Source organism: Hordeum vulgare, chromosome 5H (assembly GCF_904849725.1).
Source record: "Hordeum vulgare subsp. vulgare chromosome 5H, MorexV3_pseudomolecules_assembly, whole genome shotgun sequence".
Lineage (NCBI taxonomy): Eukaryota > Viridiplantae > Streptophyta > Magnoliopsida > Poales > Poaceae > Hordeum > Hordeum vulgare.
Window position 1 is genome coordinate 62,186,591 of NC_058522.1, and position 72,089 is coordinate 62,258,679.

At 47.2% G+C, this 72,089-nt stretch overlaps 2 protein-coding genes across 3 annotated transcripts; both read left to right on the forward strand.

Annotated features, from left to right (window-relative positions):
* Nucleotides 1-14,156: 14,156 nt before the first annotated feature.
* Nucleotides 14,157-16,049, forward strand: LOC123397774 (F-box/LRR-repeat protein At3g59190-like). Its single transcript, XM_045092305.1, has 3 exons — nucleotides 14,157-15,274; nucleotides 15,400-15,534; nucleotides 15,635-16,049. The coding sequence occupies exons 1-3, from the start codon at nucleotides 14,312-14,314 to the stop codon at nucleotides 15,980-15,982; spliced, it is 1,446 nt and encodes a 481-aa protein (XP_044948240.1). The 5' UTR covers nucleotides 14,157-14,311; the 3' UTR covers nucleotides 15,983-16,049.
* A 25,289-nt stretch (nucleotides 16,050-41,338) lies between these two features.
* On the forward strand, nucleotides 41,339-43,282 carry LOC123398029. 2 transcript variants are annotated; one of them, XM_045092543.1, is made up of 3 exons: nucleotides 41,339-42,507; nucleotides 42,621-42,767; nucleotides 42,868-43,282. In XM_045092543.1, the coding sequence occupies exons 1-3, from the start codon at nucleotides 41,842-41,844 to the stop codon at nucleotides 43,213-43,215; spliced, it is 1,161 nt and encodes a 386-aa protein (XP_044948478.1). In that variant the 5' UTR covers nucleotides 41,339-41,841; the 3' UTR covers nucleotides 43,216-43,282. The 2 variants fall into 2 exon arrangements, with proteins under 2 accessions (XP_044948478.1, XP_044948479.1); XM_045092544.1 differs by having other exon boundaries at nucleotides 42,633-42,767.
* The last annotated feature ends 28,807 nt before the right edge of the window (nucleotides 43,283-72,089 follow it).

Consider the following 72,089-nt stretch of genomic DNA (forward strand, 5'->3'; position numbering starts at 1 on the left):
GCTCAGTGGCTCAGAGGCATCACTGGAGCCTGCGACAATCCATTAGGAGCCAAGTGGATCTTTCCTTTCTCTGCTGTGAACAAGCCACAGAACATGGTGAGTTATTTCCTTGTCGATTACTTTCATATCTTTGTTGAGTGATTGAATCTTCAGCCGACTGACTTTGCTGCTTTTACATCTTGTACGATTGGACAAAAATGCCTTCACCTGTGCTGAACGTGGATCAACTCGACGTATGTGGGGAAAGAAAATGTGGCAGCACCGACAGTGACTATGCTGAGGACAGCGAGGTCAGCGAAGCTGACTCGAAGGAGAGTGAGGAAGATATCCAGTCTCCTTCGCGCACCGAGTCTCGATCCAAACATCACCATGATCCTGTGGCCACCCCTAGAAAGACCTTGTTGTCAAGCACTAGGAACGTGAAGCGTGACCGAGCCGCCACAACTGAGTCGGCAGAGAAGCCTGCCAAACAACGCAAGCCTGACGCTCCCAAGACTTGGAAGGCTCTGCCCCGAATGAGGATTGCTATGCCAGTCACTTCAACGTGAGTGTTTACCTCTTTCTTTTTTTTTCCATTGTGAAATTTCATGCCTTTGATGTGCGAGTGGATTTTGCTTGCCAGAGGTGCTACCTCGGTGACGTCGCCTCCTGGAGATTAAGATCCCATGAACTTGGATGCTACAAACGTAGTCACCTCCCAACGAGGTATAATAAATCTTCATTCTATTATGCTTTCTGGATAAAATTGGTCGGTTGGACCGACTCATGTTACTGACTAACAGCTACTGATGTCATCTATCTGGAAGATGATAAAGAACCGCGCTGGTCAACTATTAAATTGCCTCCGGAACTTGGAGACCCGCCCCGAGTGATCACTGGGCGTGAGATCCCGCCGTTGAGTGCCCTTCCAGCGACTTCGACTGCTGTGAATCATGTGTCTATTGAACAACCTCCAGCAACTCTTGCGACCTCATCCATTGTGTAGACTCTTCCAATGTCCGCGTTCACTCTGCAACATGTTCCAGAAGACCAAACTGGAGCAGGGAAGGAGGCCATGATCCAGGCAGAGCAGATGATGATGCGAACCAATGAGGCGTATGAAGCCAGTAGGTTGGCTTACGACGCCAGCTCGGCACTTCATGCTAATGTCCGAGTAAATGGGATTATAAGTTCATTTCCGATTGCACTTCGTCCATCTTGACTTTACACCCAGTGGGTGTTTTCTTTCGGTGTATACATGCCTGTTTTTGATCTAGTGGGGACACACTGAGTGCACCCACTGGGTGTAGTCCATCAGACCACTGTCGGATGATGAAGACATCGGCAGGGGTCTTTGATTGGTTCTCGATAATCGTTAACACTCGACAGGGCAGACCCGCGCAAGTGACGATAAGTCTAGTGGCGGCACTCTGAGTGAACCCACTGGGTGTAGCCGCCGAGACCGCCGTCGAGTGCTTGCATCGGCGGGGGTCTGATTGAAACTGTTCCATATATCTGTGTTGTCTCTTTTTTTGACTCGGATAGGCCAGACCTGGACGAGTGGTGTCGTATCCAGTGGGGGCACGCTAAGTGCACCCACTAGGTGTATTCCTTGAGAATATTATCGTATGCCGGGCAGTAGTCTTAAGAACTTGAACTCGGGGTCGCTTTTTGTACTTGGGTACTTTTATCACTTTGTCTGTCGAGTGGATGGAAATGTCTGAACCTGCTAGATTTATCTTGCTGGTTTCATGGACATAATTTCTATCAACCATGATATGGCGTTTACAAGGGTGTGACGTGGGGCGACCGTTTTTCCGCCGCTCGGTCGCCTTGGCCGCCGATTGATTCATCCCAAAAGCCTCCCCGCCCGCAGCCCCACCCGCTCCGCCTGCCCCGCACGGAGCACCTCGCCGTGCCGCCCCATACCATCGCATCGCCGCCTCTCCAGCAGCCCCGTCGGTCCCACCAGCAGCACCGCCACCGTGTCGCCCCGCACCACCGCACCGCCGCCTTGCCCGCCACCTGGTTCCACCGCCGGCGCCTGCCCCGATTCGTCCGCCGCAAGCCCGTTGCTACTATGTCGTCAAAGAAGGTCCCCAAGTTCAACTAGTTTTACATCTGCATTTGCATGATCTGTTGGAGTTGCCATTTTACATCACTAATTTACATATTTGTTGGAGTTGCCTACGGAATATGCAGCCAAAGACGACGATATAAATCTAGGCCAACGAGTGTCCAACCTTGGTCGACAAGGATAAGAACTAGACCCTAGTGGGCCAGTAAATGAGATAGAATTGGTGTGAGTTATTGATACATCTCCAATGTATTTTTAATATTTGTATATTAAATGCATATTATCCTTCAAGTTTGTAACGTTTTTAAGCTATTTTCAGGAACTAACCCATTAATCCAGTGCTCAATGCCCTTTTTTGTTGTTTTTGGAATTTCAGGTAATCACCACAAAAGAAGTCCGCAAAAATATAGGAAAAACAAGAGATGATTTTTGTGCAAGAAGAAGATCAGAAGACCAAGGCCCAGCCCTAGTTGCCGCCTAGTGCCTAGGCACCAAATGGAGGCAACCAACTTAAACGGGCGCCTAGACTCTCTGGGGCTCCCCTAGCCCCTGGTGGCCTCCGGTGCCTACTAAAAAGGTGGAACCACGATCCATTATTCTACAACTATAATAAAAAATATACTTTCAACAAGGGTCATGATTAATTGCACGACTGATTCTACTTATTTAATTCTAAAGTGTGCTTCTGCTCAAACCAATATCTCTCATAAATGATATTTAGTGACTCGAGATCCATAAATTAACTCAACACCATTAATGAGTGCATTATTGTTGACGATGTATTTTAATCGGTAGGCGAACTTGCCAATCATATTTCCATGTGACTCTTGCTCATCTTTTGATGGGTGTGCTCTGATCTCAGGACTCTCTTGTATGGACGTCAGGATAACCATATGCTCATGAAGAAAGGCCTTACGTTCACAGGACTTACACCTCACTAACTATTCATACTCATGTGTATATTTCATACCCTGAAGAGATACCTGTTCTAGACAGAGCTACACATATGAAAACTCTAACTACACGACATTTTACTGTGAGAGATCACACTGATATAAAAGCGACTAAAGCACAATGAAAAGGGTGCACCCAAAAAGGAATAAAATATCCTAGGCAATTCAAAATAGCAAGATATGGTATGGCCCTCACGCCAAACAAGTCTTCATTGTATTCACAAAATTTCATCCGAAATTGTCGCCGTGGCAGCAGAAAAACACTCATGTGGTAGCCGTTTTAACAAAAACAGATTTATATGAAAAAGGCTTGCCATGGCAACAATTTCAAAATCAATACCGTGGCAATAGTTTCTTCAGTTTTTATTCTCTGTTCCCATTTACACCCTCCTCGCATTTTCAATCTTACCGCTATCTCTATAGCTACTCTATTACACCAAAGTTGACACACAAAACATTATGGTGAATTTTTTTTGGCTCCATCCATCTTGTCGTACTGAGAAACACATGTCCTTCAAATATTACAACATACAGATATCTCGTACATAATCACACGGGGAGGGGGGTCGCTACTCCCCAAAGAGGAAACCTCACATCCGGTATCCACATCACTCTATGGCGTAGGGGGGCGGATATAGTGTTCCGCTCATTGGTCCCTCGGAGGAGCTACAATGCGGAGGGGTGGTACCAATCTATTTGGATGTCCGTTTTTTGAGTGTGACCATTCGATTAGTTATTTGTAGAAAGATTATACTCGTTGACCATATATCTTTTGTAGTGAATCTGCCCTATGGGTAGTTATATCAATGTATATCTGCTACTTCCACCGATCCAGGTTCGTTGGTCATTATCGTTAGTGCATCACAACTGAGGCAGAGTGGGTGCGTCATGCAAATTTTTGAACTACGACGAACGAAATCATGTGTTTCTCCTGCGAAAGCATGCTTCAAGATCCCATAATTGACATGTGATATTTTCGTATCTCCATTTCGCTGGTGATGGCAAAGAAGAAATGAGCAAAACTTGCATGCATTGGGTGAGGAAATAAGTTGGGGTGAGAGGGAGGCGAACAAGTAGTAACACTTTTCTTATGAACACTAATTATATAGCACATGACAAAGACATCCGGATGAAGTGAGTTTTTATGATTTGCTTGCTTAATTACTCTGCAATGCTACTAATGATTACATCTTTATCGTTGCAACTTTTGGTTTAATGATGTGAAAAATGGCGCATCTGATGAAGATGCCACTGTGTTCACGCAACAAATCATCAATATATGCTTATAACATTAGAAATCATGCTTTGTAATTCGTATGGATGTCATGCTTCCAACACTACAAACCATGCTTTGTAATTCGTTGTTGGATTTAACTTCAAGAAGCACACACATTTTAATTTTCTTCCTTTCTGAATTTTTTTCTTTGCTCTCATCAAGAGTCATACCTTTGGATCATGCACATTTTGGTTGTGTGTATTGATTAGTTAAGTTTGTTTTATAGTATATTGGCCCAACATAGTTAATTAATTGTTCTACCAGAAGATATAAACACTTGAAGCACAATTATCAGTTTAATATGACATAACGATATAATGCATTCTTCAGTCCTCTTTGTGAATATGTTAGTAACCGAGTTCTTTTGTAGAATATACAATTAGTTAAATGGTCGGTTAATTATCATGCAGCTTGCTTGTCGCAAAATTATAAGCCCAAAGCATAAGTCACGATGTGCTATAGTGTTGGCCCATTTACAACTAACCCACTATCCAGAATAATGTTTTTCAAATATCTGATGTTAGCCACTCAGAACATCTCGAATTGAAACTGTAGATGAAAAAATAACAAATTTTTGCATCTTGAAGTCTTAATTAATAACCCTTCTTCAAACAGATGATGTAGATGTAAAAATAGTAATAATTGCACCTCTGCCTTTTAGATGTTGGAAATAACCACGCTGTCCGTATCCGGGTTGGACCGGAACAATCAAACCGACTCGAAGTGTATTAAGCTAGCTTTAGTTCTTTATATACTCGTGTAAGCTATCCCTTGTAACCAGATCAGATCAATACAAAGCAATAGATCAACAGGACCCACAAGGCCCTGATTTAGCCATTCAAAACCCAGCGTCTCTTGTTCTCGTGTTTTGCCTGCTGGTGACGCGATACGAAGCTAGCTGGCCACCTCTGCAAATCCATCCAGCTAGTTGTGTGCCTGGTTAGCTACGTTGCTGCGTACGTGTACGTCTCCGCGGAAAGTACTCGTTGGAGTTAGCACGGACGGGACCAAAGCCAGCAATTGGTATCTAGAGCAAGATTGATCTTCTAGTAACGGAAGATCATGTCGAAGGACGACAAGGACAAACAGCTGGCGACGTACTCCGGTGCGGCTAAAGTATTTGCTGCTCCAGCGAGTTCGCCGTACCCACGATTTGACCGTGAGAACTTCGGGGTCTGGAAGGCACTGATGGAATGTGGTCTCCGCGCCAACGTGTTGTGGGACGCAGTCGATCCAGGAGTCGACGCTTTCAAGAAGGGGGGAGCCGAGCACTGGAAGGATCGGCAGGCGGCATCGGCGATTTACTCGGTGATGTCGATGGATGTCCTCCAACACCTGATCGCCAAAGAAACGGCGAAGGAGGTGTGGGATACCTTGAAGCTCATGTTCGAGGGACACGACCGCGTCAAGCAAGCCAATCTCCAAACTCTCTTAAGGAACTATGAGACTTTGGTCATGGACGACAATGAGTCCATGGACGCGTTCGCTTCACGCGTTGCTACTCTCGTCAATCGGATCTGCGCACTTGGAGAAAACCTCACGGAGGCCTCGGTTGTCCGTCGGTTCTTGCGCGCGGCTCCTCCCCGGTACCTGCAAATTGTCACGGCGATCGAGCAGTGCGTCGATTTCGCGACACTCTCCATTGATGATCTCGTCGGACACTACAAGGCTCACGACGAGCGTATGCGGTATAGTCTCGGGGACGGGAAGAATGATGAGCATGTCATGTTCACGCGGGCTCAGTGGCAAGCGTTGGACTCAAGGAAAGGAGGTGAGGGCTCAAGCAAAAACACTCGCCAAGATCGTGCGCCAAACGAACAAATTCGGAAGAACGCCAGTGACGGCGCTCTGAAGAAGAAAAAGAAGTCCGACAACCGCAAGATCAAGTGTCACAACTGTGGCATAATGGGGCACTTCAAGTCGGAGTGCAAGAAACCACCGAAGGAGAAAGCTTTCATGGCCAAGGAAGGCGATGATGGCGACATGATGCTCATGGTCGAAGTATGCGAGCTAATGGACGAGGATAGTCCAACTCCTAAGGCGCCAGCTACGGAGGTTGTTACGCTCATAGAGGAGGCAGTTTTTCTTCATGACAAGAAGAGGATGAACTCGGCGAGGCACGTGTGGTACCTCGACACGGGAGCTAGCAACCACATGACCGGCGACAAGGACCAGTTTTCTGAGCTCAGACTTTCGGTGGGAGGCACGGTTCGGTTTGGCGATGGACGGACCGTTGACATCGCAGGGCGAGGTACTGTCGTGTTTGAGTTGAAGAATGGCGGCCACAAGGTACTCACGGATGTTTACTATATTCCCAAGCTAAAGAGTAGCATCATAAGTCTTGGCCAGCTCGAGGAGCGTGGTTGCAAGATTGTTCTCGAAGATGGCTATCTATGGGGGTATGATCGTCAGAGGATGCTAATTATGAAGGTGGAGAGGTCACCGAACAGACTTTACATCCTCAACTTGTCTCGTGTGGATCCAGTATGTCTCTTGTCGAGCATGGATGACTCGGCATGGAAGTGGCACGCACGCTACGGACATCTAAATTTCCAGGCTCTTCGGCAACTTGGACAAAAAGAGATGGTACGTGGTCTGCCGTACATCGAACATGTCGACCAAGTGTGCGACGGTTGTCTTATTGGGAAACAAAGGAGGGGCCCGTTCCCAAGAGAGGGAAATTTTAGAGCGAGTAAAGTTCTTGAGTTGCTCCACGGAGATTTGTGCGGGCCGATTACACCGGCCACCCCTGCCGGAAATAGATATTTCCTGCTCATCGTCGACGACTTCAGCAGATACATGTGGATTGTGTTGTTGAAGACGAAGGATCAAGCTTTGGAAGCCTTCAGGATAGTAAAGATGGCGGCCGAAGTGGAATCCGAAGCCAAGATGAAGGCCCTCCGTACCGATCGGGGAGGGGGGGGTGAGTTCAAGTCTCGTGAATTCACAAGATTCTGCGAAACACACGGGATCAAGCGGTATCTTACGGCTCCATATTCACCACAGCAAAATGGTGTTGTGGAGCGGAGGAACCAAACTGTGGTGGTGATGGCACGGAGCATGTTAAAGAGTAAAGGCATGCCAGGGAAGTATTGGGGTGAGGCGGTCAATACGGCCGTTTATTTTCTGAACCGGGCTCCAACCAAGAGTGTGGTTGGAATGACGCCGTACGAAGCATGGTATGGACACAAGCCCACGGTTGATCATCTTCGTACTTTCGGGTGCGTGGCGCATGTAAAGACAATGGCGGGGCATACTAGCAAATTGGCGGATCGGAGTACTCCAATGATATTGGTTGGCTATGAAGCGGGCACAAAGGCGTACCGTGCGTGCAACCCCTCGAACAACAAGGTGGTTGTGACGCGTGATGTGGTCTTTGAAGAAGCGAGGTCATGGAATTGGAACTCCACCGAGCAAGTATACCCGTCATCAGATGACATTTTTAATGTCGTTTACGACGAACCTGGACATACAGAAGCTGACGATCAACTGAAGAGGTCGTCGGGACAGAGCGATCCTCCGAACGCAGGTGCTACTGAAAACACGCCAGCTAGGTCGGCCGTGTCGCTTGAGCCCGCGATCAGCACGTCCTCTAGCGCTGCTGGGTCTACATGCAGCCACCGAGGCAAGGGAGCCATACAAGCTGCAGCCTGCAGCACGCCTGGCAGCGTTCCCCGTAGCGCTGGTAGCCCAGGCCGTGGTTCCAAGAAGTGTTTGCTCCAGTTACAAGGATGGAATCGGTGAGGCTAGTTATAGCTCTTGCGGCTCAAGAATCTTGGAGGCTACATCACATGGATGTAAAATCCGCGTTTTTGAACGGGGAGTTGGAAGAAGAAGTTTAGGTCAAGCAACCACCGGGGTACATCAAAGAAGGAGAGGAACACAAGGTGCTGAAACTACACAAGGCGTTGTACGGGCTATGTCAAGCTCCTCGGGCATGGAACATCAAGCTTGACCGTACACTGGTTTCTCTTGGTTTTGAGAAAAGTCCACTCGAGCATGCTATGTATAAGCAAGGCAAAGGCAAGGATCGTCTCTTAGTGAGCATCTATGTCGACGATCTTTTGATAACCGGAGCAGATGAGGAGGAGATTGCTAGATTCAAGCTACAAATGAAGGAGCTATTCAAGATGAGTGATCTAGGGCTCTTGAGTTACTATCTCGGGATTGAGGTACAACAAAAGCCTGAGGGGATCACACTATGCCAGGAGGCATATGCAAAGAAGATTCTTGAAAGTTGTGGCATGGAGGACTGCAAACCAACTTTTGTTCCGATGGAGCCTCGTCTTAAACTTAGCAAGAGAAGCAAAGCACCCGTGGTTGATGCAACGGAGTATAGGTGTGTGGTCGGAAGTCTAAGGTATCTTGTGAATACACGACCAGACTTGGCCTATTACGTTGGCATAGTGAGTCGCTTCATGGAAGCACCCACGAAGGAACATTGGGCAGCTGTGAAACATATACTCAGATACATCAAAGGGACAAACAAACTTCGGTTGTGTCTATTTGAGAGGGAAGAAGAAGGAGATGGTGGAGCTACTTGGCTATAGTGATAGTGACCTGGCAGGAGATGTGGACGACCGTAAAAGTACCTCGGGAGTGGCATATTTATTGGGCGGGAGCATAGTGAGTTGGCTATCACAAAAGCAGAAGGTGGTCGCATTATCATCCTGTGAAGCGGAGTATATTGCAGCTGCAACCGCGGCGTGTCAAGGTGTGTTTTTAGAAAGGCTACTCGGTGACCTCACACACAAGGAACCGAAAGGAATGGTGCTCTATGTTGACAACAAGTCTGCGATTGCTCTATGTAAGAATCCAGTGGATCATGACAGGAGCAAGCACATTGATACGAGGTATCACTACATACGGCAGTGCGTGGAAGAAGGCAAGATTAAAGTCAACTACGTTTGCACCGATGATCAGCTTGCAGATATCCTGACCAAGTCTTTGGAACGACAGAAGTTTACAGAGATGCGGAGAAGGATCGGCGTCCAAGCTGTGAAGTGAGGACATCGTGTTTAGGGGGGTGATTGTTGGAAATAACCACGCTGTCCGTGTCCGGGTTGGACCGAAACAATCAAACCGACTCGAAGTGTATTAAGCTAGCTTTAGTTCTTTATATACTCGTGTAAGCTACCCCTTGTAACCAGATCAGATCAATACAAAGCAATAGATCAACAGGACCGACAAGGCCCTGGTTTAGCCATCCAAAACTCAGCGTCTCTTATTCTCGTGTTTTGCCTGCTGGTGACGCGATACGAAGCTAGCTGGCCACCTCTGCAAATCCATCCAGCTAGTTGTGTGCCTGGTTAGCTACGTTGCTGCGTACGTGTACGTCTCCGCGGAAAGTACTCGTTCAAGTTAGCACGGACGGGACCAAAGCCAGCATTAGGTATGTAAAATACAACACCTCGCGATGCAAATATACATCTCCACCTACAGCACATGTAAAAACACCAGCCCCTTGCAAACCGTCGTTTCACTTTCTTTCCTCAACCCCATCCTTTTCCTCCGTCAGCAGCACCATGCCACCTTCGCCCCACACCAGATCCGCCCCCTCCACGACCCCCGCCATCGATTCCGCTGTGTTTCGATCACCGGCCACTATCGCACGCCGCGAATCGGCCCTTTTCCTCCACACGGTCGAGGTGTCCGCCGATTCATTAACCCTGTCGCCGCTCCGCCCACTCTGCCCCAGGTCCCCACCACACCGCCCCGCACCACCGCACCGCCATCACGCCAGCAGCCCCGCTCGCCTGCCCCACCCATAGCACCGTCGCCGCGCATCCCAGCATAGCCGCCTAGCCGGCAGCCCCGCCGCCCCGCACCACCACACTGCCGCCTCACCCACCATACGGTTCCAGTGCCGCCGCCCGCCTCGATTCGCCCGCTGCCACCCCGCCGCCACCATGCCATCGAAGAAGGTCCCCAAGTTCAACTAGTTTTACATCTGCATTTGCATCATTTGTTGAAGTTGCCCTTTTACATCACAAATTTACATCATCCGTTGGAATTGCCTCTTTTTTGAAGATGTAACTTTTTTACATCTCCAGGTTTACATCTCCAAATCTTCTAGATGCTCTTAATCTCTACACCCCCTGGCCAAAAGAGAAATTGATGGTTTCGTCCCCTGTTGTTCAAATCCGCGAGGCAATATCTTCAGCGTTATCGTTGTTATATATATGATGAATATCTACCCACGGCCGGATTCTTGGCTATATGGAACTCCGGTTTGATTGGTGGTCTTCATATTCAATTTTTGATTTGATGGAGAACTGGATGATGCATTGTTGGGGAGCGATGAAAAATAGAGAGGAAGATGGAGGAAACAACAATTGACATGAGATATGGAACAGAAAAGAAGCACCCGTGGGGAAGCCATGCATGCCCTTCTCAATTCTCATACCATCGCCACTGTCAAAACTGTCAGAACTGTATGAACGCGGGGTCGCCCGGGGGCTCCGACGAAAACATTTTTGGCACGAAAAAACACTGGGCACGCCGATTCAGCGAGTGGCAGCGCTATCGTCGTCCACGTCGCCTCGTTTCCCGCGGGAATCAATGCGAAGGCTGCGTCGTCGGTCAGCCTTCCATTGATTGACGGGCAGCACAGTGAAGGCGCGGCGACGCGCGTCCCGTCGGCTCCTGCCACGGATTCACACGCCGCCGCTCCTTGTGCCCGCCCGCCCGTCACTATATAAGGCGACTCACCGCCGACGGTGGACACACTACACCTCTCCCCGCCGACGCTCTCTCCTCCTCTTCTTCACCACCGGCGCCTTCTCTCCCTCTCCTCCCCAAGAACGATGGTCGAACACTACCCCGGCGATGGAGCGGACGCCAATGGTTTCGGCCGTCGGCACCTCCGCGAGGACGAGGCCCGCCTCCTCTACGTGGCTGAGTACCCGGCGCCGCCACACATGCGGGTGTCGGGGTCTTGGAGGCTGAGCGCCGACGGCGTCCCGGTGCCACCACCGCCCACCGGAGCTGAGCGATGGGCGGAGATTGTGCGCATCCGGTTCGGCCTGCCGGAGAACTCGTGCAACCTCCCGCGGTACACCCCCGACAGCAACGCGTTGTGGACGGCGTTATTCGAACGCCGTCCCGCCAACTAGGTCGCCGCCACCAACGGGGTCGAGCCTCGCGGCCGGCACAACTCCGAGGGGTGGCGCCACTGGTGGGGCGTCCCGGCCCGCACCTTGGAGGCCGTCCTCGAGCACATCGAGGGCGGCAACACGCCCATGTACTACTACCCTCCGCCGCCAGCTTTCTCCCGCCGCCGCGGCAGCTTCTGGACGCCGAGGAGGATGGAGATGGGGATGTCCTCGTCGTCTGGCTCCCGCTCCTCCAGATCGCCGGCGTTGCTCCCCGTCAAGCCAGAGCCGCAGGAGACGCCGCTGGACGGCACACACGCAGCACCCGCATCGTCAATAAGCCCGACGCTTCCTCCCGCCTCGTCAAGCCGAAGACGGAGGCGGGGCTGCTGCCCGTCAAGCAGGAGCACCTCGCCATGGCCGCCGACGACGAGGTCACCCTGAAATGGGCGCGGGACGACTACGTACGGGAAGAAATGGAGCGCCAGTGCCACGCCCTGGAGGAGATCGCCACCCGTTGATGCGGCCGCGAGGAGAGCGTCATCGTCATCCTTGACGAGAGCAGCGAGGAGGCGCCGACGCTTTTGAACCCCATTCGCCTCGGTGACCCAGGGCAGGGGTGCAGTAAGGACGGCGCCGGAGCGGGTGGCAACGGCGAGATGGAGATGATGACTACACCAACTTCTACAAGCTCCTCGGCATGTAGAAAGCGGCGGTGACGGGCAGCAGCGGTAGTTTAAGCTTAGTTCAAGCTTAGTTTACGGGCGGTTCAAGCTCCGGCGGTCCCAGGCCGAACCCAGCGCAGGATCGCCCGGGGGTGCTGGCAGAAACGTTTTTGGCGCTAAAAAACGTTGGGCCCGCCTAGTCAGCGAGTGGCCGCGCGGTCGTCGTCCTCATCTCCTCATTTCCCGCGGGAATCATTGCGATGGTTGCGCCGCCGGTCAGCCTTCCATTGATTCACGGGCGGTGAAGTGAAGGCGTGGCGACGCGCGTCCCCACGAGCACGATCTGTCGGCTCTTGCCAAGCGTTCACACGCCGTCGCTCCGCATGCCCGCCCGCCCACGGCTATATAAGGCGATCCACCGCCAGCCGGTGGCCACACACCTTTCCCTGCCGACGCTCACTCATCTTCTTCTTCGCCCTCAACGCTTTCTCTCCCTCTCCTACCCAAGAATGATGGTCGAACGCTACACCGGCGATGGAGCGGTCGTCAATGGTTTCGGCCGCCTGCACCTCCACGAGGACGAGGCCCGCCACCTCTACAAGGCAGAGTACCGGACGCTGCTTGACATGCGGGCGTCGGGGTCTTGGAGGCTAAGCGTCAGTGGCGTCCCGGTGCCACCACAAGCCACCGGAGCTGAGGGACGGGCCGGGATTGCGCGCATCCGGTCCGGCTTGCCGGAGGACTCATGCAACCTCTCGCGGTACACCCCCGACAACAAGGCGCTGTGAACGACATTATTCGAACGTCGTCCGGCCAACTAGCACGCCGCCACCAACGGGGTCGAGCCCAGTGGCCGGCACAACTCCGAGGGGCGGCGCCACTGGTGGGGCGTCCCTAGCCGCACCATGGAGGTCATCCTCGAGCATATCAAGGATGGCAACACGCCCAGGTACGACTACCCTCCGCCGGCAGCTTTCTTCCGCCACCGCGGCAGCTCCTGGACGCCTGTGAGGATGGAGACGGCGACGTCCTTGTTGTCCGGCTCCCGTTCCCGCTCCTCCGGATCGCCAGCGTTGCTCCCTGTCAAGCTGGAGCCGCAACCTGGGGTGGCGCATGCGCAACGCCGACATCGTTATCAACGAGCCCGACGCTTCCTCCCGCCTCGTCAAGCCGAAGACGGAGCCGGGGCTGCTGCCTGTCAAGCAGGAGCACCTCGCCATGACAGCTGACGACGAGGCCGCCCTAAAATGGGTGCGGGACGACTATGTCCGGGAAGAAATGGAGCGCCAGCGCCATGCCCTAAAGGAGATTGCCGCCCGTCGACGCGGCGCGAGGAGGGCCTCATTGTCATCCTTTACAAGAGCGGCGAGGAGGCGCCGGCGCCTTCGAACCCCGTTCGCCTCGGCGACCCAGGGCATGGATGCAGCAAGGACGGGGCGGAGCGGGTGGCAACGACGACGATGGCGACGACGGCGACGACGGCGATGACGACTGCACACCAACTTCTACAAGCACCTCGGCATGTAGAAGGCAACGGCGGCGGGCGATGGGTGCTAATTTTAGCTTAGTTCAAGCTTAGTTTAATGTTTAATTATATTTCTATTTCAGTTTTTATACAAATTTTAATGAAACTATGAATTTCGTTCGAATTTGACCGGGATTTTACCGAATTTGGATGATTTAATTTTTTGTTTAAAACCCTTTCGAGCGATATTTGGAGTAACGAATGCGAACCTGAGAGATAGGTGCTCTCACTGTCGCGAACTTTGACAAGATCTTCTCTTCCGCAACAAATTAAAAGAGCAGCTGTCGCGACATACTCCCTCTGTCTCAAAATAAATGTGGATGTTCTAGTATAAAATTTATATTAATAATATAGTATTAAATTTACGTCATTTATTTTGAGACGGAGGGAGTATTCATGTTGAGCAGCGGGGTTTTGGCAGCGTCAAGGGGACGCTACTGATCTGGGGCCGCCCAGTACAGGTTTGCTGTCATGCATGCGCACATGTCACATTAGGCAGTTTCTAATTGCTCATGTCACCTTTCCATTTACTCACGTCCGCCAGTTTTCTATTTATGGGGTTGGTCTGTCATCCATCGTACTAAGCCAGCAGTCAAAGTGTCAAACACACACTCTCCTCAGAAGCGATCGAGGTTGCTTCGTCCGCTCCGCATCTGGCCCTAGCCTCCCCTCCCAGTCCTTCTCCAATCCCGAGCTCCACCATAGAACCTAATTCTCCTCAGGGCCGATCTCTGCAAAACAGATGGAGGCCGGCGGTAGTAGTAGGAGTACGGCTACCCGGAAGAGGAAGTCAGCCGCACTCGAGGTCGAGCGCTATCCGGCTCCGGCACCACCGGCGGCACCGCCCGATCCCGGAGCGGCTGAACACGATGGATGCGGAGACGGACGAGATCTCCACCACATCAGAAACCTCAGCGACCTCCCCGACGACATGCTCCGTAAGATTATCTCGCTCCTCCCCATCAAGGAACGCGGCCGCACGCAGATCCTCGCGAGACGCTGGCGTCCCCTTTGGCGCTCTCTTCCTCTCAACATCGACTGCGCTGAACTCGGTGATGGTAAACTCGGTGATGTTTTACAACGCATAATTTCCTCCCACCAAGGCGTCTGCCACCGCTTCTCCATTCGCCCAGAATTGTCCACGGACATGGACAACGATGCTGCCGTCGACGCCTGTCTCCTGTCCTCCACTCTGGATAAACTCAAGGAGCTTGAGTTCTACCGTCGGCGGTGGCACAACTGGCAGCCGGTGCCGGTGCCGGCATTAATCTTCCGCTTCTCGCCCACCCTCTGTGTTGCCAAATTCGGACATTTCACACTCGCGGACGACGCACTTCAGGGGATTCACTTCCCCCAGCTTAAAAAGCTCGTTCTTCATTATGTCTACCTCTCGGACTTCTCACTCAACAGCATGATTGCCCGCAGCCATTCTCTCGAGTTCTTGCTAATTATTCGAGGCACTGGAGCCCGTCGCCCTCGGATCAATTCGTTTACCCTTACAACCATCGCAGTCGATAATCATTCGCCAGATCCATCCATAGAGGAACTCGTTATCGAGAGTGCCCCTCATCTTCAAACATTAATCCATCTTGATCACAACCATGATTTGCATATAGCCGCGCTTTCCGTGCCAAAGTTGGAGACCCTAGGTTGTACCAACTCCACGAGGCTCGTGTTTGGTTCCACAGATATTCGTCATCATCAGGTAGCTGATCTTCTTATTCATTTTTTTTACTGTTGTCAACCTTCTAATAACTTGCATTTCACTGCATATATACAGAAATTACGTATATTACTGTCTAATGTTTTGAATTTCATGCTTTGATGAAGGGACCGTGCATTCGTGGCCTTGCAACAGCGGCGTGCAAAATCAAGTGTTTGGTTCTTGGTATGGCTACTCTTAATTTGCACATGGTTATTGAATTGATGACAAACTTTCCGTGCTTGGAGAAGTTGTACATTCAGGTGATGATCGTTTTACCGATAGTACAATTTCTTTGGCTTCTTTATTGATCTACTTGTTGTTGTGAAGTTCTTATATACATGGTTTGCCGATTTTTTTCAGTGCCAGAAATCATGGAAAAACAATTTGTGGCGTCGTAAATACCGGGGTCTCATTACCAGCACATGTTTTGACATCCATCTGAAAACAATAGTATTGGATTATTATCGGGGCACAAAATCTGACATTGATTTTGTTACTTTTTTCGTGCTCAACGCTAGAGTGCTAGAAAGGATGAAACTTTTAGTAAAGAGGAACGATGATAAGTTCGTGGCAATACACCGTCATAGGCTTCAACTAATGAACAGGGCTTCACATGGTGCTCATATTAACTTTCGACTCAAGGATTCGGATGTGTGTATCAGTAACATGTACAATTTTTGTATACAGGAAAATATTTTAAATTTGTAGCTGTTTACATGCAATTGTAAAACACTTGTTCTACTAGAAATACAGCCAGCGACATTAAAGTTACTAAGTATGTATGGCTCTATCGGATTGTTATTTATTCTGTCAATGTTGCCATTCTCATCCTTACTCTTAATATGTGCAATTCAGATTAGCTTTCGGAAAATGTACATACGGATGTGTGTTGTATTGGTAACTCATGAGCTTTTCATATTAGCGCATAAAATAACTTATGATGGGTGTGTGATTGGGCAAAGCATATGCGGGCGAGTAGTATTTACAATGCTTTCTCAACCGAAGTATCACTTTCAACGATAGTTAGCTTTAACCCTCAAAAGGGGAAATCAAGCAGAATATACGTAAATCCACCATATAACAGTGTGTTTCTTGTGGTAAGAAAATCAGAGCCAAAAAAAAGACACGAATACCTCATATGATGCTCTAGTTCTGTCTTTCAATGTACACTACAACACAATTGCAATACAAATTCCATGTTTATCAAACAAATTGACATAAATTAAATCTGAAATTTATTATGAGTTGTGTAGGCTAATACAACTGTTTGATGAAAATTTCAGTTTAACGGAAAAAGAAAACTAAAATTATGTATGAACTGAAAAGGGGCAAAGACCATCATATACCCACAGTTTGTAAGCACATTCAAATACCGATCAATCTACATAAGAAATTTTGCTATATCAGAGTAACAAACATAGCTTTGGATGGGATCACTGACTTTTTATCAGGCCCGAACAATGAATAGGCACAAGGCAGAACTATTTTGCTATAACTGAAATTCTATATTTCACGTACACGGCAAAAACAATCCGACACAATAATTTAAGGTATGGGTGGGTAATTTCTTAAACCCTTGGGTCTTGGTTTTCTGATGTGCTAAATAGGGGGTTAGAGTTCCTTTTGTTGAGATTTTCTAGTATTTCTCTGAATTTTTAATGGATAGTAGAAATAGATGTATGTTATTATTTATTAGTAGTAAAGGCTAGTATTAGAGAGATGGTGCCAATTCAGAATTTGAGGAGTGATTTCCTCTATGTAATAAGAAGACATAAGGCATGGTTCTGTTAGAAGATTGTGCTTGCACGAAACCAAGGTGGTCTACAGCGAAAGAAATACTCTATTTTTCATTATGGAAATATAAATGTATACTTATGGCAAATGTTTGAAAGAAGTTTGGCATGAAGTGTATGCTCTTCTGCAGGGACACATTTGTGTTAAATACCAAGAACAAAGAATACAATCGGCCATGTTGTTGCTAGGCTTTGCTCCTACTCCAATCTATACATGATCGGATAAGGCCAATCCTTGGCTAACAACCTGCCACAGTTTGTTACACACACGCACACATACAATCGTAACATCGTGACAACATGTCACGTTACACAAAACTACAAGCCTATTCTTTAGCATCCTCCCTCAATCTCAACGTGTCAAGGTTTAGGTTGTGTTTGAAGGCTTGAAGTTGTTTCCCTTGCATAAACTTAGTGAACTCAGCAACAAACTTGATTTCCTGTTGGAATGAACTGCATGTACAGCATTTTGTAAAATATCATACCTTTTTAGATTGATAGCTGATGGTCCATGTTTATCTTGCTAATTAATGTTTAAAATATCATACTTTTTAGAATGATACATGTAACCTGTTTATCAATGGGGACATTAGTACAAATAATATGATGTACTAAACTAATGATATTTATTTGCAATAAACTGAAGAGAGAGAGAGAGAGATCGCAGTGCACAAGTAGTGTGTCCTTAAAGCATCCATGTGTGTTGTTTAGCTAACCACTAATTAGTTATTAATTTAGAGATTTGTTTGTGTTCCAAAATTTGATTAGTAGCATACATGTTTAGTCGAACTTCCTTTTATGAATAAAGCTTAGTGTAGTACAGCTGCGTGAAGGCACACAGACAAGCTGTAGAGCATGGCTCCTCATTCATCGCCACAATGATCTGCTCTATGGCTTGCTCGTGGTGCGGCTTGCCGCGTGCGGAGGGCCGGCCGGCGTCGGGAGCGAGCAGCTGGCGGCGCGGGGGTGGGGGGAGGGGAGGGCTGGCCGGCATCAGGGGCGGAGGGGTGGGGGGAGGGGAGGGCTGGCCGGCATCAGGTGCGGAGGGGTTGCGGCGTGCGTTGGGCTGGCCGGCGTCGTGGTCGACGGCTGGCAGCACGGGGTGAGGGGTAGGGGAGGGCCGACCGACGTCCTGGCGGATGAGCTGCGGCGGGAGCGGCCGACATTGGGGGCGAGCGGCCGCACCGTCGCGGTGGGCGAGCGGCTGGCGACGCTGGGGGTGGGGGGCTAGGGGAGGGCCGGTTGACGTCGTGGCAGATGGATTGCGGCGGGAGCGCCCGTCGTCGGGGGCTAGCGGCCGTGCCATCGCCCTCTCAGATCCGGTAGCCGCCACCTCCCAGCTTGAGGACCGTTTGTGAAACAACGTTGTTGTTTCACGAGACGGCGTGCTAGGTCGCTGCTCCGTTGGCGCGCGGGCACGATCTGGTGCGTCAGATAGAGCAAGATCAACGAACGAGACGGTGGCGGATAGGTGGCCCGGATAAGTCAGTGGAAGGTAAGAGTTTTCCTTTATATATAGAGTGAATTTCACTTTTTATCCTATTTATACATTTATGACACATATTATCCCATTTAGTCAATTTTCTACCAAAATATCATATTTGAAGATTTTTAACATGGTTTTATCTCGATTTTGCACATTGCTTCAGTATACGAAAAGCACACGTTGCCTAGTATCATTCTGTAAGCCGAATGCTATACCGAGCATGCCCATCAGAATACACGATGAACATATAGTTCAGGACTTAGCTACGTGTATGCCGTAAATACGGCGTTCCACACTTGGCTTATACAATGGACACGGTGTAACCTCAGGTAAGTCGAAGTTGCCTCGGAGAAGCACTCTGCTTATAGTGCAACTCATGGCAAAGCGTACCTGCCATGTGGCATGCACGCTGCCCGTGGTTCCGTGATGGTGTTGTAGGTAAACCGAGTATCACCCGATATAATACACTCGGCTTACGCTTATGAAGCACAAAATATAGATATTGCAAGAAATGATTAAGTTGTTGAGTTGGACTTGTCACTATTACTTGTTGCAGATTCATGTTTAGGTACATGGAACATAAAGAGTCATGTAATGCACAAAACCGGCCTTGAGAAAGAATGGAATGCACACATCTGACACTATTGCTTTTAATTAATTGACTGGGATTTATTTTTATTTGAGAAAATAGAAAAAGTGGTTGTCTTCCAGATTTTACTAACACGTACAAACCAATATTCTAGAAATTATCTTTAAACTCTAACAAATATTTAAATTCCTAGCTATATGAGGTCTATTAGTAACTTTCAAGGTATTATGTTGAACGATTTAATTCAATAATTGCGTCGTAGCTGGTAAAAGATAATTCAAATGAAGGATATGTGTTTATAAATCTGTTATCATATAGCTTGAACGGAATCATATAGCTTGAACGGTACAGAAATATTGACTCCTCGGTGGTAGTGGAATTTCAGATGTTCTAGTATTGAAGGTAATATTAGCATGAGCTGCATAACATGAATTGGGATTATGCAATGCTCTATGTACTACTCGCTTCGTCCATAATAAGTGTGTCACAGATTTAGTACTAAAGTAGTGCAAATATTGTAGTAGATCAACGACACTTATTTTGGAACAGAGGGAGTTTTATTTACTGTATGAAGCTTATGAGTTAACGTCACTGTGTGAAGGTTATAACTATTGTATATGTATTATATGATGAATCTCATGAAATAGGAGCAAATATATGAAGTGGTCAAATAGGAAAACTTGCGGCTGTTTCACAATTAACAGAATTTTGTTCTTCACAAAAGCAGGGATTACATGTCAATAAGCATATATATATTTATGGGAGAAGAGAGTGCATAATGTTATAGGATGTAAATTAATATAGGCCATTATGTATAGATCACATGGCTGGATAATTGTTGTGTTAACCAACTGAAAATGCTTTGACATCTGCATACATATTTGGATGTAGTTTAGCTAGCTAGTTACACCTTTCTTGGTCATTTTAGAAACAAAATTATTGCTCTTGGACTACGACGGAGGGCATGCAAGCCTGAGTATTGTACTGTAACAGTGTTTTTCTTGTGCTAACAAAATCAGACCAAAACAAAAAAGACAGAAATATCAAGCTATAGTTATATATGTCACTATTGTCATATGATGATCTAGTTATGTCTTTCAATGTACACTACAACATAACTGCAATACAATTATCTTGTTTATCAAAAAAATTGACATAAATTAAATATGAAATTTATTATGAGGTGGGTAGGAAAATACAACTATTTGATGACAACTTCAGTTCAAGGGAAAAAAGGAAATTAAAATTATGTATGAACTGCAAAGGAGCAAAGACCATCATATACCAAACAGTTTGTAAGCACATTCAAATACATGGTTCATTTACATAAGAAATTTTGCTTTATCAGAGTAACGAACATCGGTTTGGATGGGATCAATGACTTTTTATAATGCTCCAACAATGAATAGGACTGAGACAGAAATATTTTGCTATAACTAAAATTCTATAGTGCACCTACATGGCAAAAACAATCTGACACAATAATTTAAGGCATTGGCGGGTAATTTCTTAAACCCTTGTGTCGTGGTTTACTGATATGCTCAATAGGGGGTTAGAGTTCCTTTTGTTGAGATTTTCTAGTATTTCTTTGAATGTTTAATGGATAGTAGATGTATGTTATTAGTTATTACTAGTAAACTAGAATTAAAGAAGTGGTGTCAATTCATAATTTGAGGACGGTGTTCTGTGATTTCCTCTATGTAATAAGAGGACACATGGCATAGTTCTGTTAGACGATTGTGGTGACACGAAACCAAGGTGGTCTGCAGTGAAAGAAATACTCTATTTTCATTGCAGTAATATATATCTATATTCTTATTGCCATTTTTTGAAACAAGTTAGGCGGGAAGCGTATGCTCTTCTATTGGGACGCAGTTCGTGTTAAATACCAGAAACATAGAATACAATCGGCAAAGGTTGTTACTATGCTTTGCTCCTGTGGGATAAGGCCGATCCTTGGCTAACGACCTACCGCAGTTTGTTACATGCACTCACACATACAATCATAACAGCATGTCAGGTTACACAGAACTACAAGTCTATACTTTAACATCCTCCCTTAATCTGAACGTGTTAAGTTTTAGATTGTTTCGCATGCAAAGGCTTGGTAATCCCGTCAACAACTTGATCTCCTGTTGGAATGAACGAAACTCCAAGAATTTCTAAATTATCATACTTTTTTAAATTGATGCATGATGATCCCATTTTTTATCTTGCTAATAAATTTTAAAATATCACAATATTTAGGTTGATACATGTAACCTGTTTATCAATGGAGACATTAGTAAAAATAGCATGCAGCATAAAACTATTGATATTTATTTGCAATAAACTAGAGAGAGAAGGAGAGAGGGAGAGATTGAGAGAGAGAGGGAGAGAGAGGGAGGGATGTAGGGAGGGAGAGGGAGATGGAGAGAGAGAGGGAGAGAGAGATTGAGAGAGAGAGAGAGAGAGAGAGAGATTGAGAGAGAGAGAGAGAGAGAGAGAGAGAGAGAGAGAGAGAGAGAGAGAGAGAGAGAGAGAGGCATCCATGTATGGTTTAGCGGACTCGAGAGACATCAGCGAGCCGGAGCTCCTCGGCCTAACCTCCCCGAGAACCTCCCTGCGCCGCTGGCCACTCCAGCCGCGACGGCCACCCACCAAGGGTTGTAGGCCGCTCGCTGCTCTTGTCCAGCCCCATGGCCATAGCGTCTCCCCTTTCGATCCGAGAAGTCGCGCACGCGGAGAATCCCATTCAATGCACAGGGGCAGGGGAGCCAGATCTACCCCCCCCCCCCCCGATCCGCCGGATGCACCCACCCCCCCAAGTGGGCGGCTGTGGGCGCGGGTCACCGCCGCGAATCCTGCACCGGGGGGGGGGGGGGGAGATGACCGGAAGATCGAGAGTCGCCCCGCCACTAAGGAAGCACAAGCTTCAATTCATCGTGGTAAGCCCCTCACCTCACCACTTTAGGTAATTGACGGAGCCGGCAACATTGAAAATGGATGGAAGCACCATCAATCCCGCAAGAACAGGCATTGCAACGCGGATCCAAGGGCGACACATCGCCATGGCTGGCCCCCGGCAACGATTTTGTCGTGGCAAGACGCCGGGCTCCACGGCCTTCTTTAGCCGCTTCAAGGGGTTCTATTTCCGGTGTCTCAGCTCGCGCCACTATAGAGTAGATTGCAACAAAGAAATCTAAAGGAGTGAGTATTTATGATTTGCTTTCTTGACTACTCTGCAATGCTGCCAATGATTACTTCTTTATCACTGCAATTGTCGGTTTCATGATGTGAAAAACGGTGTTCAAACAAATCATCAGTAGGTGCTTTTAACATTACAAATGGTGCATTATAATTGCACGTTTGTTTCCATCATATGGATGCCATGCTTCCAACTATACAAAAAATTGCTTTGTTATTCGTACTTGGACTTCTCTTCAAGAAGCAGAAACATTTTAATTTTCTTCCTATGTGAACAATTTTTTTGTTCTCTTCAAGCGTCCTACTTCCGGATCATGCACATTTTGATAGTGCAAACTGATTAGTTAAGTTTGTATTATAGTATATTGGCTAACCATAGTTAATTAATTTTTTTATCAATCAAAATATACGAATACACGAAGCACAATTATCACTTTAATATGGCATAACGATATAATGAAGTTTTCAATTCTCTCTATGAAACACGTTAGTAACAAAATTCTTTTGCAGAATATCTTCACCTACAGAAGATGTAAAAAACGCAAGTCGCGTGCCAACCACCGAGTGTCGTTTCACTATCCTTCCACAATCCCATCTCCCAACCCCAGCACTACCATCGCACCCCGCCATTGTCGCCCCGCGCCACATCCGCCTACTTCACCAGCACCGCCGCCGGTTCCATCGTGTTTCGAACGTCAGCACGCCATGAATCAGCCATTTTTTCGCCGCGCAGTCGACGTGTCCACCAATCGATTCGTTCCCATCACTGCTTCGCCCGTGATGTTCGCAGCACCCCGTTGTGTCGCCCCGCACCACGGCACCATCACCTTGCCAGCAACCCCACCTACAACACCGTTGGCACACCGCCACACACCACTTCATCGCCGCCTTGCCCGCAGCAGTGCCGCCCCGCACCACCGCACCTCCACCTTGCCCACCGCTCGGTTCCACCTCCGTTGCCCTCCCTGATTTGTCCGCCGCTGCCATGCCGCTGAAGAAGGTCACAAAGTTCAACTAGTTTTACATCTACATTTGATTCATCTGTTGGAGATGCCCTTTTACATCACCAATTTACATCTTCTGTCCATGCCTATTATCCTTTAAGTTTGTAATGTTTTAAAGCTATTTTCAGGAATTAACTTATTAATCAAGTTTTCAATGCCCCTCTTTTATTTTTTTGGAATTTCAGGGAATCACCACTGAAGAAGTCCCCAAAAAATCAGGAGAAATAGGAGATGGTTTTTCTGCAAGAAGAAATTAGAGGACCATGGCCCAGCCCTGTGTGCCCCGGGTGCTTAGGTGTCTAATGGAGGCGCCCAGCTTTGAAGGGCGCCTAGTGATTCAAGATCCATAAATTAACTCAACGCCATTAATGTGTGCATAACTATTGACTGGGAACTTCAATGGGTAGGCCAACTTTCCGATCACATCTCCATGTGACTTTTGTTCATCTTTTGATGGGTTTGTTCCTATCTCATGACTTTCCTCCCTGAACGTCAATATAACCAAATGCTCATGAAGTGAGTTTGACTTTCACCTGCCTTAGACCTCACTAATCGTTCGTACTTATGTGTATATGTCGTACCCTGAAGAGACACGTGTTCTAGACAGAGGTACAGATGGGAAAAAACTAACTCCATGATATATAACTGTAAGACACCACACTAATAAAAACGTCTAGTGGGCAATCAAAGTGATACACAAAAAGGGGTAAAACGTCCCATGCAATTCAAAATAGAATGATATGGTATGGACCTTACGCCAAAGAACTCTTCATCGTATTCATGAAATTTCATCCAAAAATGTCGTCATGGCAGCAGAAAAAACGCTCATGTGGTAGCCGTTTTAACAAAAAAATAGATTTACATGAAAACTGCTTGCCTTGGTAGTAATTTTGAAATCAATGCCATGACAGTAGTTTCTTGTGCTTTTCTTCTCTGTCCTCGTGTACATCCTCCCGGCATCGGGGTCCTCTTTGTAAGTTCGTCACCATCATCTACAATCTTACCACTATATATATAGCTACTCGATTACACAAAAGTTGGAATAAGAACATTAAGGTGAAAATTATGTGGCTCCATCCGTCGTGTTGTACTGTGAAGGTCGGAGATAGTTAAAAGCAACAACTTGGTACACTTTCCAAGGCAGATGTTCAACGAATGCATCGTGGACCTGGGCCTCCAGGAACTTGAGAGAGTGGGGGTCAGGTTTACCTGGATCAACTGTCATGGGAACGGACCTGACAGTAGAGGTGAGGGGTACGAAATGAGAGGGCAGAGTCTTAGCTACGACAAGCTTGTACACACGATGTATGAGTTCAGGCCCCTCTCATGGAGGTAACAACCCTACGTCTCAGTGCTCGGGAGCTCTTGTTATGTGGAGTGTGTGTTACAGGGGGTGCGAACCCTTGTGCCAGAGGGGAGGGATGGTTTATATAGAGTGCGCTAGCCCTCATCAAGGCCCAAGCAACCAAGGGTTCGAGTAATGAAGACAAAGATGTGTGTTACTGATAACGTATGTAATAAATGTTACTTATGGTAACCAGCCGAATGTCTGCCCTTTGGTCCCCCTGGAGTGACTTCTCAACTTCTACGGCCGACTGGCTTCATATTCTTCTGAGTGAAAGTCTTCCGTCGAATGGATAGAGCAAATCTCCAAGCAGATGCTCTACCGAGTGACTCATGGCGAATCAGTCAGAATCTTCTTTGAAATCTTTAAGTCCTTAGTGATGTGCCCTTGGGTAGGACCTGTCGGTCAGGCCTATGAACCTATCCTAGGTACATATCCCCATCATTAGCCCCCGAATGGATGGGGTTCGAGTGGAAAGGGTCGATGTAGATTCTGTTGAACATGCCAAACTCCGAACGCATATCAAGGCTTGGCAGAAACGGGGTTCGATAAAAATATTTTCCATTCACCCTCATTGAGTCTGTCTTGAAATATTTCCGAGCGAATCTGATAGAGAAAACTGGTCCGAGTGATTAACGGGATCTTTTGATGTGACGGATCGCTCTGTCAGGCCCGGATTCCACGGGATTCGAAAATTTGGTAAGTGCGCACCGCGTGCGGCGATGACGCAACAACCGGGGTAAATGAGAGCACGACACCTCGATTAACGCACCGTCCTTATCGCCACGTATCATGATCCCTCTGATATCGGGATATACAGAGATCTTCAGGCCCATGGATCATCAACTCACTCAGGCGGTTATAAAACGAGTCGATGCTAGGGTTGGAACAGTGCTCCTTCTCAATCTCCTCATTTTCCCCTCCTCCTCTGCCTCTCGAGCTCCGCCTATATCTGCTCCCGCCACCACCGTCGAGATGACGAAATCGAAGACGAGCAAACTCGAGCGGGCCAAGCAGGGAGTCAGCACCAAGAAGCCGTCGGGAGCTCGGGCTGCGATGCCGTCGGGCTGGATCCAGGGGGATTTTCTCCCGTCATCTGTCAAGGAGATTGATGTATTGAATCTCGTCCACGACGGATTGATAGTCGCCGATTGCTGGAGGTTACCAGCGGAGGAGGTCGAGCCGGAGCCGCGCGAAGGTGAGAGAGTTCTTCTCACCAGCCATGTAGAGCGAGGTTTTTCTTTGCCTCCCCACCCATTCATTTGCGGGTTCTTGAACTTTTTTGGTTCTTAACTCCATAACCTTCCTCCAAATGATATCGTGCACCTTGTTGCAGTCATCATGTTGTGTGAGTGTTTCTTGGGCTGTCCTCCTCACTTGGGACTGTTCAAGCATATCTTCACTCTTTGTTCCTATTCGGTTAAGAAAGCCAAACCCAAGGATAGTAGAACCAATGTCAACCAATTATGTGGCGGTTTGGGGATCCAAAAAAGGAGTAAGAGTGCGTATCCGCAAATGACTCTCCCTCAATCTATTCGAGGATGGCAATCGACCTGGTTCTATTGCAAAGATAGCGCAGCCGCAAAAATGCCGACAGGTCTTTCCCCCTTCACTTTGGAGCGACATGTTGCTCCCAGAATGCTGACTATGTTAGAAGAGGAGAAGACCCAAGTACGAATTCCGGTGAATGCGTTAGTAGATCTGATCCGTGGTAGGGTGATTGGAATGGACCTGCTTGAGACATTTCTCAGTCGGTGCATCCAACTTCTCCAAGCGAGAGATCACGCCATGTGGCATTATTAAGGCCTTGAGGATTCCACTCAGTCGCACCCAGAGGAGGTTTCTGAAGAAACCATGGCTCAGTGGCTCAGAGGCATCACTGGAGCCTGCGACAATCCATTAGGAGCCAAGTGGATCTTGCCTTTCTCTGCTGTGAACAAGCCACAGAACATGGTGAGTTATTTCCTTGTCGATTACTTTCATATCTTTGTTGAGTGATTGAATCTTCAGCCGACTGACTTTGCTGCTTTTACATCTTGTACGAGTGGACAAAAATGCCTTCACCTATGCTGAACGTGGATCAACTCGACGTATGTGGGGAAAGCGAAGGTGGCAGCACCGACAGTGACTATGCTGAGGACAGCGAGGTCAGCGAAGCTGACTCGAAGGAGAGTGAGGAAGATATCCAGTCTCCTTCGCGCACCGAGTCTCGATCCAAACATCACCATGATCCTGTGGCCACCCCTAGAAAGACCTTGTTGTCAAGCACTAGGAACGTGAAGCGTGACCGAGCCGCCACAACTGAGTCGGCAGAGAAGCCTGCCAAACAACGCAAGCCTGACGCTCCCAAGACTTGGAAGGATCTGCCCCGAATGAGGATTGCTATGCCAGTCACTTCAATCGTGAGTGTTTACCTGTTTCTTTTTTTTCCATTGTGAAATTTCATGCCTTTGATGTGAGAGTGGATTTTGCTTGCCAGAGGTGCTACCTCGGTGACGTCGCCTCCTGGAGATGAAGATCCCATGAACTTGGATGCTACAAACGTAGTCACCTCCCAACGAGGTATAATAAATCTTCATTCTGTTATGCTTTCTGGATAAAATTTGTCGGTTGGACCGACTCATGTTATTGACTAACAGCTACTGATGTCATCTCTCTGGAAGATGATAAAGAACCGCGCTGGTCAACTATTAAATTGCCTCCGGAACTTGGAGACCCGCCCCGAGTGATCACTGGGCGTGAGATCCCGCCGTTGAGTGCCCTTCCAGCGACTTCGACTGTTGTGAATCATGTGTCTATTGAACAACCTCCAGCAACTCTTGCGACCTCATCCATTGCGTAGACTCTTCCAATGTCCGCGTCCACTCTGCAACATGTTCCAGAAGACCAAACTGGAGCAGGGAAGGAGGCCATGATCCAGGCAGAGCAGATGATGATGCGAACCAACGAGGCGTATGAAGCCAGTAGGTTGGCATACGACGCCAGCTCGGCACTTCATGCTAATGTCCGAGTAAGTGGGATTATAAGTTCATTTCCGATTGCACTTCGTCCATCTTGACTTTACACCCAATGGGTGTTTTCTTTCGGTGTATACATGCCTGTTTTTGATCCAGTGGGGGCACACTGAGTGCACCCACTGGGTGTAGTCCATCAGACCACTGTCGGATGATGAAGACATCGGCAGGGGTCTTTGATTGGTTCTCGATAATCGTTAACACTCGACAGGGCAGACCCGCGCAAGTGACGATAAGTCTAGTGGGGGCACTCTGAGTGAACCCACTGGGTGTAGCCGCCGAGACCTCCGTCGAGTGCTTGCATCGGCGGGGGTCTGATTGAAACTGTTCCATATATCTGTGTTGTCTCTTTTTTTGACTCGGATAGGCCAGACCTGGTCGAGTGGTGTCGTATCCAGTGGGGGCACGCTAAGTGCACCCACTAGGTGTATTCCTTGAGAATATTATCGTATGCCGGGCAGTAGTCTTAAGAACTTGAACTCGGGGTCCCTTTTTGTACTTGGGTACTTTTATCACTTTGTCTGTCGAGTGGATGGAAATGTCCGAACCTGCTAGATTTATCTTGTTGGTTTCATGGACATAATTTCTATCAACCATGATATGGCGTTTACAAGGGTGTGACGTGGGGCGACCGTTTTTCCGCCGCTCGGTCGCCTTGGCCGCCGATTGATTCATCCCAAAAGCCTCCCCGCCCGCAGCCCCACCCGCTCCGCCTGCCCCGCACGGAGCACCTCGCCGTGCCGCCCCATACCATCGCATCGCCGCCTCTCCAGCAGCCCCGTCGGTCCCACCAGCAGCACCGCCAACGTGTCGCCCCGCACCACCGCACCGCCGCCTTGCCCACCACCTGGTTCCACCGCCGGCGCCTGCCCCGATTCGTCCGCCGCAAGCTCGTTGCTACTATGTCGTCAAAGAAGATCCCCAAGTTCAACTAGTTTTACATCTGCATTTGCATGATCTGTTGGAGTTGCCATTTTACATCACTAATTTACATATTTGTTGGAGTTGCCTACGGAATATGCAGCCAAAGACGACGATATAAATCTAGGCCAAAGAGTGTCCAACCTTGGTCGACAAGGATAAGAACTAGACCCTAGTGGGCCAGTAAATGAGATAGAATTGGTGTGAGTTATTGATAAATCTCCAATGTATTTTTAATATTTGTATATTAAATGCATATTATCCTTCAAGTTTGTAACGTTTTTAAGCTATTTTCAGGAACTAACCCATTAATCCAGTGCTCAATGCCCTTTTTTGTTGTTTTTGGAATTTCAGATAATCACCACAAAAGAAGTCCGCAAAAATATAGGAAAAACAAAAGATGATTTTTATGCAAGAAGAAGATCAGAAGACCAAGGCCTAGCCCTAGTTGCCGCCTAGTGCCTAGGCACCAAATGGAGGCACCCAACTTAAACGGGCGCCTAGACTCTCTGGGGCTCCCCTAGCCCCTGGTGGCCTCCGTTGCCTACTAAAAAGGTGGAACCACGATCCATTATTCTACAGCTATAATAAAAAATATACTTTCAACAAGGGTCATGATTAATTGCACGACTGATTCTACTTATTTAATTCTAAAGTGTGCTTCTGCTCAAACCAATATCTCTCATAAATGATATTTAGTGACTCGAGATCCATAAATTAACTCAACACCATTAATGAGTGCATCATTGTTGACGATGTATTTTAATCGGTAGGCGAACTTGCCGATCACATTTCCATGTGACTCTTGCTCATCTTTTGATGGGTGTGCTCTGATCTCAGGACTCTCTTGTATGGACGTCAGGATAACCATATGCTCATGAAGAAAATCCTCACGTTCACAGGACTTACACCTCACTAACTATTCATACTCATGTGTATATTTCATACCCTGAAGAGATACCTGTTCTAGACAGAGCTACACATATGAAAACTCTAACTACACGACATTTTACTGTGAGAGATCACACTGATATAAAAGCGACTAAAGCACAATGAAAAGGGTGCACCCAAAAAGGGATAAAATATCCTAGGCAATTCAAAATAGCAAGATATGGTATGGCCCTCACGCCAATCAAGTCTTCATTGTATTCACAAAATTTCATCCGAAATTGTCGCCGTGGCAGCAGAAAAACACTCATGTGGTAGCCGTTTTAACAAAAACAGATTTATATGAAAAAGGCTTGCCATGGCAACAATTTCAAAATCAATACCGTGGCAATAGTTTCTTCAGTTTTTATTCTCTGTTCCCATTTACACCCTCCTCGCATTTTCAATCTTACCGCTATCTCTATAGCTACTCTATTACACCAAAGTTGACACACAAAACATTATGGTGAATTTTTTTTGGCTCCATCCATCTTGTCGTACTGAGAAACACATGTCCTTCAAATATTACAACATACAGATATCTCGTACATAATCACACGGGGAGGGGGGTCGCTACTCCCCAAAGAGGAAACCTCACATCCAGTATCCACATCACTCTATGGCGTAGGGGGGCAGATATAGTGTTCCGCTCATTGGTCCCTCGGAGGAGCTACAATGCGGAGGGGTGGTACCAATCTATTTGGATGTCCGTTTTTTGAGTGTGATAATTCGATTAGTTATTTGTAGAAAGATTATACTCGTTGACCATATATCTTTTGTAGTGAATCTGCCCTATGGGTAGTTATATCAATGTATATCTGCTACTTCCACCGATCCAGGTTCGTTGGTCATTATCGTTAGTGCATCACAACTGAGGCAGAGTGGGTGCGTCATGCAAATTTTTGAACTACGACGAACGAAATCATGTGTTTCTCCTGCGAAAGCATGCTTCAAGATCCCATAATTGACATGTGATATTTTCGTATCTCCATTTCGCTGGTGATGGCAAAGAAGAAATGAGCAAAACTTGCATGCATTGGGTGAGGAAATAAGTTGGGGTGAGAGGGAGGCGAACAAGTAGTAACACTTTTCTTATGAACACTAATTATATAGCACATGACAAAGACATCCGGATGAAGTGAGTTTTTATGATTTGCTTGCTTAATTACTCTGCAATGCTACTAATGATTACATCTTTATCGTTGCAATTTTTGGTTTAATGATGTGAAAAATGGCGCATCTGATGAAGATGCCACTGTGTTCACGCAACAAATCATCAATATATGCTTATAACATTAGAAATCATGCTTTGTAATTCGTATGGATGTCATGCTTCCAACACTACAAACCATGCTTTGTAATTCGTTATTGGATTTAACTTCAAGAAGCACACACATTTTAATTTTCTTCCTTTCTGAATTTTTTTCTTTGCTCTCCTCAAGAGTCATACCTTTGGATCATGCACATTTTGGTTGTGTGTATTGATTAGTTAAGTTTGTTTTATAGTATATTGGCCCAACATAGTTAATTAATTGTTCTACCAGAAGATATAAACACTTGAAGCACAATTATCAGTTTAATATGACATAACGATATAATGCATTCTTCAGTCCTCTTTATGAATATGTTAGTAACCGAGTTCTTTTGTAGAATATACAATTTGTTAAATGGTCGGTTAATTATCATGCAGCTTGCTTGTCGCAAAATTATAAGCCCAAAGCATAAGTCACGATGTGTTATAGTGTTGGCCCATTTACAACTAACCCACTATCCAGAATAATGTTTTTCAAATATCTGATGTTAGCCACTCAGAACATCTCGAATTGAAACTGTAGATGAAAAAATAACAAATTTTTGCATCTTGAAGTCTTAATTAATAACCCTTCTTCAAACAGATGATGTAGATGTAAAAATAATAATAATTGCACCTCTGCCTTTTAGATGTTGGAAATAACCACGCTGTCCGTATCCGGGTTGGACCGGAACAATCAAACCGACTCGAAGTGTATTAAGCTAGCTTTAGTTCTTTATATACTCGTGTAAGCTACCCCTTGTAACCAGATCAGATCAATACAAAGCAATAGATCAACAGGACCGACAAGGCCCTGGTTTAGCCATCCAAAACCCAGCGTCTCTTGTTCTCGTGTTTTGCCTGCTGGTGACGCGATACGAAGCTAGCTGGCCACCTCTGCAAATCCATCCAGCTAGTTGTGTGCCTGGTTAGGCACGTTGCTGCGTACCTGTACGTCTCCGCGGAAAGTACTCGTTGGAGTTAGCACGGACGGGACCAAAGCCAGCAATTGGTATCTAGAGCAAGGTTGATCTTCTAGTAACGGAAGATCATGTCGAAGGACGACAAGGACAAACAGCTGGCGGCGTACTCCGGTGCGGCTAAAGTATTTGCTGCTCCAGCGAGTTCGCCGTACCCACGATTTGACCGTGAGAACTTCGGGGTCTGGAAGGCACTGATGGAGTGTGGTCTCCGCGCCAACGTGTTGTGGGACGCAGTCGATCCAGGAGTCGACGCTTTCAAGAAGGGGGGAGCCGAGCACTGGAAAGATCGGCAGGCGGCATCGTCGATTTACTCGGTGATGTCGATGGATGTCCTCCAACACCTGATCGCCAAAGAAACGGCGAAGAAGGTGTGGGATACCTTGAAGTTCATGTTCGAGGGACATGACCGCGTCAAGCAAGCCAATCTCCAAACTCTCTTAAGGAACTATGAGACTTTGGTCATGGGCGACAATGAGTCCGTGGACGCGTTCGCTTCACGCGTTGCTACTCTGGTCAATCGGATCTGCGCACTTGGAGAAAACCTCACGGAGGCCTCGGTTGTCCGTCGGTTCTTGCGCGCGGCTCCTCCCCAGTACCTGCAAATTCTCACGGCGATCGAGCAGTGCGACGATCTCGCGACACTCTCCATTGATGATCTCGTCGGACACTACAAGGCTCACGACGAGCGTATGCGGTATAGTCTCGGGGACGGGAAGAATGATGAGCATGTCATGCTCACGCGGGCTAAGTGGCAAGCGTTGGACTCAAGGAAAGGAGGTGAGGGCTCAAGCAAAAACACTCGCCAAGATCGTGCGCCAAACGAACAAATTCGGAAGAACGCCAGTGACGGCGCTCCGAAGAAGAAAAAGAAGTCCGACAAGCGCAAGATCAAGTGTCACAACTGTGGCATAATGGGGCACTTCAAGTCGGAGTGCAAGAAACCACCGAAGGAGAAAGCTTTCATGGCCAAGGAAGGCGATGATGGCGACATGATGCTCATGGTCGAAGTATGCGAGCTAATGGACGAGGATAGTCCAACTCCTAAGGCGCCAGCTACGGAGGTTGTTACGCTCATAGAGGAGGCAGTTTTTCTTCATGACAAGAAGAGGATGAACTCGGCGAGGCACGTGTGGTACCTCGACACGGGAGCTAGCAACCACATGACCGGCGACAAGGACCAGTTTTCTGAGCTCAGACTTTCGGTGGGAGGCACGGTTCGGTTTGGCGATGGACGGACCGTTGACATCGCAGGGCGAGGTACTGTCCTGTTTGAGTTGAAGAATGGCGGCCAGAAGGTACTCACGGATGTTTACTATATTCCCAAGCTAAAGAGTAGCATCATAAGTCTTGACCAGCTCGAGGAGCGTGGTTGCAAGATTTTTCTCGAAGATGGCTATCTATGGGGGTATGATCGTCAGAGGATGCTAATTATGAAGGTGCAGAGGTCACCGAATAGACTTTACATCCTCAACTTGTCTCGTGTGGATCCAGTATGTCTCTTGTCGAGCATGGATGACTTGGCATGGAAGTGGCACGCACGCTACAGACATCTAAATTTCCAGGCTCTTCGGCAACTTGGACAAAAAGAGATGGTACGTGGTCTACCGTACATCGAACATGTCGACCAAGTGTGCGACGGTTGTCTTATTGGGAAACAAAGGAGGGCCCCGTTCCCAAGAGAGGGAAATTTTAGAGCGAGTAAAGTTCTTGAGTTGGTCCACGGAGATTTGTGCGGGCCGATTACACCGGCCACCCCTGCCGGGAATAGATATTTCCTGCTCATCGTCGACGACTTCAGCAGATACATGTGGATTGTGTTGTTGAAGACGAAGGATCAAGCTTTGGAAGCCTTCAGGATAGTAAAGATGGCGGCCGAAGTGGAATCCGAAGCCAAGATGAAGGCCCTCCGTACCGATCGGGGGGGGGGGGGTGAGTTCAAGTCTCGTGAATTCACAAGATTCTGCGAAACACACGGGATCAAGCGGTATCTTACGGCTCCATATTCACCACAGCAAAATGGTGTTGTGGAGCGGAGGAACCAAACTGTGGTGGCGATGGCACGGAGCATGTTAAAGAGTAAAGGCATGCCAGGGAAGTATTGGGGTGAGGCGGTCAATACGGCCGTTTATTTGCTGAACCGGGCTCCAACCAAGAGTGTGGTTGGAATGACGCCGTACGAAGCATGGTACGCACACAAGCCCGGGGTTGATCATCTTCGTACTTTCGGGTGCGTGGCGCATGTGAAGACAGTGGCGGGGCATACTAGCAAATTGGCGGATCGGAGTACTCCAATGATATTGGTTGGCTATGAAGCGGGCACAAAGGTGTACCGTGCGTGCAACCCCTCGAACAACAAGGTGGTTGTGACGCGTGATGTGGTCTTTGAAGAAGCGAGGTCATGGAATTGGAACTCCACCGAGAAAGTATACCCGTCATCAGATGACATTTTTAATGTCGTTTACGACGAACCTGGACATACAGAAGCTGACGATCAACTGAAGAGGTCGTCGGGACAGAGCGATCCTCCGAACGCAGGTGCTACTGAAAACACGCCAGCTAGGTCGGCCGTGTCGCTTGAGCCCGCGATCAGCACGTCCTCTAGCGCTGCTGGGTCTACATGTAGCCACCGAGGCAAGGGAGCCATACAAGCTGCAGCCTGCAGCACGCCTGGCAGCGTTCCCCGTAGCGCTGGTAGCCCAGGCCGTGGCACCTCTCCTGGAGGTTCACGTGATGGTGGTATGACCCAGAGTCCACCAAGCCACGTGCATGGGGCTGATGGTTCTCTTGTACGTGCACCAGTTTCACCTGGTTCACCTCGTGGATGTGTAGCCAGCCCAGGGGTGCTCCAATTGCCAGAAATCGGAAGTGTGGCAACTTCAGCAGAAAATTCTTTGTCTTCGACGAAAGAGGAGACGAGGGAACGTCCGCCAACACCAGTACGTCTTCGATCAGTGGTGGATTTATATCCGAAGGAAACATTTCAAACCATAAATCCGGTGAAAATTAAGAGAAGAGGACGACAATGTTTGATTAGTGTCGAGGAACCGACAAAGTTTGAAGTAGCAAACATGGAGGAGTGTTGGCGTCGTGCTATGGATGAGGAGTTGGGGTCGATCCGAGACAACAAAACATGGGAGCTCGTGGATCCTCCCAGCGGCCATAAAATTATAGGGCTCAAATGGGTGTACAAGGTCAAAAAGGATGTCGATGGAAATCTTGTGAAATACAAAGCAAGGCTCGTAGCTAAGGGATACGTGCAAGAGCAAGGTGTGGATTTCGAAGAAGTGTTTGCTCCAGTTACAAGGATGGAATCGGTGAGGCTAGTTATAGCTCTTGCGGCTCAAGAATCTTGGAGGCTACATCACATGGATGTAAAATCCGCGTTTTTGAACGGGGAGTTGGAAGAAGAAGTTTATGTCAAGCAACCACCGGGGTACATCAAAGAAGGAGAGGAACACAAGGTGCTGAAACTACACAAGGCGTTGTACGGGCTATGTCAAGCTCCTCGGGCATGGAACATCAAGCTTGACCGTACACTGGTTTCTCTTGGTTTTGAGAAAAGTCCACTCGAGCATGCTATGTATAAGCGAGGCAAAGGCAAGGATCGTCTCTTAGTGAGCATCTATGTCGACGATCTTTTGATAACCGGAGCAGATGAGGAGGAGATTGCTAGATTCAAGCTACAAATGAAGGAGCTATTCAAGATGAGTGATCTAGGGCTCTTGAGTTACTATCTCGGGATTGAGGTACAACAAAAGCCTGAGGGGATCACACTATGCCAGGAGGCATATGCAAAGAAGATTCTTGAAAGTTGTGGCATGGAGGACTGCAAACCAACTTTTGTTCCGATGGAGCCTCGTCTTAAACTTAGCAAGAGAAGCAAACCACCCGTGGTTGATGCAACGGAGTATAGGTGTGTGGTCGGAAGTCTAAGGTATCTTGTGAATACACGACCAGACTTGGCCTATTACGTTGGCATAGTGAGTCGCTACATGGAAGCACCCACGAAGGAACATTGGGCAGCTGTGAAACATATACTCAGATACATCAAAGGGACAAACAAACTTCGGTTGTGTCTATTTGAGAGGGAAGAAGAAGGAGATGGTGGAGCTACTTGGCTATAGTGATAGTGACCTGGCAGGAGATGTGGACGACCGTAAAAGTACCTCGGGAGTGGCATATTTATTGGGCGGGAGCATAGTGAGTTGGCTATCACAAAAGCAGAAGGTGGTCGCATTATCATCCTGTGAAGCGGAGTATATTGCAGCTGCAACCGCGGCGTGTCAAGGTGTGTTTTTAGAAAGGCTACTCGGTGACCTCACACACAAGGAACCGAAAGGAATGGTGCTCTATGTTGACAACAAGTCTGCGATTGCTCTATGTAAGAATCCAGTGGATCATGACAGGAGCAAGCACATTGATACGAGGTATCACTACATACGGCAGTGCGTGGAAGAAGGCAAGATTAAAGTCAACTACGTTTGCACCGATGATCAGCTTGCAGATATCCTGACCAAGTCTTTGGAACGACAGAAGTTTACAGAGATGCGGAGAAGGATCGGCGTCCAAGCTGTGAAGTGAGGACATCGTGTTTAGGGGGGTGATTGTTGGAAATAACCACGCTGTCCGTGTCCGGGTTGGACCGGAACAATCAAACCGACTCGAAGTGTATTAAGCTAGCTTTAGTTCTTTATATACTTCGTGTAAGCTACCCCTTGTAACCAGATCAGATCAATACAAAGCAATAGATCAACAGGACCGACAAGGCCCTGGTTTAGCCATCCAAAACCCAGCGTCTCTTGTTCTCGTGTTTTGCCTGCTGGTGACGCGATACGAAGCTAGCTGGCCACCTCTGCAAATCCATCCAGCTAGTTGTGTGCCTGGTTAGCTACGTTGTTGCGTACGTGTACGTCTCCGCGGAAAGTACTCGTTCGAGTTAGCACGGACGGGACCAAAGCCAGCATTAGATATGTAAAATACAACACCTCGCGATGTAAATATACATCTCCACCTACAGCAGATGTAAAAACACCAGCCCCTTGCAAACCGTCGTTTCACTTTCTTTCCTCAATCCCATCCTTTTCCTCCGTCAGCAGCACCATGCCACCTTCGCCCCACACCAGATCCGCCCCCTCCACGACCCCCGCCATCGATTCCGCTGTGTTTCGATCACCGGCCACTATCGCACGCCGCGAATCGGCCCTTTTCCTGCACACGGTCGAGGTGTCCGCCGATTCATTAACCCTGTCGCCGCTCTGCCCACTCTGCCCCAGGTCCCCACCACACCGCCCCGCACCACCGCACCGCCATCACGCCAGCAGCCCCGCTCGCCTGCCCCACCCATAGCACCGTCGCCGCGCATCCCAGCATAGCCACCTAGCCGGCAGCCCCGCCGCCCCGCACCACCACACTGCCGCCTCACCCACCATACGGTTCCAGTGCCGCCGCCCGCCTCGATTCGCCCCCTGCCACCCCGCCGCCACCATGCCGTCGAAGAAGGTCCCCAAGTTCAACTAGTTTTACATCTGCATTTGCATCATTTGTTGAAGTTGCCCTTTTACATCACAAATTTACATCATCCGTTGGAATTGCCTCTTTTTTGAAGATGTAACTTTTTTACATCTCCAGGTTTACATCTCCAGGTTTACATCTCCAAATCTTCTAGATGCTCTTAATCTCTACACCCCCTGGCCAAAAGAGAAATTGATGGTTTCGTCCCCTGTTGTTCAAATCCGCGAGGCAATATCTTCAGCGTTATCGTTGTTATATATATGATGAATATCTACCCACGGCCGGATTCTTGGCTATATGGAACTCCGGTTTGATTGGTGGTCTTCATATTCAATTTTTGATTTGATGGAGAACTGGATGATGCATTGTTGGGGAGCGATGAAAAATAGAGAGGAAGATGGAGGAAACAACAATTGACATGAGATATGGAACAGAAAAGAAGCACCCGTGGGGGAAGCCATGCATGCCCTTCTCAATTCTCATACCATCGCCACTGTCAAAACTGTCAGAACTGGATGAACGCGGGGTCGCCCGGGGCGCCGACGAAAACATTTTTGGCACGAAAAAACACTGGGCACGCCGATTCAGCGAGTGGCAGCGCTATCGTCGTCCACGTCGCCTCGTTTCCCGCGGGAATCAATGCGAAGGCTCCGCCGTCGGTCAGCCTTCCATTGATTGACGGGCAGCACAGTGAAGGCGCGGCGACGCGCGTCCCGTCGGCTCGTGCCACGGATTCACACGCCGCCGCTCCATGTGCCCGCCGCCCGTCACTATATAAGGCGACTCACCGCCGACGGTGGACACACTACACCTCTCCCCGCCGACGCTCTCTCCTCCTCTTCTTCACCACCGGCGCCTTCTCTCCCTCTCCTCCCCAAGAACGATGGTCGAACACTACCCCGGCGATGGAGCGGACGCCAATGGTTTCGGCCGTCGGCACCTCCGCGAGGACGAGGCCCGCCTCCTCTACGTGGCTGAGTACCCGGCGCCGCCAGACATGCGGGTGTCGGGGTCTTGGAGGCTGAGCGCCGACGGCGTCCCGGTGCCACCACCGCCCACCGGAGCTGAGCGATGGGCGGAGATTGTGCGCATCCGGTTCGGCCTGCCGGAGAACTCGTGCAACCTCCCGCGGTACACCCCCGACAGCAACGCGCTGTGGACGGCGTTATTCGAACGCCGTCCCGCCAACTAGGTCGCCGCCACCAACGGGGTCGAGCCTCGCGGCCGGCACAACTCCGAGGGGTGGCGCCACTGGTGGGGCGTCCCGGCCCGCACCTTGAAGGCCGTCCTCGAGCACATCGAGGGCGGCAACACGCCCATGTACTACTACCCTCCACCGCCAGCTTTCTCCCGCCGCCGCGGCAGCCTCTAGACGCCGAGGAGGATGGAGATGGGGATGTCCTCGTCGTCCGGCTCCCGCTCCTCCAGATCGCCGGCGTTGCTCCCCGTCAAGCCAGAGCCGCAGGAGACGCCGTTGGACGGCACACACGCAGCACCCGCATCGTCAATAAGCCCGACGCTTCCTCCCGCCTCGTCAAGCCGAAGACAGAGGCGGGGCTGCTGCCCGTCAAGCAGGAGCACCTCGCCATGGCCGCCGACGACGAGGTCACCCAGAAATGGGCGCGGGACGACTACGTACGGGAAGAAATGGAGCGCCAGTCCCACGCCCTCGAGGAGATCGCCGCCCGTTGATGCGGCCGCGAGGAGAGCGTCATCGTCATCCTTGACGAGAGCAGCGAGGAGGCGCCGACGCTTTTGAACCCCATTCGCCTCGGTGACCCAGGGCAGGGGTGCAGTAAGGACGGCGCCGGAGCGGGTGGCAACGGCGAGATGGAGACGATGACTACACCAACTTTTACAAGCTCCTCGGCATGTAGAAAGCGGCGGTGACGGGCAGCAGCGGTAGTTTAAGCTTAGTTCAAGCTTAGTTTACGGGCGGTTCAAGCTCCGGCGGTCCCAGGCCGAACCCAGCGCAGGATCGCCCGGGGGTGCTGGCAGAAACGTTTTTGGCGCGAAAAAACGTTGGGCCTGCCTAGTCAGCGAGTGGCCGCGCGGTTGTCGTCCTCATCTCCTCATTTCTCGCGGGAATCATTGCGATGGTTGCGCCGCCGGTCAGCCTTCCATTGATTCACGGGCGGTGAAGTGAAGGCGCGGCGACGCGCGTCCCCGCGAGCACGATCTGTCGGCTCTTGCCAAGCGTTCACACGCCGTCGCTCCGCATGCCCGCCCGCCCACGGCTATATAAGGCGATCCACCGCCAGCCGGTGGCCACACACCTTTCCCTGCCGACGCTCACTCATCTTCTTCTTCGCCCTCAACGCTTTCTCTCCCTCTCCTACCCAAGAATGATGGTCGAACGCTACACCGGCGATGGAACGGTCATCAATGGTTTCGTCCGCCTGCACCTCCACGAGGACGAGGCCCGCCACCTCTACGAGGCAGAGTACCGGGCGCCGCTTGACATGCGGGCGTCGGGGTCTTGGAGGCTAAGCGTCAGTGGCGTCCTGGTGCCACCACAAGCCACCGGAGCTGAGGGACGGGCCGGGATTGCGCGCATCCGGTCCGGCTTGCCAGAGGACTCATGCAACCTCTCGCGGTACACCCCCGACAACAAGGCGCTGTGAACGACATTATTCGAACATCGTCTGGCCAACTAGCACGCCGCCACCAACGGGGTCGAGCCCAGCGGCCGGCACAACTCCGAGGGGCGGCGCCACTGGTGGGGCGTCCCTGGCCGCACCATGGAGGTCGTCCTCGAGCATATCAAGGATGGCAACACGCCCAGGTACGACTACCCTCCGCCTCCAGATTTCTCCCGCCACTGCGGCAGCTCCTGGACGCCTGTGAGGATGGAGACGGCGACGTCCTCGTTGTCCGGCTCCCGTTCCCGCTCCTCCGGATCGCCAGCGTTTCTCCCTGTCAAGCTGGAGCCGCAACCTGGGGTGGCGCATGCGCAACGCCGACATCGTTATCAACGAGCCCGACGCTTCCTCCCGCCTCGTCAAGCCGAAGACGGAGCCGGGGCTGCTGCCTGTCAAGCAGGAGCACCTCGCCATGACAGCTGACGACGAGGCCGCCCTAAAATGGGTGCGAGACGACTATGTCCGGGAAGAAATGGAGCGCCAGCGCCATGCCCTAAAGGAGATTGCCGCCCGTCGACGCGGCGCGAGGAGGGCCTCATCGTCATCCTTTACAAGAGCGGCGAGGAGGCGCCGGCGCCTTCGAACCCCGTTCGCCTCGGCGACCCAGGGCATGGATGCAGCAAGGACGGGGCGGAGCGGGTGGCAACGACGACGATGGCGACGACGGCGACGACGGCGATGACGACTACACACCAACTTCTACAAGCACCTCGGCATATAGAAGGCAACGGCGGCGGGCGATGGGTGCTAATTTTAGCTTAGTTCAAGCTTAGTTTAATGTTTAATTATATTTTTGTTTCAGTTTTTATACAAATTTTAATGAAACTATGAATTTCGTTCGAATTTGACCGGGATTTTACCGAATTTGGATGATTTAATTTTTTGTTTAAAACCCTTTCGAGCGATATTTGGAGTAACGAATGCGAACCCGAGAGATAGGTGCTCTCACTGTCGCGAACTTTGACAAGATCTTCTCTTCCGCAACAAATTAAAAGAGCAGCTGTCGCGACATACTTCCTCTGTCTCAAAATAAATGTGGATGTTCTAGTATAAAATTTATATTCTCTTACTGTCGCGACCTTTGACACGATCTTCTCTTCCGCAACAAACTAAATTAAAGGTGCAGGTGTCGACGTACGCCCTCCGTTCTAAAATAATTGTCTTAACTTTATACTAGCTCTAGTATAAATTTGTATTAAGTTTAAGACATTTATTTTGAGATTGAGGCAGTACTATTTTTTTCTGAAAAACATGCTAGCTGTTGAGCAGCGGGGTTTTGGCAGCGTCAAGGGGACGCTATTGATCTGGGGCCGGCCATGCATGCGCACATGTCACATTAGGCAGTTTCTAATTGCTCATGTCACCTTTCCATTTACTCACGTCCGCCATGGTCTGTCATCCATCGTACTAAGCCAGCAGTCAAAGTGTCAAACACACACTCTCCTCAGAAGCGATCGAGGTTGCTTCGTCCGCTCCGCATCTGGCCCTAGCCTCCCCTCCCAGTCCTTCTCCAATCCCGAGCTCCACCATAGAACCTAATTCTCCTCAGGGCCGATCTCTGCCAAACAGATGGAGGCCGGCCGTAGTAGTAGGAGTACGGCTACCCGGAAGAGGAAGTCAGCCGCACTCGAGGTCGAGCGCTATCCGGCTCCGGCACCACCGGCGGCACCGCCCGATCCCGGAGCGGCTGAACACGATGGATGCGGAGACGGACGAGATCTCCACCACATCAGAAACCTCAGCGACCTCCCCGACGACATGCTCCGTTAGATTATCTCGCTCCTCCCCATCAAGGAACGCGGCCGCACGCAGATCCTCGCGAGACGCTGGCGTCCCCTTTGGCGCTCTCTTCCTCTCAACATCGATTGTGATGATATGGTCCATTCTAATAATGGTAAACTCGGTGATGTCTTACAACGCATAATTTCCTCCCACCAAGGCGTCTGCCACCGCTTCTGCATTCGCCCAGAATTGTCCACGGACATAGACAACGATGCTGCCGTGGACGCCTGTCTCCTGTCCTCCACTCTGGATAAACTCAAGGAGCTTGAGTTCTACCGTCGGCGGTGGCACAACTGGCAGCCGGTGCCGGTGCCGGCATTAATCTTCCGCTTCTCGCCCACCCTCTGTGTTGCCAAATTCGGACATTTCACACTCGCGGAAGACGCACTTCAGGGGATTTACTTCCCCCAGCTTAAAAAGCTCGTTCTTCATTATGTCTACCTCTCGGAATTCTCACTCAACAGCATGATTGCCCGCAGCCCTTCTCTCGAGTTCTTGCTAATTATTCGGTGCACTGGAGCCCGTCGCCCTCGGATCAATTCGTTTACCCTTAGAACCATCGCAGTCGATAATCATTCGCCAGATCCATCCATAAAGGAACTCGTTATCGAGAGTGCCCCTCATCTTCAAACATTAATCCATCTTGATCACAACCATGATTTGCATATAGCCGCGCTTTCCGTGCCAAAGTTGGAGACCCTAGGTTGTACCAACTCCACGAGGCTCGTGTTTGGTTCCACAGATATTCGTCATCATCAGGTAGCTGATCTTCTTATTCATTTTTTTTACTGTTGTCAACCTTCTAATAACTTGCATTTCACTGCATATATACAGAAATTACGTATATTACTGTCTAATGTTTTGAATTTCAGGCTTTGATGAAGGGACCGTGCATTCGTGGCCTTGCAACAGCGGCGTGCAAAATCAAGTGTTTGGTTCTTGGTATGGCTACTCTTAATTTGCACATGGTTATCGAATTGATGACAAACTTTCCGTGCTTGGAGAAGTTGTACATTCAGGTGATGATAGTTTTACCGATAGTACAATTTCTTTGGCTTCTTTATTGATCTACTTGTTGTTGTGAAGTTCTTATATACATGGTTTGCCGATTTTTTTCAGTGCCAGAAATCATGGAAAAACAATTTGTGGCGTCGTAAATACCGGGGTCTCATTACCAGCACATGTTTTGACATGCATCTGAAAACAATAGTATTGGATTATTATCGGGGCACAAAATCTGACATTGATTTTGTTACTTTTTTCGTGCTCAACGCTAGAGTGCTAGAAAGGATGAAACTTTTAATAAAGAGGAACGATGATAAGTTCGTGGCAATACACCGTCATAGGCTTCAACTAATGAACAGGGCTTCACATGGTGCTCATATTAACTTTCGACTCAAGGATTCGGATGTGTGTATCAGTAACATGTACAATTTTTGTATACAGGAAAATATTTTAAATTTGTAGCTGTTTACATGCAATTGTAAAACACTTGTTCTACTAGAAATACAGCCAGCGACATTAAAGTTACTAAGTATGTATGGCTCTATCGGATTGTTATTTATTCTGTCAATGTTGCCATTCTCATCCTTACTCTTAATATGTGCAATTCAGATTAGCTTTCGGAAAATCTTCATACGGATGTGTGTTGTATTGGTAACTCATGAGCTTTTCATATTAGCGCATAAAATAACTTATGATGGGTGTGTGATTTGGCAAAGCATATGCGGGCGAGTAGTATTTACAATGCTTTCTCAAGCGAAGCATCACTTTCAACGATAGTTAGCTTTAACCCTCAAAAGGGGAAATCAAGCAGAATATACGTAAATCCACCATATAACAGTGTGTTTCTTGTGGTAAGACAATCAGAGCCAAAAAAAAGACACGAATACCTCATATGATGCTCTAGTTCTGTCTTTCAATGTACACTACAACACAATTGCAATACAAATTCCATGTTTATCAAACAAATTGACATAAATTAAATCTGAAATTTATTATGAGTTGTGTAGGCTAATACAACTGTTTGATGAAAATTTCAGTTTAACGGAAAAAGAAAACTAAAATTATGTATGAACTGAAAAGGGGCAAAGACCATCATATACCCACAGTTTGTAAGCACATTCAAATACCGATCAATCTACATAAGAAATTTTGCTATATCAGAGTAACAAACATAGCTTTGGATGGGATCACTGACTTTTTATCAGGCCCGAACAATGAATAGGCACAAGGCAGAACTATTTTGCTATAACTGAAATTCTATATTTCACGTACACGGCAAAAACAATCCGACACAATAATTTAAGGTATGGGTGGGTAATTTCTTAAACCCTTGGGTCTTGGTTTTCTGATGTGCTAAATAGGGGGTTAGAGTTCCTTTTGTTGAGATTTTCTAGTATTTCTCTGAATTTTTAATGGATAGTAGAAATAGATGTATGTTATTATTTATTAGTAGTAAAGGCTAGTATTAGAGAGATGGTGCCAATTCAGAATTTGAGGAGTGATTTCCTCTATGTAATAAGAAGACATAAGGCATGGTTCTGTTAGAAGATTGTGCTTGCACGAAACCAAGGTGGTCTACAGCGAAAGAAATACTCTATTTTTCATTATGGAAATATAAATGTATACTTATGGCAAATGTTTGAAAGAAGTTTGGCATGAAGTGTATGCTCTTCTGCAGGGACACATTTGTGTTAAATACCAAGAACAAAGAATACAATCGGCCATGTTGTTGCTAGGCTTTGCTCCTACTCCAATCTATACATGATCGGATAAGGCCAATCCTTGGCTAACAACCTGCCACAGTTTGTTACACACACGCACACATACAATCGTAACATCGTGACAACATGTCACGTTACACAAAACTACAAGCCTATTCTTTAGCATCCTCCCTCAATCTCAACGTGTCAAGGTTTAGGTTGTGTTTGAAGGCTTGAAGTTGTTTCCCTTGCGTAAACTTAGTGAACTCAGCAACAAACTTGATTTCCTGTTGGAATGAACTGCATGTACAGCATTTTCTAAAATATCATACCTTTTTAGATTGATAGCTGATGGTCCATGTTTATCTTGCTAATTAATGTTTAAAATATCATACTTTTTAGAATGATACATGTAACCTGTTTATCAATGGGGACATTAGTACAAATAATATGATGTACTAAACTAATGATATTTATTTGCAATAAACTGAAGAGAGAGAGAGAGATCGCAGTGCACAAGTAGTGTGTCCTTAAAGCATCCATGTGTGTTGTTTAGCTAACCACTAATTAGTTATTAATTTAGAGATTTGTTTGTGTTCCAAAATTTGATTAGTAGTATACATGTTTAGTCGAACTTGCTTTTATGAATAAAGCTTAGTGTAGTACAGCTGCGTGTGGGCACACAGACAAGCTGTAGAGCATGGCTCCTCATTCATCGCCACAATGATCTGCTCTACGGCTTGCTCGTGGTGCGGCTTGCCGCGTGCGGAGGGCCGGCCGGCGTCGGGAGCGAGCAGCTGGCGGCGCGGGGGTGGGGGAGGGGAGGGCTGGCCGGCATCAGGGGCGGAGGGGTTGCGGCGTGCGTTGGGCTGGCCGGCGTCGTGGTCGACGGTTGGCAGCACGGGGGTGAGGGGTAGGGGAGGGCCGACCGACGTCCTAGCGGATGAGCTGCGGCGGGAGCGGCCGACGTGGGGGCGAGCGGCCGCACCGTCGCGGTGGGCGAGCGGCTGGCGACGCTGGGGGTGGGGGGCTAGGGGAGGGCCGGTCGACGTCGTGGCGAATGGGCTGCGGCGGGAGCGCCCGTCGTCGGGGGCTAGCGGCCGTGCCGTCGCCCTCTCAGATCCGGTAGCCGCCACCTCCCAGCTTGAGGACCGTTTGTGAAACAACGTTGTTGTTTCACGAAACGGCATGCTAGGTCGCTGCTCCGTTGGCGCGCGGGCACGATCTGGTGCGTCAGATAGAGCAAGATCAACGAACGAGACGGTGGCGGATAGGTGGCCCGGATAAGTCAGTGGAAGGTAAGAGTTTTCCTTTATATATAGAGTGAATTTCACTTTTTATCCTATTTATACATTTATGACACATATTATCCCATTTAGTCAATCTTCTACCAAAATATCAGATTTGAAGATTTTTAACATGGTTTTATCCCGATTTTGCACATTGCTTCAGTATACGAAAAGCACACGTTGCCTAGTATCATTCTGTAAGCCGAATGCTATACCGAGCATGCCCATCAGAATACACGATGAACATATAGTTCTCGACTTAGCTACGTGTATGCCGTAAATACGGTGTTCCACACGTGGCTTATACAATGGACACGGTGTAACCTCAGGTAAGTCGAAGTTGCCTCGGAGAAGCACTCTGCTTATAGTGCAACTCATGGCAAAGCGTACCTTCCATGTGGCATGCACCCTGCCCGTGGTTCCATGATGGTGTTGTAGGTAAACCGAGTATCACCCGATATAATACACTCGGCTTACGCTTATGAAGCACAAAATATAGATATTGCAAGAAATGATTAAGTTGTTGAGTTGGACTTGTCACTATTACTTGTTGCAGATTCATGTTTAGGTACATGGAACATAAAGAGTCATGTAATGCACAAAACCGGCCTTGAGAAAGAATGGAATGCACACATCTGACACTATTGCTTTTAATTAATTGACTGGGATTTATTTTTATTTGAGAAAATAGAAAAAGTGGTTGTCTTCCAGATTTTACTAACACGTACAAACCAATATTCTAGAAATTATCTTTAAACTCTACCAAATATTTAAATTCCTAGCTATATGAGGTCTGTTAGTAACTTTCAAGGTATTATGTTGAACGATTTAATTCAATAATTGCGTCGTAGCTGGTAAAAGATAATTCAAGTGAAGGATATGTGTTTATAAATCTGTTATCATATAGCTTGAACGGTATCATATAGCTTGAACGGTACAGAAATATTGACTCCTCGGTGGTAGTGGAATTTCAGATGTTCTAGTATTGAAGGTAATATTAGCATGAGCTGCATAACATGAATTGGGATTATGCAATGCTCTATGTACTACTCGCTTCGTCCAAAATAAGTGTGTCACAGATTTAGTACTAAAGTAGTGCAAATATTGTAGTAGATCAACGACACTTATTTTGGAACAGAGGGAGTTTTATTTACTGTATGAAGCGTATGAGTTAACATCACTGTGTGAAGGTTATAACTATTGTATATGTATTATATGATGAATCTCATGAAATAGGAGCAAATATGTGAAGTGGTCAAATAGGAAAACTTGCGGCTGTTTCACAATTAACAGAATTTTGTTCTTCACAAAAGCAGGGATTACATGTCAATAAGCATATATATATTTATGGGAGAAGAGAGTGCATACTGTTATAGGATGTAAATTAAATTAAGCCATTATGTATAGATCACATGGCTGGATAGTTGTTGTGTTAACCAACTGAAAATGCTTTGACATCTGCATACATATTTGGATGTAGTTTAGCTAGCTAGTTACACCTTTCTTGGTCATATTAGAAACAAAATTATTGCTCTTGGACTATGACGGAGGGCATGCAAGCCTGAGTATTGTACTGTAACAGTGTTTTTCTTGTGCTAACAAAATCAGACCAAAACAAAAAAGACAGGAATATCAAGCTATAGTTATATATGTCACTATTGTCATATGATGATCTAGTTATGTCTTTCAATGTACACTACAACATAACTGCAATACAATTACCTTGTTTATCAAAAAAATTGACATAAATTAAATATGAAATTTATTATGAGGTGGGTAGGCAAATACAACTATTTGATGACAACTTCAGTTCAAGGGAAAAAAGGAAATTAAAATTATGTATGAATTGCAAAGGAGCAAAGACCATCATATACCAAACAGTTTGTAAGCACTTTCAAATACATGGTTAATTTACATAAGAAATTTTGCTTTATAAGAGCAACGGACATCGGTTTGGATGGGATCAATGACTTTTTATAAGGCTCCAACAATGAATAGGCCTGAGACAGAAATATTTTGCTATAACTGAAATTCTATAGTGCACCTACACGGCAAAAACAATCTGACATAATAATTTAAGGCATTGGCGGGTAATTTCTTAAACCCTTGTGTCGTGGTTTACTGATATGCTCAATAGGGGGTTAGAGTTCCTTTTGTTGAGATTTTCTAGTACTTCTTTGAATGTTTAATGGATAGTAGATGTATGTTATTATTTATTAGTAGTAAACTAGAATTAAAGAAGTGGTGTCAATTCATAATTTGAGGACGGTGTTCTGTGATTTCCTCTATGTAATAAGATGACACATGGCATAGTTCTGTTAGACGATTGTGGTTACACGAAACCAAGGTGGTCTACATTGAAAGAAATACTCTATTTTTCATTGCAGTAATATAAATCTATATTCTTATGGCCATTTTTTGAAACAAGTTAGGCGGGAAGCGTATGCTCTTCTGTTGGGACGCTGTTCGTGTTAAATACCAGAAACATAGAATACAATCGGCGCAGGTTGGTACTACGCTTTGCTCCTATGGGATATGGCCGATCCTTGGCTAACGACCTCCCGCAGTTTGTTACACATACAATCATAACAACATGTCAGGTTACACAGAATTACAAGTCTATTCTTTAACATCCTCCCTTAATCTGAACGTGTTAAGTTTTAGATTCTCTTTAAAGGCTTGAAGTTGTTTCGCGTGCAAAGGCTTGGTAATCCCGTCAACAACTTGATCTCCTGTTGGAATGAACGAAACTCCAAGAATTTCTAAATTATCATACTTTTTTAGATTGATGCATGATGATCCCATTTTTTATCTTGCTAATAAATTTTAAAATATCATAATTTTTTAGATTGATACATGTAACCTGTTTATCAATGGAGACATTAGTAAAAATAAAATGCAGCATAAAAATATTGATATTTATTTGCAATAAACTAGAGAGAGAAGGAGACAGGGAGAGATTGAGAGAGAGAGAGGGAGAGAGAGGGAGGGATGCAGGGAGGGAGAGGGAGAGGGAGAGGGAGAGAGAGAGGCAGAGAGAGAGAGAGGGAGAGAGATTTAGAGAGAGAGAGAGAGAGAGGGAGGCATCCATGTATGGTTTAGCGGACTCGAGAGACATCAGCTAGCCGGAGCTCCTCGGCCTAACCTCCCCGAGAACCTCCCTGCGCCGCAGGCCACTTCAGCCGCGACGGCCACCCACCAGGGGTTGTAGGGCCCTCGCTGCTCTTGTCCAGCCCCATGGCCATAGCATCTCCCCTTTCGATCTAAGAAGTCACGCACGCGGAGACTCTCATTCAATGCACCGTGGCAGGGTAGCCAGATCTACCCCCCCCCCCCCTCCTGATCCGCCGGATGCACCCCCCCCCAAGCGGGCTGCTGCGGGCGCGGGTCACCGCCGCGAATCCTGCACGGGGGGGGGGGGGGGGGACCGGCAGATCCAGAGTCGCCCCGCCGCTAAGGAAGCACAAGCTTCAATTCATCATGGTATGCCCCTCCCCTCACCACTTCAGGTAATTGACGGAGCCGGCGACAATGAAAATGGATGGAAGCGCCATCAATCCCGCAAGAACAGGCATTGCAACGCGGATCCAAGGGCGACCCATCGCCATGGCTGGCCCCCGGCAACGATTCTGTCGTGGTGAGACGTCGGGCTGCACGGCCTTCTTTAGCCGCTTCAAGGGGTTCTATTTCCGGTGTCTCAGCTCGCGCCACTATAGAGTAGATTGCAACAAATACATCTAAAGGAGTGAGTATTTATGATTTGCTTTCTTGACTACTCTGCAATGCTGTCAATGATTACTTCTTTATCACTCCAATTGTCGGTTTCATGATGTGAAAAATGGTGTTCAAACAAATCATCAGTAGGTGCTTTTAACATTACAAATGGTGCATTATAATTGCACCTTTGTTTCCATCATATGGATGTCATGCTTCCAACAATAGACACCTTGCTTTGTTATTCGTAGTTGGACTTCTCTTCAAGAAGCATAAACATTTAATTTTCTTCCTATGTGAACATTTTTTTTGTTCTCTTCAAGAATCCTACTTGCGGATCATGCACATTTTGATAGTGCAAACTGATTAGTTAAGTTTGTATTATAGTATATTGGCCAAACATAGTTAATTAAATTTTTTATCAATCAAAATATATAAATACACGAAGCACAATTATCACTTTAACATGGCATAAAGATATAATGAACTTTTCAATTCTCTCTATGAAACATGTTAGTAACAAAATTCTTTTGCAGAATATACAATTTGTTAAATAGTTGGTTAATTATCATGCATCTCGTTTATCACAAAATTATAACCCCGGATTATAAGTCATGGTGTGTTATACTGTTGGCCGATTCACAACTAACTCACTTTCCAGAATAATCTTGTTGAAAGATCGATGTTAGCCACATAGGCCTAAAAACCCCTCTCCAAAAGATGATGTAGATGCAAAAACAAATAATACATCTCTGCCTCTCATAGATGTAAAATATAACACCATGCGAAGCAAATATATATCTCCACATACAGGAGATGTAAAAAAACGCTTGTGGCGTGCCAACAACCGAGTGTCGTTTCACTATCCTTCCACAATCCCATCTCCCACCCCCAGCACTACCATCGCACCTCGCCATTGTCGCCCCGCACCACATCCGCCTACTTCACCAGCACCACCACCGGTTCCATCGTGTTTCGAACGTCAGCACGCCACAAATCAACCATTTTTTCACCGCGCAGTCGACGTGTCCGCCAATCGATTCGTTCCCATCACCGCTTTGCCCATGATGTTCGCAGCACCCCGCTGGGTCGCCCCGCACCACCGCACCACCACCTCGCCAGCAGCCCCACCTACAGCACCGTTGGCACACCGCCACACACCACTTCATCGCCGCCTTGCCCGCAGCAGTGCCACCCCGCACCACCGCACCTCCACCTTGCCCACCGCTCGGTTCCTCCTCCGTCGCCGTCCCTGATTTGTCCGCCGCTGCAATGCCGCTGAAGAAGGTCACAAAGTTCAACTAGTTTTACATCTACATTTGATTCATCTGTTGGAGATGCCCTTTTACATCACCAATTTACATCTTCTATCCATGCCTATTATCGTTTAAGTTTGTAATGTTTTAAAGCTATTTTTAGGAATTAACTTATTAATCAAGTTTTCAATGCCCCTCTTTTGTTTTTTTGGAATTTCAGGGAATCACCACTGAAGAAGTCCCCAAAAAATCAGGAGCAATAGGAGATGGTTTTTCCGCAAGAAGAATTTAGAGGACCAAGGCCCAGCCCTGGGTGCCCCTGGTGCTTAGGCGTCTAATTGAGGCGCCTAGCTTTGAAGGGCGCCTAGTGATTCAAGATCCATAAATTAACTCAACGTCATTAATGTGTGCACGACTGTTGACTGGGAACTTCAATGGGTAGGCAAACTTTCCGATCACATCTGCATGTGACTTTTGTTCATCTTTTGATGGGTTTGTTCCTATCTCATGGCTGTCCTCCGTGAACGTCAACATAACCAAATGCTCATGAAGTGAGTTTGACGTTCACCTGCCTTAGACCTCACTTATCGTTCGTATTTATGTGTATATGTCGTACCCCGAAGAGATACGTGTTCTAGATAGAGGTACAGATGGGAAAAAACTAACTCCATGATATATAACTGTAAGAGACCACACTAATAAAAACGTCTAGTGGGCAATCAAAATGATACATAAAAAGGGGTAAAACGTCCCAAGCAATTCAAAATAGAATGATATGGTATGGACCTTACGCCAAAGAACTCTTCATCGTATTCATGAAATTTCATCCAAAAATGTCATCGTGGCAGCAGAAAAAACACTCATGTGGTAGCCGTTTGAACAAAAAAATAGATTTATATGAAAACTGCTTGCCTTGGTAGTAATTTCGAAATCAATGCCATGACAGTAGTTTCTTGTGCTTTTCTTCTCCGTTCTCATTTACATCCTCCCACCATGGGGGTCCTCTTTGTAAGTTTGTCACCATCATCTACAATCTTACCACTATCTATATAGATACTCTATTGCACAAAAGTTGGCATCATAACATTAAGGTGAAAATTATGTGGCTCCATCCATCGTGTTGTACTGTGAAGGTCGGAGATAGTTAAAAGCAACAACTTAGTAAACTTTCCAAGGATGCAGATGTTCAACGATTGCACCGTGGACCTGGGCCTCCTGGAACTTGAGAGAGTGGGGGTTAGGTTTACCTGGATCAACTGTCGTGGGAACGGACCTGACAGTAGAGGTGAGTGGTACAAAAAGATAGGGCAGAGTCTTAGCTACGGCAAGCTTGTACACACGATGTATGAGTTCAGACCCCTCTCGTGGAGGTAACAGCCCTACGTCTCAGTGCTCGGGAGCTCTTGTTGTGTGGAGTTTGTGTTACGGGGGTGCGAACCCTCATGCCAGAGGGGAGGGATGGTTTATATAGAGTGCGCTACCCCTCATCAAGGCCCGAGCAACCAAAGGTTCGAGTAATGAAGACAAAGATGTGTGTTATTGATAACGTACGTAATAAATGTTACTTATGGTGACCAGCCGAATGCCTACCCTTTGGTCCCCCTAGAGTGAGTTCTGAACTTCTATGGTCGACTGGATTCATATTCTTCCGAGTGGAAGTCTTCTGTCGAGTGGATAGAGCAAATCTCCAAGCAGATGCTCTACCGAGTGACTCATGGCGAATCAGTCGGAATCTTCTTTGAAATCTTTAAGTCCTTAATGACGTGCCCTCGGGTAGGACCTGTAGGTCAGGCCTATGAACCTATCCTAGGTACATATCCCCATCATTAGCCCCCGAATGGATCGGGGTTCGAGTGGAAAGGGGTCGATGGAGATTCCGTTGAACATGCCAAACTCCGAACTCATATCAATGCTTGGCAGAAACGGGCTTCGATAAAAATATTTGCCATTCACCCTGATTGGTTCTATCTTGAAATATTTCCAAGTGAATCTGATAGCAAAAACTGGCCCGAGTGATTAACGAGATCTTTTGATGTGACGGATCGCTCTGTCAGGCCCGGATTCCACGGGATTCGAAAATTTGGTAAGTATGCACCGCGTGCGGCGATGACGCAACAACCGGGGTAACTGAGAGGACGACGCCTCGATTAACGCACCGTCCTTATCGCCACGTATCATGATCCCTCTGATATCGGGATATACAGAGATCTTCGGGCCCATGGATCATCGACTCACTCGGGTTGGAACAGTGCTAGGGTTGGAACAGTGCTCCTTCTCAATCTCCTCATTTTCCCCTCCTCCTCTGCCTCTCGATCTCCGCCTAGATCTGCCTCCGCCACCACCATCAAGGTGACGAAATCGAAGACGAGCAAACTCGAGTCGGCCAAGAAGGGAGTCAGCGCCAAGAAGCCGTCGGGAGCTCGGGCTGCGATGCCGCCGGGCTGGATCCAGGGGGATTTTCTCTCGTCATCTGTCAAGGAGATTGATGTCTTGAATCTCGTCCACGACGGATTGATAGTCGCCGATTGCTGGAGGTATTACCAGCGGAGGAGGTCGAGCCGGAGCCGCGCGAAGGTGAGAGAGTTCTTCACACCACCCATGTAGAGCGAGGTTTTTCTTTGCCTCCCCACCCATTCATTTGCAGGTTCTTGAACTTTTTTGGTGCTTAAATCCATCACCTTCCTCCGAAAGCTATCATGCACCTTGTTGCGTTCCTCACGTTGTGCGACTATTTCTTGGGCTGTCTTCCTGACTAGGGACTGTTCAAGCATATCTTCACTCTTCGTTCCTATTCGGTTAAGAAAGCCAAACCCAAGGATAGTAGAACCAATGTCATCCAACTATGTGGCGGTTTGGGGATCCAGAAAAGGAGTAAGAGCGCGTATCCGCAAATGACTCTCCCTGAATCTGTTCGAGGATGGCAATCGACCTGGTTCTATTGCGAAGATATCGCAGCCCCAAACATGCCAACAGGTCTTTCCTCCTTCACTTTGGAGCGACCTGTTGCTCCCAGAACGATGACTATGTTAGAAGAGGAGAAGACCCAAGTAGGAATTCCGGTGAATGTGTTAGTAGATCTGATCCGTGGCGGGGTGACTGGAATGGACCTGCTTGAGACATTTCTCAGTCGGTGCATCCAACCTCTCCAAGTGAGAGATCACGCCATGTGGCATTATTCAGGCCCTGAGGATTCCACTCGGTCGCACCCAGAGGAGGTTTCTGAAGAAACCATGCGACAATCCATTAGGAGCCAAGTGGATCTTGCCTTTCTCTGTTGTGAACAAGCCACACAACATTGTGAGTTATTTCCTTGCCGATTACTTTCATATCTTTGTTGAGTGATTGAATCTTCAGCCGACTGACTTTGCTTCTTTTACATCTTGTAGGAGTGGACAAACATGCCTTCACATGTGCCGAACGTGGATCAACTCGACGTATGTGGGGAAAGCGAAGGTGGCAGCGCCGACAGTGACTATGCTGAGGACAGCGAGGTCAGCGAAGCTGACTCGAAGGAGAGTGAGGACGATATCCAGTCTCCTCCGCACACCGAGTCTCGACCCAAACATCACCATGATCCTGTGGCTACCCCAAGAAAGACTTTGTTGTCCAGCATTAGGAATGTGAAGTGTGACCGAGCCGCCACAACTGAGTCGGCAGAGAAGGCTGCCAAACAACGCAAACCTGACGCTCCGAAGCCTTGGAAGGCTCTGCCCCGAATGAGGATTGCTATGTGAATCGCTTCAACATGAGTGCTTACCTCTTTCTTTCGTTTTCCATTGTGAAATTTCGTGCCTTTGATGTGCGAGTGGAATTTTCTTGCCAGAGATGCTACCTCGGTGACGTCGCCTCCTGGAGATGAAGATCCCATGAACTTGGATGCTACAGACGTAGTCACCTCCCAACGAGGTATAATAAATCTACATTCTGTTATGCTTTCTGAATAAAATTGGTCGGTTGGACCGACTCATGTTACTGACTGACAGCTACAGATGTCATCTATCTGGAAGATGATAAAGAACCACGTCGGTCGACTATTAAATTGCCTCTGGAACTTGGAGACCCGCCTCGAGTGATCATCGGGCCTGAGATCCCGCCGTTGAGTGCCCTTCCAGTGACTTTGACTGTTGTGAATCCTGTGTCTATCGAACAATCTCGAGCAACTCTTGCGACCTCATCCATTGTGTAGATTCTTCCAATGTCCGCGTTCACTCTGCAACATGTTCCAGAAGACCAAACTAGAGCAGGGAAGGAGGCCATGATCCAGGTAGAGCAGATGATGATGCAAACCAAGGAGGCGTATGAAGCGAGTAGGTTGTCATACGATGCCAGCTCGACACTTCATGCTAATGTCCGAGTAAGTGGGATTTATCTTGCTGGTTTCATGGACATAATGTCCATCAACCATGATATGGCGTTTTCAAGGGTGTGAGGTGGGACGGCCGTTTTTACGCCGCTCGGTCGCCTTGGCCGCCGATTGATTCATCCCAGAAGCCGCCCCCCACGCAGCACCTCGCCGTGCCGCCCCATACCATCGCATCGCCGCCTCTCCAGCAGCCCCGCCAGTCCCATCAGCAGCACCGTCGTCGTGTCACCCCGCACCACCGCACCGCCGCCTCTCCCACCACCTGGTTCCACCACCGGCGCCCGCCCCGACTCGTCCGCCACAACCCCGTTGCTACTATGTCGTCAAAGAAGGTCCCCAAGTTCAACTAGTTTTACATCTGCATTTGGATGATCTGTTGGAGTTGCCCTTTTACATCACTAATTTACATCATTTGTTGGAGTTGCCTACGGAATATGCAGCCAAAGACGACGATATAAATCTAGGCCAACGAGTGTCCAACCTTGGTCGACAAAGATAAGAACTAGACCCTAGAGGGCCAGTAAATGAGATAGAATTGGTGTGAATCATTGATACATCTTCAATGTATTTTTAATATTTGTATATTAAATGCATATTATCCTTCAAGTTTGTAACGTTTGTAAGCTACTTTCAGGAACCAACCTATTAATTCAGTGTTCAATGCCCTTTTTTGTTGTTTTTGGAATTTCAGGTAATCACCTCAAAAGAAATCCGCAAAAATATAGGAAAAACAAGAGATGATTTTTGTGCAAGAACAGGATCACAAGACCAAGGCCCGGCCCTAGTTGCCGCCTAGTGCTTACTCCCTCCGTCCACAAATAAGTGTACATATAGATTAGTACATAGTCAAACTTTTTAAAATTTGATCAACGTTATAGAAAATAGTAGCAACATATATGACATGAAAATGATATATTTAGAAACTTCATGTAAAGACAAATCTATTGATACTTATTTGATGTCATAAATACTAGCACTTTTTACAATAAAGTTAGTCAAAGTTCAACTAGTTTAACTGACGGAAAAGGAAAAAGTACACTTATTATTCGACGGAGGGAGTAGGCACCAAATGGAGGCACCCAACTTAAACGGGCGCCTAGACTCTCTGGGGCTCCCCTAGCCATCGGTGGCCTCCTGTGCCTACTAAAAAGGTGGAACCACGATCCGTTATTCTATAACTATAATAAAAAAATATACTTTCAACAAGGGTCATAATCAATTACACGAGTGATTCTACTTATTTAATTTTAAAGTGCGCTTCGGCTCAAACCAATATCTCTCATAAATGATATTTAGTGATTCGAGATCCATAAATTAACTCAACACCATTAATGAGTGCATCATTGTTGACGATGTATTTTAATCGGTAGGCGAACTTTGCCGATCATATCTCCATGTGACTCTTGCCCATCTTTTGATGGGTGTGCTCTGATCTCAGGACTCTCTTGCATGGACGTCAGGATAACCATATGCTCATGAAGAAAGGCCTCACATTCACTGGACTTACACCTCATTGACTATTCATACTCATGTGTATATGTCATACCCTGAAGAGATACCTGTTCTAGACAGAGCTACACATATGAAAACTCTAACTACACGACATTTTACTGTGAGAGATCACACTGATAAAAGCGACTAAAGCACAATGAAAAGGGTGCATCCAAAAAGGGATAAAATCTGCTAGGTATTTCAAAATAGCAAGATATGGTATGGCCCTCACGCCAAACAAGTCTTCATTGTATTCACAAAATTTCATCCGAAAATGTCGCCGTGGCAGCAGAAAAACACTCATGTGGTAGCCGTTTTAACAAAAACAGATTTATATGAAAACGGCTTGCCATGGCAACAATTTCAAAATCAATACTGTGGCAATAGTTTCTTCAGTTTTTATTCTCTGTTCACATTTACACCCTCCTCGCATTTGCAATCTTACCGCTATCTCTATAGCTACTCTATTACACCAAAGTTGACACACAAAACATTATGGTGAAAATTTTGTGGCTGCATCCATCTTGTCGTACTGAGAAACACATGTCCTTCAAATATTACAACATACAGATATCTCATACATAATCACTCGGGGAGGGGGGGTCGCTACCCCCCAAAGAGGAAACCTCACCTCCGGCATCCACATCACTCTATGGCGTAGGGGGGGCTGATATAGTGTTCCGCTCATTGGTCCCTCGGAGGAGCTACAATGCGGAGGGGTGGTACCAATCTATTTGGATGTCCATTTTTTGAGTGTCATCATTCGATTAGTTATTTATAGAAAGATTATACTCGTTGACCATATATCTTTTGTAGTGAGTCTGCCCTATGGGTAGTTAATATCAATGCATATCTGCTACTTCCACCGATCCAGATTCGTTTGTCATTATCGTTAGTGCAGCGATCCAGATTCGTTTGTCAATATCGTTAGTGCATCACAACTGAGGCAGAGTGGGTGCGTCATGCAAATTTTTGAACAACGACGATCGAAATCATGTGTTTCTCCTGCGAAAGCATGCTTCAAGATCCCATAATTGACATGTGATATTTCCGTATCTCCATTTCGCTGGTGATGGCAAAGAAGAAATGATCAAAACTTGCATGCATTGGGTGAGGAAATAAGTGGGGGTGAGAGGGAGGCGAACAAGTAGTAACACTTTTCTTATGAACACTAGTTATATAGCACGTGACAAAGACATCCGGATGAAGTGAGTATTTATGATTTGCTTGCTTAATTACTCTGCAATGCTACCAATGATTACATCTTTATTGTTGCAATTTTTGGTTTAATGATGTGAAACATGGCGCATCTGATGGAGATGCCACTGTGTTCGCGCAAAAAATCATCAATATATGCTTCTAACATTACAAACCATGCTTTGTAATTCGTATGGATGTCATGCTTCAAACACTACAAACCATGCTTTGTAATTCGTTGTTGGATTTAACTTCAAGAAGCACACACATTTTAATTTTCTTCCTTCCTGAATTTTTTTGTTTGCTCTCCTGAAGAGTCATACCTTTGGATCATGCACATTTTGGTAGTGTGTATTGATTAGTTAAGTTTGTTTTATAGTATATTGGCCCAACATAGTTAATTAATTGTTCTACCAGAAGATATAAACACTTGAAGCACAATTATCAGTTTAATATGACATAATGATATATTGCATTCTTCAGTCCTCTTTGTGAATATGTTAGTAACCGAGTTCTTTTGTAGAATATACAATTTGTTAAATGGCCGGTTAATTATCATGCAGCTTGCTTGTCGCAAAATTATAACCCCAAAGCATAAGTCATGATGTGCTATAGTGTTGGCCCATTTACAACTAACCCACTTTCCAGAATAATGTTTTTCAAAGATCGGATGTTAGCCACTCAGAACATCTCGAATTGAAACTGTAGATGAAAAAATAACAAATTTTTGCATCTTGAAGTCTTAATTAATAACCCTTCTTCAAACAGATGATGTAGATGTAGAAATAATAATAATTACACCTCTGCCTCTTAGATATCACTAGTGGGAACAGGGCCTATAGCCCCGGCCCGTAAGGGGCTTTAGTCCCGGTTCACCAACCGGGATTAAAGGGGCGGGACTAAAGGCCTAACCTTTTCGTCCCGGTCCTCTTACACGCCGGGACTAAAGGTGCTCCACGTGGGCGCCTCGTAGCCCCCCAGGGGCAGGCCCTTTAGTCCCGGCTCGTTACACGGACCGGGACTAAAGATTTTCAGATTTTGCTGGTTTTTGGCTTTTTTTTCTTGAATGAAATTATTTTTGGGTTTTAGGGTTTTAGGGTTTAGGTGTTCGGGAGATTAACGTGATGCCTTGTTTGGTGTTCGGGAATTAGTTTCAATATAATTTAAAATAGAAATAATGATGCATATATATATATATATATAATTAACTTATCTTACAAGCGAGTATATATATACAATTATATGGAGATCTGAATTATCGGGACTAGAGCCCGTCTATTCGATTACATGGACGGACATCAGTAATGGCCCCTAGCTACACTAAATCGTCCTTTGTCATCTATAGCTTCCGTCCTCAGAAAGATCGCAAGCTCCTCTGCAACAGCAATCGCGCGTTGCTCTGGTAGGACATTCGTCGTCATGGCCGTGTGCTATATAAGAAGAGGAGATGAATATGAATATCAATCATGATAACAAAGAATGGCGGATAAAAATAGAGGTGTGAATGTTCATTGCTTACGTCGAATCTGTGATCCTTGTGCTCAGAGGTAAACATGCGAATGGTCTCGCAAACATAGTATCCGCATAGATGCGTTCCCCGTGGCTGCTGGTCGCACTTTACGAGAATAGAATATATATAATCAAAATAATAATCTAGCATCATAAATGTATTGAAAATTAATAGAAGTATATCATACTACTACTTACCTGAGCCGCTTTAAAGGTCAGCTTCTCATGAAAGTTACCGGGAGTCACGCACTTGAACCGCTGCCAAACCCTGCCCGACAAGGATAATGATTTGCTCAGTTTTTCATTAATTGATATATCAGAAAATCATCGAAAGAGACCGATAGAGTGCAAGAATGATTAAAATTACCCTTGGAGCATGTCCTGCAAGCTTTGGAACTGTTTCAAGGGTCTCGATAATGGGTCGAAGGCATCAACTCTTCCCTTAGCAATTTGAATGTCCAACAGAATCCAATGGAAGCTGCACACGTATATATATATAAGTGTTAGTAACTTATCAGTTACACTTATAAGTGAATGGACACAACAGAGTAAAGACCCTCACCTGAAGTTGTATGGAAACAGTATGTGGTCACAGAAATTTTGATCTATTAGAAACCTTAGAAGGTTTTCCTCCGTCTCCTTGGGATAATTAGTTAGCGTCGCTATATGTATTTTATCTGGGTCAATAAACCCAATATTTAGGATGCACTTACTTTTACAATACAGAATCTTCATTCTCCATAATAGAGTACAAGTTATATATAGACAATGAATTGAAATAACTAAACAAGTTATATATATGTAGACAACGAATTGAAAAACTTACAGACAATAGAAACTCATAAGCGATTTGTCGAGGGCGTCGCCATTGTACATCTGGAAGAGTTCATCAAAGTCGATATGGATTTGTTCAGGGCGGCCGTAGTACTCCTTGGGGACACTCAGCACGATCATCGTTCTCCCATTCTTTGATTCACTTAAGTACCATTGATGCAAGTAACGTATATTTGTTGGGAGATCATCTTTGCTGACCAAAGGCTCACCCAAGACAAACTGTGGCTTAGGGGCTACCACAGCCTTGGGTATCTTGTCGTCTTGGGAAGACAGCAATTCTTCAACCGAGACACCACATGCAGCCGCCAACTTCTTTGCACTTTCTAAAGCTAGACCCTGCATCGAAGGGGGAACATTCTCGGTTAACACCTTGAGGGGTGGGATCGACTGTTTGGCCTATTGTCCAAGCTGAGGAACATCTGATTTTTTCTTTCTTGTAGTTGAACTTGATTTTCTCCCACTTGCACTTGCATGTGATCTGCTCTTTTTCACTTCCTTCTGCAATGTGCGTGTATAGTCATCAGGCTTATGGTGTAAGTCATAAGGTCTGATAGGAAGATTAGCATGACGTACCTTTCGGAGGGGCGACAGTTTGCGCTTTGGGGTGCTCTGTGGCTTAGGAATCGTCGGCGGAGCGTTCTTGGTGGCACGCTCCCGCTTAGTGTCCGGAGCGGGCGGCGGCAGAGACGGACGACCCAAGTCCGGCGGCGGTGATCGAGATGGACTCGTGTTGTGCTGGCAATGTGCGTGTATAGTCATCAGGCTTATGGTGTAAGTCATACTGTGATGGAAGGGGTACGATCATAAGGTCCGATAGGAAGATTAGCATGACGTACCTTTGGGAGGGGCGACCGTTTGCGCTTTGGGGTGCTCTGTGGCTTAGGAATCGTCGGCGGAGCGTTCTTGGTGGCACGCTCCCGCTTTGTATCCGTGGCAGGCTCAGGCTTTGTATCCGGAGCGGGCGGCGGCGGAGTGTTCTTGGTGGCACGCTCCCGCTTTGTATCCGTGGCAGGCTTAGGCTTTGTATCCGGAGCAGGCGGCGGCGGAGCGTTCTTGGTGGCACGCTCCTGCTTTGTATCCGTGGCAGGCTCAGGCTGCTTATCCGGAGCGGGCGGCGGCGGAGCGTTCTTGGTGGCACGCTCCCGCTTTGTATCCGTGGCAGGCTCAGGCTGCATCTCCGGAGCGGGCGGCGGCGGAGCGTTCTTGGTGGCACGCTCCCACTTTGTATCCGTGGAAGGCTCAGGCTTTGTATCCGGAGCGGGCGGCGGCGGAGCGTTCTTGGTGGCACACTCCCGCTTTGTATCCGTGGCAGGCTCAGGCTTTATATCCGGAGCGGGCGACAGCGGAGCGTTCTTGGTGGCACGCTCCCGCTTTGTATCCGTGGCAGGCTCAGGCTTTGTATCCGGAGCGTGCGGCGGCGGAGATAGAGATGGACTCGTGTTGTGCTGGGCGACGTCATGTGGAGGGCTTGGAGGTAATGGAGGTGTAGGTGACCTGCGACGACTCGGAGGCGGTGTTGTCCTTGGGGCCGAGCCTGAAAGCTTGATGTAGTTCTTGTCCCATAGGATGACTCCACCCAGTACTTCTCCGAGTGTCGTCTTATCGTCGGGTCCAGCTATGTCGAGCTCCATATCACTAAACCCCGTCATGATTTCATCCACCCCGACTTTAGCAAAGCCAGCTGGAATCTCACGGCCATGCCAGCGTGCATCAGGGCCAGAAGGTAAAGCTTGTCCAACAGCCACCTTCATGGATATGTTCTTGAATTTCTGATGGAGTTCACATGATGTTGACTTCTTGATTCCATCCACGGGGTAGCCAGGATAGTCATGTATTATTCTTCGTTCATCACCGGGCGGGGCCTCAGATTCAGCCACGCTGCTTTTCCGCTTAGATGGGGCGCCGGTAATATCAAGTGCAGGATCTTCCTGGCACGGTACTCCTCTAAGCTCATCAATCTGCTTCTGTTGCTCGTTAATCCTGGCAAGCAACTGGTTGAACTTATCATTATCCTCATCCTTCTGCCGCTTCTTTGCTCTCTCTCGGCTTCTGTAAGTGTCTTGGTCTCTGGCAAACCCAAGCCACCACGGGTAAGATGGACCGAAGCCTCGCGTTCATCCTCCATGTTCGTCATTGCCGAGGACCAATGTGAGAAAATCTTTATCTTTATCTGCAGTGAACTTTCTTTGTCCCTCCTTAATTTCTTTCACTATCCTTTTCCAATTCTCCCTGGGTATCCTAAGATTGTCATTGCAGATGAGGTCCCCTGTTTTTTCGTCGTACAACCCACCATGCGCAAGGAACCAATTTCTTGCTCTCAATTCCCACTCATCACGGAGTGGTTCAGGTACGACGCCTTTATCTATCAGATCTTGCTCTTTCTTTCCCCACTTTGGGATGGCAGTCTCATAGCCCCCTGGCCCCAGCTTGTGGTGATATTTCTTCTTATCTGCATTTATCTTGTTCTTTTCTGATAATGCTTGGGCATCTTCTGACTCCTTGTACTCTTGAAATTCCTTCCAGTGATTCGCCTGCTTGGCTAGATACCCCTCGAATACTGGCACTTTCTTGGTCTCCAGATAGTTTTTCCATAGCTTCTTCTTCCTGCTACAGAATAGTTCGGCCATCTTCTTTAGAGTCCACTGCTTGACTTTGGCCCTCAGTTTATCTGTGGCGTCTTCATTCTCACATTCTGGCAGGTTGAAATGTGACATGAGATCTTTCCAAAGATTATCTTTGTACCTTTCGGCGACATAGTCACTATCGGCTGCCCCTTTGCGCTTGTTCCACTCCCGAACACTGATCGGGACGTGATCCCTAACGAGAACTCCGCATTGCTTCTTGAATGTGTCAGCAGCATTCTTAGGAAGCTTGGGTTCGCCCGTAGGCATTATCACCTCAAAGGTGTAATTCGTCTGTGCATCCAACTTTCTAGTCGGGCCTCGTTTCATAGATTTGCTCGATGTGGAGGCCTAAGAGGGAGAAACATTCATCAAATGAATGTATATGTATACAATATAGAGCTATCTCCAATATTTTTCACATATTACAAGTGATTGTCGAACTTCATATGTATACCTCGCCGGACTTTATTATTTCTTCACCGGCTTCTCCACCGGCTTCTCCATCAGTGGAGCTATCATCACCTTCTCCGTCATTGGACCTATCTCCTGCCCCATCGTCTTCATCTTCGTGTCGCTCGACCTCCATTCCATATCCGGAGTCGTTTAGATATGACGTCGGAGATTCGGCTGGTTCATCGTCGGGGCCGTCTTTGATTATATCTTCGAGATGTTCTTCCTCTTCGAGGTTCCTGATATGTGGATCCATAGTTCTGCAAAAAATGGACATTTGATTAACTAATAAACTAACAAACTATATAAGAGGGGTTGGAAACTTCGAAGGCTCGTTTTATATAGGAGTACCTTTAGTCCCGGGTCTTGGCTAGAACCTAAACTCTAAAATACCAGCCTGGCGGAGCCCAGTCCCGGACACTTAAGCATATACAATAGCAAAATTAAACTAGTTCTATTAATTTTTTTGCTAAAAATAAACTATTAACACTTAAGCATATACAATAAAAAAATTAAACTATTAACACTTAAGCATATACAATAGCAAAATTATATTTCTACTTCTACTTCTCCTATTATTCTTCTACTTCTACTTCTACTTCTCCTATTCTTCTACTACTTCGTCTCCTCTCCTCTTCTCCTATTGTTCCTCTTCTTATTCTTCTTTTTCTTATTTTCTTTTCCTCCTTTTCTTATTCTCCTTTTTCTTCCTTTCTTCTCCTTTTTCTTTCTTTCTTCCCTTTTTCTTCCTTTCTTTTCCTTTTTCTTCCTTTCTTTTCCTTTTTCTTCTTTTCTTCTCCTTTTTCTTCCTTTCTTCTCCTTTTTCTTCCTTTCTTCTCCTTTTTCTTCTTTGCTTGTGCTGGCCGGAGTGTTGGGGAGGAGGGGGCGTGGGGCTTACCGGCCGGGGGTGTCGACGGCGCGTGGCAAGGAGAACGGCGGCGCGCGGCGAGGAGGACGGCGACGCGCGGCGAGGAGGGCGGCGCGCGGCGAGGAGGACGGCGGCGGCGAGCAGGACGACGGCGAAGGCGAGGAGGACGGCAGGCGGCAGCGAGCAGGACGGCGGGCAGCCTGACGGCGTCGTCGAGTTCGTCGCTTGCCGCGCCGGGCAGGAGAACGAGAGGAAGAGAAGAGAAAATGGACGATTTGGGTTCGAAATTTTCGAACTCCCGCTTATACAGGTGGATCTTTAGTCCCGGTTCGGGGCTCGATCCGGGACTAAAGAACCCTTTAGTCCCGGGTGGCGCCACGACCCGGGACTAAAGACCCTTTTTCGGGCAGACTAGAAGGCGGGAAACACGAACCTTTAGTCCCGGGGCGTGGCTCCAACCGGGACTAAAGGGGGTCTTTAGTCCCGGCTGGAGCCACAACTCGCGACTAAATGCCCTTTTTCGGCGGACAAGATATCACTAGTGGGGACAGGGCCTATAGCCCCGGCCCGTAAGGGGCTTTAGTCCCGGTTCACCAACCGGGACTAAAGGGGCGGGACTAAAGGCCTAACCTTTTCGTCCCGGTCCTCTTACACGCCGGGACTAAAGGTGCTCCACGTGGGCGCCTCGTAGCCCCCCAGGGGCAGGCCCTTTAGTCCCGGCTCGTTACACGGACCGGGACTAAAGATTTTCAGATTTTGCTGGTTTTTGGCTTTTTTTCTTGAATGAAATTATTTTTGGGTTTTAGGGTTTTAGGGTTTAGGTGTTCGGGAGATTAACGTGATGCCTTGTTTGGTGTTCGGGAATTAGTTTCACTATAATTTAAAATAGAAATAATTATGCATATATATATATATATATAATTAACTTATCTTACAAGCGAGTATATATATACAATTATATGAAGATCTGAATTATCGGGACTAGAGCCCGTCTATTCGATTACATGGACGGACATCAGTAATGGCCCCTAGCTACACTAAATCGTCCTTTGTCATCTATAGCTTCCGTCCTCAGAAAGATCGCAAGCTCCTCTGCAACAGCAATCGCGCGTTGCTCTGGTAGGACATTCGTCGTCATGGCCGTGTGCTATATAAGAAGAGGAGATGAATATGAATATCAATCATGATAACAAAGAATGGCGGATAAAAATAGAGGTGTGAATGTTCATTGCTTACGTCGAATCTGTGATCCTTGTGCTCAGAGGTAAACATGCGAATGGTCTCGCAAACATAGTATCCGCATAGATGCGTTCCCCGTGGCTACTGGTCGCACTTTACGAGAATAGAATATATATAATCAAAATAATAATCTAGCATCATAAATGTATTGAAAATTAATAGAAGTATATCATACTACTACTTACCTGAGCCGCTTTAAAGGTCAGCTTCTCATGAAAGTTACCGGGAGTCACGCACTTGAACCGCTGCCAAACCCTGCCCGACAAGGATAATGATTTGCTCAGTTTTTCATTAATTGATATATCAGAAAATCATCGAAAGAGACCGATAGAGTGCAAGAATGATTAAAATTACCCTTGGAGCATGTCCTGCAAGCTTTGGAACTGTTTCAAGGGTCTCGATAATGGGTCGAAGGCATCAACTCTTCCCTTAGCAATTTGAATGTCCAACAGAATCCAATGGAAGCTGCACACGTATATATATATATAAGTGTCAGTAACTTATCAGTTACACTTATAAGTGAATGGACACAACAGAGTAAAGACCCTCACCTGAAGTTGTATGGAAACAGTATGTGGTCACAGAAATTTTGATCTATTAGAAACCTTAGAAGGTTTTCCTCCGTCTCCTTGGGATAATTAGTTAGCGTCGCTATATGTATTTTATCTGGGTCAATAATCCCAATATTTAGGATGCACTTACTTTTACAATACAGAATCTTCATTCTCCATAATAGAGTACAAGTTATATATAGACAATGAATTGAAATAACTAAACAAGTTATATATATGTAGACAACTAATTGAAAAACTTACAGACAATAGAAACTCATAAGCGATTTGTCGAGGGCGTCGCCATTGTACATCTGGAAGAGTTCATCAAAGTCGATATGGATTTGTTCAGGGCGGCCGTAGTACTTCTTGGGGACACTCAGCACGATCATCGTTCTCCCATTCTTTGATTCACTTAAGTACCATTGATGCAAGTAACGTATATTTGTTGGGAGATCATCTTTGCTGACCAAAGGCTCACCCAAGACAAACTGTGGCTTAGGGGCTACGACAGCCTTGGGTATCTTGTCGTCTTGGGAAGACAGCAATTCTTCAACCGAGACACCACATGCAGCCGCCAACTTCTTTGCACTTTCTAAAGCTAGACCCTGCATCGAAGGGGGAACATTCTCGGTTAACACCTTGAGGGGTGGGATCGACTGTTTGGCCTATTGTCCAAGCTGAGGAACATCTGATTTTTTCTTTCTTGTAGTTGAACTTGATTTTCTCCCACTTGCACTTGCATGTGATCTGCTCTTTTTCACTTCCTTCTGCAATGTGCGTGTATAGTCATCAGGCTTATGGTGTAAGTCATAAGGTCTGATAGGAAGATTAGCATGACGTACCTTTCGGAGGGGCGACAGTTTGCGCTTTGGGGTGCTCTGTGGCTTAGGAATCGTCGGCGGAGCGTTCTTGGTGGCACGCTCCCGCTTAGTGTCCGGAGCGGGCGGCGGCAGAGACGGACGACCCAAGTCCGGCGGCGGTGATCGAGATGGACTCGTGTTGTGCTGGCAATGTGCGTGTATAGTCATCAGGCTTATGGTGTAAGTCATACTGTGATGGAAGGGGTACGATCATAAGGTCCGATAGGAAGATTAGCATGACGTACCTTTGGGAGGGGCGACCGTTTGCGCTTTGGGGTGCTCTGTGGCTTAAGAATCGTCGGCGGAGCGTTCTTGGTGGCACGCTCCCGCTTTGTATCCGTGGCAGGCTCAGGCTTTGTATCCGGAGCGGGCGGCGGCGGAGCGTTCTTGGTGGCACGCTCCCGCTTTGTATCCGTGGCAGGCTTAGGCTTTGTATCCGGAGCAGGCGGCGGCGGAGCGTTCTTGGTGGCACGCTCCTGCTTTGTATCCGTGGCAGGCTCAGGCTGCTTATCCGGAGCGGGCGGCGGCGGAGCGTTCTTGGTGGCACGCTCCCGCTTTGTATCCGTGGCAGGCTCAGGCTGCATCTCCGGAGCGGGCGGCGGCGGAGCGTTCTTGGTGGCACGCTCCCGCTTTGTATCCGTGGAAGGCTCAGGCTTTGTATCCGGAGCGGGCGGCGGCGGAGCGTTCTTGGTGGCACGCTCCCGCTTTGTATCCGTGGCAGGCTCAGGCTTTATATCCGGAGCGGGCGACAGCGGAGCGTTCTTGGTGGCACGCTCCCGCTTTGTATCCGTGGCAGGCTCAGGCTTTGTATCCGGAGCGTGCGGCGGCGGAGATAGAGATGGACTCGTGTTGTGCTGGGCGACGTCATGTGGAGGGCTTGGAGGTAATGGAGGTGTAGGTGACCTGCGACGACTCGGAGGCGGTGTTGTCCTTGGGGCCGAGCCTGAAAGCTTGATGTAGTTCTTGTCCCATAGGATGACTCCACCCAGTACTTCTCCGAGTGTCGTCTTATCGTCGGGTCCAGCTATGTCGAGCTCCATATCACTAAACCCCGTCATGATTTCATCCACCCCGACTTTAGCAAAGCCAGCTGGAATCTCACGGCCATGCCAGCGTGCATCAGGGCCAGAAGGTAAAGCTTGTCCAACAGCCACCTTCATGGATATGTTCTTGAATTTCTGATGGAGTTCACATGATGTTGACTTCTTGATTCCATCCACGGGGTAGCCAGGACAGTCATGTATTATTCTTCGTTCATCACCGGGCGGGGCCTCAGATTCAGCCACGCTGCTTTTCCGCTTAGATGGTGCGCCGGTAATATCAAGTGCAGGATCTTCCTGGCACGGTACTCCTCTAAGCTCATCAATCTGCTTCTGTTGCTCGTTAATCCTGGCAAGCAACTGGTTGAACTTGTCATTATCCTCATCCTTCTGCCGCTTCTTTGCTCTCTCTCGGCTTCTGTAAGTGTCTTGGTCTCTGGCAAACCCAAGCCACCACGGGTAAGATGGACCGAAGCCTCGCGTTCATCCTCCATGTTCGTCATTGCCGAGGACCAATGTGAGAAAATCTTTATCTTTATCTGCAGTGAACTTTCTTTGTCCCTCCTTAATTTCTTTCACTATCCTTTTCCAATTCTCCCTGGGTATCCTAAGATTGTCATTGCAGATGAGGTCCCCTGTTTTTTCGTCGTACAACCCACCATGCGCAAGGAACCAATTTCTTGCTCTCAATTCCCACTCATCACGGAGTGGTTCAGGTACGACGCCTTTATCTATCAGATCTTGCTCTTTCTTTCCCCACTTTGGGATGGCAGTCTCATAGCCCCCTGGCCCCAGCTTGTGGTGATATTTCTTCTTATCTGCATTTATCTTGTTCTTTTCTGATAATGCTTGGGCATCTTCTGACTCCTTGTACTCTTGAAATTCCTTCCAGTGATTCGCCTGCTTGGCTAGATACCCCTCGAATACTGGCACTTTCTTGGTCTCCAGATAGTTTTTCCATAGCTTCTTCTTCCTGCTACAGAATAGTTCGGCCATCTTCTTTAGAGTCCACTGCTTGACTTTGGCCCTCAGTTTATCTGTGGCGTCTTCATTCTCACATTCTGGCAGGTTGAAATGTGACATGAGATCATTCCAAAGATTATCTTTGTACCTTTCGGCGACATAGTCACTATCGGCTGCCCCTTTGCGCTTGTTCCACTCCCGAACACTGATCGGGACGTGATCCCTAACGAGAACTCCGCATTGCTTCTTGAATGTGTCAGCAGCATTCTTAGGAAGCTTGGGTTCGCCCGTAGGCATTATCACCTCAAAGGTGTAATTCGTCTGTGCATCCAACTTTCTAGTCGGGCCTCGTTTCATAGATTTGCTCGATGTGGAGGCCTAAGAGGGAGAAACATTCATCAAATGAATGTATATGTATACAATATAGAGCTATCTCCAATATTTTTCACATATTACAAGTGATTGTCGAACTTCATATGTATACCTCGCCGGACTTTATTATTTCTTCACCGGCTTCTCCACCGGCTTCTCCATCAGTGGAGCTATCATCACCTTCTCCGTCATTGGACCTATCTCCTGCCCCATCGTCTTCATCTTCGTGTCGCTCGACCTCCATTCCATATCCGGAGTCGTTTAGATATGACGTCGGAGATTCGGCTGGTTCAACGTCGGGGCCGTCTTTGATTATATCTTCGAGATGTTCTTCCTCTTCGAGGTTCCTGATATGTGGATCCATAGTTCTGCAAAAAATGGACATTTGATTAACTAATAAACTAACAAACTATATAAGAGGGGTTGGAAACTTCGAAGGCTCGTTTTATATAGGAGTACCTTTAGTCCCGGGTCTTGGCTAGAACCTAAACTCTAAAATACCAGCCTGGCGGAGCCCAGTCCCGGACACTTAAGCATATACAATAGCAAAATTAAACTAGTTCTATTAATTTTCTTTGCTAAAAATAAACTATTAACACTTAAGCATATACAATAAAAAAATTAAACTATTAACACTTAAGCATATACAATAGCAAAATTATATTTCTACTTCTACTTCTCCTATTATTCTTCTACTTCTACTTCTACTTCTCCTATTCTTCTACTACTTCGTCTCCTCTCCTCTTCTCCTATTGTTCCTCTTCTTATTCTTCTTTTTCTTCTTTTCTTTTCCTCCTTTTCTTATTCTCCTTTTTCTTCCTTTCTTCTCCTTTTTCTTTCTTTCTTCCCTTTTTCTTCCTTTCTTTTCCTTTTTCTTCCTTTCTTTTCCTTTTTCTTCTTTTCTTCTCCTTTTTCTTCCTTTCTTCTCCTTTTTCTTCCTTTCTTCTCCTTTTTCTTCTTTGCTTGTGCTGGCCGGAGTGTTGGGGAGGAGGGGGCGTGGGGCTTACCGGCCGGGGGTGTCGAAGGCGCATGGCAAGGAGGACGGCGGCGCGCGGCGAGGAGGGCGGCGCGCGGCGAGGAGGACGGCGGCGGCGAGCAGGACGACGGCGAAGGCGAGGAGGACGACAGGCGGCAGCGAGCAGGACGGCGGGCAGCCTGACGGCGTCGTCGAGTTCGTCGCTTGCCGCGCCGGGCAGGAGAACGAGAGGAAGAGAAGAGAAAATGGACGATTTGGGTTCGAAATTTTCGAACTCCCGCTTATACAGGTGGATCCTTAGTCCCGGTTCGGGGCTCGATCCGGGACTAAAGAACCCTTTAGTCCCGGGTGGCGCCACGACCCGGGACTAAAGACCCTTTTTCGGGCAGACTAGAAGGCGGGAAACACGAACCTTTAGTCCCGGGGCGTGGCTCCAACCGGGACTAAAGGGGGTCTTTAGTCCCGGCTGGAGCCACAACCCGGGACTAAAGGCCCTTTTTCGGCGGACAAGATATCACTAGTGGGGACAGGGCCTATAGCCCCGGCCCGTAAGGGGCTTTAGTCCCGGTTCACCAACCGGGACTAAAGGGGCGGGACTAAAGGCCTAACCTTTTCGTCCCGGTCCTCTTACACGCCGGGACTAAAGGTGCTCCACGTGGGCGCCTCGTAGCCCCCCAGGGGCATGCCCTTTAGTCCCGGCTCGTTACACGGACCGGGACTAAAGATTTTCAGATTTTGCTGGTTTTTGGCTTTTTTTCTTGAATGAAATTATTTTTGGGTTTTAGGGTTTTAGGGTTTAGGTGTTCGGGAGATTAACGTGATGCCTTGTTTGGTGTTCGGGAATTAGTTTCAATATAATTTAAAATAGAAATAATTATGCATATATATATATATATAATTAACTTATCTTACAAGCGAGTATATATATACAATTATATGGAGATTTGAATTATCGGGACTAGAGCCCGTCTATTCGATTACATGGACGGACATCAGTAATGGCCCCTAGCTACACTAAATCGTCCTTTGTCATCTATAGCTTCCGTCCTCACAAAGATCGCAAGCTCCTCTGCAACAGCAATCGCGCGTTGCTCTGGTAGGACATTCGTCGTCATGGCCGTGTGCTATATAAGAAGAGGAGATGAATATGAATATCAATCATGATAACAAAGAATGACGGATAAAAATAGAGGTGTGAATGTTCATTGCTTACGTCGAATCTGTGATCCTTGTGCTCAGAGGTAAACATGCGAATGGTCTCGCAAACATAGTATCCGCATAGATGCGTTCCCCGTGGCTGCTGGTCGCACTTTACGAGAATAGAATATATATAATCAAAATAATAATCTAGCATCATAAATGTATTGAAAATTAATAGAAGTATATCATACTACTACTTACCTGAGCCGCTTTAAAGGTTAGCTTCTCATGAAAGTTACCGAGAGTCACGCACTTGAACCGCTGCCAAACCCTGCCCGACAAGGATAATGATTTGCTCAGTTTTTCATTAATTGATATATCAGAAAATCATCGAAAGAGACCGATAGAGCGCAAGAATGATTCAAATTACCCTTGGAGCATGTCCTGCAAGCTTTGGAACTGTTTCAAGGGTCTCGATAATGGGTCGAAGGCATCAACTCTTCCCTTAGCAATTTGAATGTCCAACAGAATCCAATGGAAGCTGCACATGTATATATATATAAGTGTCAGTAACTTATCAATTACACTTATAAGTGAATGGACACAACAGAGTAAAGACCCTCACCTGAAGTTGTATGGAAACAGTATGTGGTCACAGAAATTTTGATCTATTAGAAACCTTAGAAGGTTTTCCTCCGTCTCCTTGGGATAATTAGTTAGCGTCGCTATATGTATTTTATCTGGGTCAATAAACCCAATATTTAGGATGCACTTACTTTTACAATACAGAATCTTCATTCTCCATAATAGAGTACAAGTTATATATAGACAATGAATTGAAATAACTAAACAAGTTATATATATGTAGACAACGAATTGAAAAACTTACAGACAATA

What these genes read in the sequence shown, in the direction of transcription:
- LOC123397774 (XM_045092305.1), top strand. Translation starts at nt 14,312, where the DNA reads ATGGAGGCCGGCGGTAGTAGTAGGAGTACGGCTACCCGGAAGAGGAAG. An exon ending in CAGATATTCGTCATCATCAG is followed by an intron (nt 15,275 to 15,399) that starts GTAGCTGATCTT and finishes GCTTTGATGAAG; the next exon opens with GGACCGTGCATTCGTGGCCT. An exon ending in TGGAGAAGTTGTACATTCAG is followed by an intron (nt 15,535 to 15,634) that starts GTGATGATCGTT and finishes GATTTTTTTCAG; the next exon opens with TGCCAGAAATCATGGAAAAA.
- LOC123398029 (XM_045092543.1), top strand. Translation starts at nt 41,842, where the DNA reads ATGGTCCATTCTAATAATGGTAAACTCGGTGATGTCTTACAACGCATA. An exon ending in CAGATATTCGTCATCATCAG is followed by an intron (nt 42,508 to 42,620) that starts GTAGCTGATCTT and finishes TTTGAATTTCAG; the next exon opens with GCTTTGATGAAGGGACCGTG. An exon ending in TGGAGAAGTTGTACATTCAG is followed by an intron (nt 42,768 to 42,867) that starts GTGATGATAGTT and finishes GATTTTTTTCAG; the next exon opens with TGCCAGAAATCATGGAAAAA.